Consider the following 72,089-nt stretch of genomic DNA (forward strand, 5'->3'; position numbering starts at 1 on the left):
AATGTTTAATCTTTAAGGATTTTGAGCAACACTGACAAAATTCTGCCTGTGTGTGGAATGCTGAATAAAGCCCTAAACGGGAACTTTTAGGGCCAGAATCGCTGATACTCACTAGCTGCTTTGTGTTGCTCTGGTAACGTAAAGATGCCACAAATTCAGCTTAACTGGAGAGTTAAGCTTGCTTTACATCTGCTTTACACTTCTTTAGCAAGGCAAAGCAGCTGAGCTGAATGAATCTGGCCCTTAGACTGCAGCACATTTATTTAAAAGAAATATCAGTCTGTGGGCTTGATTTTTCCACTCTGTAACAACAGTCTTACTGTACTGGTGGGGTTTCTCAGGTGTACACCCTGAGTAACAGAGTGGAAAATCAAGCCCAATGATGTTGCTGAAAGATCAAATAAAAGAGAGGAAGATGTGTTAGAAGGAAGCAAAGCCCTTGCTGAAACAAAATACTTCTGTAAACAGTTGACCTCTTATGAAACACATGCAAAAGGTTAATAGATACATGTTTAAATTAGGGCTGTCAATTAATCGCAGTTAACTCATGTGATTAACTCAAAAAAATTAATCGCGATTAAAAAAAGTGAATCGTGATTCATCGCAGTTTTAATCGCATTGTTAAACAACAGAATACCAATTGAAATTTTAAAATATTTTTGGATGTTTTTCTACATTTCAAATATATTGATTTCAGTTACAACACAGAATAAAAAGTGCACACTGCTCACTTTATATTATTTTTTATTACAAATATTTGCACTGTAAAAATGAAAACAAAAGAAACAGTATTTTTCAATTCACCTCATACAAGTACTGTAGTGTAATCTCTTTATAGTGAAAGTGAAACTTACAAATGTGGATTTTTGTTACAGTTTTTTGTTGTTGTTGTTACTTTTTTGTTACATTGTTACGTTACCAGAAAGTGAGAACAGGCGTTAGCATGGCACTTTTGTAGCCAGCACTGCTAGGTATTTACATGCCAGATATGCTAAACATTCATATGCCCCTTCATGCTTCGGCCACCATTCCAGAGGACATGCTTCCATGCTGATGATGCTCATTAAAAAAATAATGCATTAATTAAATTTGTGACTGAACTCCTTGGGGGAGAATTGTATGTCCCCTACTCTGTTTTACCTGCATTCTGCCATATATTTTGTGTTATAGTAGTCTCGGATGATGACAGCACATGTTGTTCATTTTAAGAACACTTCACTACAGATTTGATAAAACAGAAAGAAGGCACCAATGTGAGATTTCTAAAGATATCTACAGCACTTGATCCAAGGTTTAAGAATCTGAATTGACTTCCAAAATCTGAGAGGGATGAGGTGAGGAACATGCTTTCAGAGGTCTTAAAAGAGCAACACTCTGATCCAGAAAGTACAGAACCCAAACCACCAAAAAAGAAAATCAACCTTCTGCTGGTGGCATCTGACTTAGACGATGAAAACAAACATGGGTTGGTCCACCCTACTTTCGATTGTTATCGAGCAGAACCTGTCATCAGCATGGATGCATATCCTCTGGTATGGCAGTTGAAGTATGAAGGGACATATGAATCTTTAGCGCATCTGGCATGTAAATATCTTGTGATGCTGCCTACAACAGTGCCATGAGAACACCTGTTCTCACTTTCAGGTGACATTGTGAACAAGAAGCAGGCAGCGTTATCTCCTGCAAATGTAAACAAACTTGTTTGTCTGAGCAATTGGCTGAACAAGAAATAGGACTGAGTGAACTTGTAGGTTCTAAAATTTTACATTGTTTTATTTTTGAATGCAGGGCTTTTTTTACATAATTCTACATTTGTAAGTTCAACTTTCATGATAAAGAGGTTGCAGTACAGTATTTGTATGAGGTGAATTGAAAAATACTATTTCTTTTGTTTTTTCCAGTGCAAATATTTGTAATAGAAATAAATATAAAGTGAGCACTGTACACTTTGTATTCTGTGTGGTAATTGAAATCAATATATTTGAAAATGTAGAAAACATCTAAAATATTTAAATAAATGGTATTCTATTATTAACAGTGAAATTAATCACGATTAATTTTTTTAATCACTTGACAGCCCTAGTTTAAATTTATTTATTTCCAAATTGTCTCAGATATGTATATGACTCTTTAAAATGGAAAGTGATTGTTCCATAGAAAAATAAAGATATTTTATTTCATTTACTGAGGTAGCAGCTATATATTTACATAAGTGTGTTGACAGTTACACTTATTTAAGTAATACTTGTTGCTATTCTTCAACATTCAATACAGTATACAGAATGTCTTTAACTAGGCAAATTGCTATTGACATTTAAAGAAATTTGAAAATGTAGATGTTACCATTCCTATAAGGCAAAAAATTCTAAACTGCAAAGGAATTTTTCAATTCAATGTACAATAAACCTATGAAGCTCCTTGCTGTAGGATATAATTACAGCAATTTATAGTTTACAACAAGGTATTAAAAGAATTTGTATTAAGAACAGTACTTACAGTTACACTAGCTGGAAAGTAATGACCAAGGTTAGTAATCCTTATACTTCAAGACATAAAACATGAACTCTGGGACTTTGCTAACTTCTGACAACAAACCATGAGTGTAGTGCAGCAGAGGGAAAGGAGAAGTGGCATATTGTGGGGACATTTATAAACTGGACATTCCCTTGGGCAAGTGGGGAAACTGATGTGAAGTGCAACAGCCAGAGATTTTTGGGGCGGGGGTAGGTGGGGGTTTTACTTATTATTCACACACTGTTGATTCATTGTTGCTGTGTTTTCCTAAATTAATGTTGTGCTCCATATAACCTTAATAAAAGTGTTCTTGTTTCATACACACGCTATATTCTGTGTAACCATGACATTAAAGGGCACTTTCATTATATTTTAGATGTCTTCTGTGCATTTGGAAGTTATAATATCAGATACCCAGAATCTTGCTGCTCTACAGTTGGCATCCTTGTTTCTTCCATCATGTGCACACACAAAGACAACACTGTAACTCAGCTTTTACCCTGTAGGATGGGATTTAAGTAATCAACAATCAATTCATTCTTGCAAAATTCCGTCTGAAGCCTAACCAAGTTTGTCATTTTGTTGGACTCCTTTGAATTCAGTGTGCCATAATCCATCAGCAGGAGCATAAAAAGGATTAGGGTAAAGTAGCTCACAGGCAATCATCCCACTTAGATAGATATACCATGGATTCTACTGTATTCATTTAAAATGGTCTAACTGTATTCCTGGATGTGTTTGGCTCAGTGTATGTAAATATATTAAATTAGCTCATATATTCTTTCAACAAATGTTCATGGAAGATACTCTACACTAACTAGTTCACACTTCAAGTGTGAGATATCAGGCAGGGAGAGCCCATTTTTCATCCCACCCATGTCCTCAGTGGCCAGATGACCACCTCCTGACATTCTCTTGGGAAGTAGAGGAGAAGCATCCATCAGTAACAGGCCCAATTTCTATTGGGATTCTGGTTCAAGGGTTAGAAGACCCATTCGCCCTGGCATCAGAACAAAAGAGGTGAAGAGGTGAAGCAGTAGCAAAGAGCAGCGGGGGGCAGGGATAGGTCATTTTACATCAAGTTCTTGCTCACAGTGGTCAAAGCACCTACTCCTTCCTCCCCTCCCCTGCCTACTGGAGAGCAGAAACAGCAGCCAGGAGCACCAGAGGTCAAAAGAGGCCATTTTTCATCTGGCCTTCTATTCCCCAGGGAATCCGAGGAATACATTCAGCAGGGAACAAGCTGACTAAGGAAAGCCAATGGGGAATGAATGGGTTCTTTATTGCAGATGAATGTTAATGTTTCTTAGAGTAAGGCCAGGTGATAGTTCTGACATTACTGGGAAAAAACCCAACTCCAATAGGTCTCTGCTTGGAAACTATTGCTCAGTCTCTTATTTCCTCTTTCTGGGAAATATTGTTGAGAGGGTGGCAAAGGTCCAGGTACAACAACATCTGTCTATCCATTTTCCTTTGGATCTTGTACAGGTGTCCATCACTATTTGATCACAGCATCTGATCACCAGCCATGTTAATTCGAGTGTCATAGTAAGGTGCCTAGTGGGCTTTGTAGAGTTTTTGGCTCTTCTTCCTTCTTAAATTATATCTGGTTGGGATAGATTTTTGGGAAGGGAGAAGTGGTCATTGTTGTACATGTTCTGGTTGTGATGGGAAAGGTTTATCAAAAAAGAAGGTCTTGCAGCATGACCTAAGGGAGGTCAGACTCTGGATTAGTCTCTAGAAATTCATTCCACAGCCAGATCTTATGCATGTCATTCTGAGCTTTGTTGATCTGATATTTTCTAATTTTTGGACTCCAGTCAAGTTCCAGACCTCAGAATGGCTAGGGAGAGACATTAATTATAGTGGCTGATGACCACTTCAGGGGACTAGACAAAGGCCAAACATCTTTCGGCAGCCTTTGATTCCACTTATGAGATGCTGTTCATGTGACTGCAGACCCTGGCAGAGGTGGCTAGAATTGCTCATTGCTTTCAGAGCAGCCTCAAAGAATGGAGTTCGTTGATTGTGCCTCTTCCTCAAGATCTTTTAGATGTGACATCCTAGAGGACTCAGTTCTATTGCTTCTCTTGTTGTCTGTGTGGAACTGCTGGGCGATATTAGAGGTGATAGTGGCTGGAGTACCGTCAATATGCTAATGACACTAAGCTCTACAGCTCTGCTTCATCTCACTCTGATATAGCCTCTTCCATGCTCTCTCAATGTCTGGTAGGAGATGGAAGTCATTTAATTTAAGATTAATCTGAATAAGACAGAGGTGATGCTGACTGCCATGGGATGTGTTTTGACAAACAGGTAAAGTATATAGCTGATTGCTCAAGTAAGGGTGCCCACAGGCCAGCAAGAGCATAATAAACTTGTGTTCGACAAGTACACATTATATTTTCCAGCTGTCCCTTTGAATATAAATATAATCTGAGTATTTTTGAGAGGCATATATTTCTGTGTATATGTCCTCTATCATCACAATTAAAACACCTTTAGTTCATGTTGCTATGAACCACCGTAGTTCCCATGTGAAATGATTTTTTTCTTGATGCATGAAGGACTGGAAGATTTTACATAAGGAAAAGACTAACAGAAATACATTGAAACTGCAAATTGGGACTTAGAATTTATTTTTATAGAAGAGGAATAAAAGACAAAGTAGCATTTTTTTAAATTGGTTTCTGTTGGACAATTACAAAATAACTGTGATTATTAACTAGAGTTGAACGAATTATTTATTACAAAGAACTTCCTTGCTGAATGTAGCATGTTATTCTGTTTGGGGAATGACAGTGAAAATCTCTATGCAATGTTGTTATAGCTGTGTTGATCCCAGGATATTAGAGAGACCAGGCAGGAGAGGTAATACCTTTTATTGGACTGACTTCTGTTGGTGAGACAGACAAGCTTTTGAGCTTACACAGAATTCTTCTTCAGGTCTTGGAAACTAAGAGGGTCACTGTCAAATACAAGGTGGAACAGATTGTTTAGCATAAATAGTTAACACACATTTCAAGGGACCATTCAAGGTGAAGTGGCCTGTTAACAACCCTCCAGTCATAGGAAGGGGAGAGAAGTAAAGGGAGGGGAGAAGAAGCTGGGAGTGGGCATTGTTAGTGAGTTACAGATTGTTGTAATAACCCATTAATCCACTGTCTCTATTCAACAGAAGTTGGTCCAATAAAAGATATTACCTCACCCACCTTGTCTCTGTGAAAAACCTGCAATTAAACAAATATTTCTTTCAGAGTAACAGCCGTGTTAGTCTGTATTTGCAAAAAGAAAAGGAGTACCTGTGGCACCTTAGAGACTAACCAATTTATTTGAGCATGAGCTTTCGTGAGCTACATCCGATGAAGTGAGCTGTAGCTCACGAAAGCTCATGCTCAAATAAATTGGTTAGTCTCTAAGGTGCCACAGGTACTCCTTTTCTTTTTGCAAATATTTCTTTGTTTGCTTTTCTTCAATGAGTGTTTTATCAGAACAAATTTTATCCTATGGATTGCTTGCAAAGTTTCCTGTGAGTATTGGTGCTAATATCTGATAGCTAAAATTCAAAATATGAGCTGCATGACTGTTCACCAAAGACAAATGGGAGAAGATTCGGGCTTCCTCTCTGGCTACTTTTGCGCTGCTGTGCTGTTAAGCCTGTTTAACCAACTGCCAGAAGACCCTCCTGGCATATGGGAATCCCCAAGTGGCATAATAACTTGTTGGCTTCATTGCTACCTCCTTCTGGAATTTGGTGTAGGGGATGTGGCTGGAGGAAAGAGGGTGTCAGATCCTTGTGACTATTTGTGCCTGTAAAACTCACCCAAATAATCTCAGAAAGTGAACACAAAAGTAATGTGAACATGGCCAAAGCAAATTAATTAAAAATGTAAGCAAACATTCATGAACACCATTTGGCATTATTTGCTCAGTTCCAGTGACTTACACTGAGCTGACACCTCAGATGATTAGTTCTCCCTTATGGATTTAAATAGAAATAGACCAATGAATCCAAGTTACAATGTGGCCTTTCATCAAATTACTTCAAGAATAGTGCAAACAAGTGATTCAATACTTCACACTACACATTTTATCAATAGCCACTGTGACAGGGTTGGGCCAGATGGCTATAGGAGAGTAATTTTTTTTTTAAGCAAAAAAGGTATTTTTTTATTTGCATAACACACTTACAAAACAAAACAACAGCATATGCAATGTGTAACACAGCAACCAATCACAATTGCTTTCTCATTAGCTTCAGGGGAGGGAAGTGTTCAAGCTTGCCTGGGCCCAGAGCAGGGGGCTTCCTTGACTCTTGTGGTCTTCCACCCTTTCAAGTTACCTGGTGGTCCAGAGCGAGGGGGCTTCACTGACTCTCGTGGTCTTCCACCCCCTCGAGTTACCTGGCGCCACACCTGAGTGTCACCAACAATTCCCTCCTCTGAAAGCACCCAACAAAAGGGGCAGGTTGTGGGGTGGACAACCCGGGGGGGGGCACGTGTGAAAGGATCCCTCTAAGGTGGTGGTGTCCGCAGTAGCAATGGCTGGGGCTGGGGTCCCTTACTCTCTCCCCCAATCAAAGGGTCAAAACAAAGGGAGCCGGACGGGGAAACCAAGCAGAGAGCCTCGGACAGCGCCCACCGCTCCTGAAAAGCATCAAGGGAGTCGGTGGACGCCGCCCAGAGGAACTCCGCCTGGATACGTGAATGGACCGAGGATCAGAAAACGGCCCCACAGTCACAGGAAACTCCATGGGCCAACCTCCTCTCTCTGGTTTTATAGATGGCCGTTTTAGCCAGGGCCAGGAGGAGGTTAACTAGGAGATCCCGCAACTTTGTGAGGCCACGGATGGGGAGTGCATAAATAAAAAGGTGAGGGGAAAAATGCAACCAAAAACGTAATAAAAGATTTCTGTGGAGCCGGAACAGGGGCTGCCACCTGGCGCACTCCAAATATACGTGCACCAGGGTTTCCCTCACATTGCAAAAGGGACAAATATCTGGGATGGGGATGAACCACGCCAAGTATGTGCCCATGCTCACAGCTCCGTGAAGGAGCCACCAACTGATGTCCCCGATGGGCCTCGGAACCAAGCTGGAATATAGGCTGGCCCACTGGGGCTGCTCACCCTCCAAAGGTGGCAGAAGGTCTCGCCACTTGTGTCAGGGCGGGACACTAAGGTGAGGGTGTGAAGGGTGTGGAGCACAAGCATGTATAGATGTTTCCTTGGCGCAGTTTGGAAGCATACCGACTGCAGTTCATGAAGCTGGCTCGCCGTAAAGGGTTGAGGGGGTCGATTGGGTCTACGAGGCAGGGGTCCAATTAAAAGGTCCAGCGGGCCTGGGGTAGAGGGTGGGTAAGCGAAGCCCCCTCGCTCTGGACCACCAGGTAACTTGAAAGGGTGGAAGACCACAAGAGTCAAGGAAGCCCCCCGCTCTGGGCCCAGGCAAGCTTGAACACTTCCCTCCCCTGAAGCTAATGAGAAAGCAATTGTGATTGGTTGCTGTGTTACACATTGCATATGCTGTTGTTTTGTTTTGTAAGTGTGTTATGCAAATAAAAAAATACCTTTTTTGCTTAAAAAAAAAATTACTCTCCTATAGCCATCTGGCCCAACCCTGTCACAGTGGCTATTGATAAAATGTGTAGTGTGAAGTATTGAATCACTTGTTTGCACTATTCTTGAAGTAATTTGATGAAAGGCCACATTGTAACTTGGATTCATTGGTCTATTTCTATTTAAATCCATAAGGGAGAACTAATCATCTGAGGTGTCAGCTCAGTGTAAGTCACTGGAACTGAGCAAAGTAAGCGAAGGTAAGCGAAGTATGCGCCGGGGGGTACGAGGTCTAGAGAGTCCCATGCGCCGAGCGAGCGTCAGGGGAGCCAGCCTGTATCTCCAGTCGTAGTCCAGGAGGTCTCCGACTCTCATGACTTCTGCCAGGATCAAGCTCTGGCGCACCGAGCGGGACTCTGCCACCTGCACACGGAGCTGGGGGTTGTGTAGCAGGGGCTCTGCGAGGAGATCTGCCCCCTCGGTGACCGCCACGGACCTGGTCGTTAAAAACTGTTTCCAAGTCTGGAGGACATCCTGGTGGAAGACCGGCAGCCCAGAGAGGTCTCGTGGAAGATCTCCTGGACAGAGATAAAAGAGCTGCTGGTCATATCGGAGCCCTCGGATGCGGCGCAGGATGGCGTGCGCCAGTATGCTCCATGCCAAACTGCCTGCACTATAAAGGAGCCTCTGTAGGGCCTGGAGACAGAAGACACAGACCTGAGTGTGCAGACACTTCAGGCCCTGTCCGCCTTCCTTCAGGGGTAGATGAAGAACCCCTACAAGGGCCCAGTGCATTCCTGACCAAAAGAACCCCAGAATTGATGTCCAGAGGTTGGTCAGGAAACCCGGGGCCGGGACCAGGGTGTTGAGCCGGTACCAGAGCTTGGACAGGACTAGTTGATTAAGCACCAGTGCTCTCCCACAAAAGGAGAGACATCGGAGTAGCCTCGTCCATTTCCGGAGCCGGTCTATCACCCCACCCTCTAAATTTTCCCAGTTCTCCGGAGGAGAAGGATGCGTGGCAGAAAGGTAAACGCCGAGGTAGAGCAGCGGACCTGCGCTCCACCGGATAGTCTGAAGCGTGGGTGGGAGGGAGCTCGCCTGCCACCAGTCTCCTACCGCCAAGCCAGAGCTCTCGACCCAGTTGACCAGTTGGTCCAGTTGAGCTTAACCAGACACTCTGCGGAGGCGTACAGCACCTGGATAAAACCTACAAACTGGGGTCCGAAGCCAAATGCTCGCAGAGTGTTCAGGAGGTACCCGTGGTCCACCCTATCGAACGTCTTCTCCTGATCTAGGGACAGGAGGGCGAACGACAGACCGTCTCTAAGCCCGAGTTCCAAAAGGTCCTGAACCAGAAATAGGTTATCAAAGATATCAAAGATACTGTGGTCCGGGACGGTATAGGTCTGGTCTGGGTGGATCACGTCCGCCAGCACAGACCCTAGCCGCAGCAAGATTGCTTTTGCTACGCTTTTGTAGTCCGTGCTGAGGAGCAAGACGGGATGCCAATTTCGTAAATCGCGGAGGTCCCCCTTCTTCGGCAGTAAGACGAGCACAGCTTGCCTGCACGAAAGAGGGAGGACCACACTCTGCAGAGACTTGGCCCAGATGGTGACTAGGTCTGGGCTGAGGACGTCCCAAAACACGCGGTAGAACTCCATGGTCAGCCTGTCCATGCCTGGAGACTTATTAGTGGGCATACGAAAAGAAAAAAACAACAAAAAGAAAAGAAAGGGGGGAGTGTTGCGGTTCAGTGATGAGACAGAACACAGCTTTATGCAAGCAAACAGGCTGGTCAGCGGAGATGGGCTGTTCTGCCCCCCCTGCCTTCCACCTTCTCCTTTTATTATATTTCTCCCCCTAAGCATTACACACTGCTACACAAAGGAATGTATGACGTTGATTCATATGCTTAGTTACCATCCTCTATCTACTACAATCCTGGTTCTCAGGCCTTGAGCCCAGGCTAAAGAAACCTCCCACAGTTGCTGTCCAAACAATCAAGTTCTCAGGGTTCATATCTAGCCCTTGTCCTTGGATAGAGCAATGTGTGCATTGCTCCTAGGAAACAGTCAGGGTGTGCCCCGCCTGCTTCCAGGTGGAATAGCTAGACATTAACCCTTCAGGGGAGAGTGTCTGGCCTGATATGGGGAGAAGCCAAAAGCAGGGGCAAAAAGCAAGGAAAGCCCAGGCTAGAGGGCAGCAGCAGGAGAGGCTAAGTAGGTCCCTTTTCCCTGGGTAAGGTAACAGGGATGGTTTTTTTTTTTTTATTTCTATGCATAAATTTTATTTTGTATTTATAACAAATACAAAAAAGCAAACTTCAGAAGTTGTAAATGTATAGTGTGACAGGGTCGGGCCAGATGGCTACAGGAGAGTGATAGAAGGCAGATATATTAGCCCCAGGTTAAGTAGGTCCCTATTCCCTGGGTAAGGTAACAGGGATGGTTCCAGAACAATCAGGAACCTTCTGGAGACAATTAAGACAGGCTGATTAGAACACCTGCAGCCAATCAAGAAGCTGCTAGAATCAATTCAGGCAGGCTAATCAGGGCACCTGGGTTTTAAAAAGGAGCTCACTTCAGTTTGTGGTGTGTGTGTGAAGAGCTGGGAGCAAGAGGCACTAGGAGCTGAGAGTGAGAACGTGCACTGTTGGAGGATTGGGTATACAAGCATTATCAGACACCAGGAGGAAGGTCCTATGGTGAGGATAAAGAAGGTGTTGGGAGGAGGCCATGGGGAAGTAGCCCAGGGAGTTGTAGCTGTCGCACAGCTGTTCCAGGAGGCACTCTAGACAGCTGCATTTCACAGGGCCCTGGGCTGGAACCTGGAGTAGAGGGCGAGCTCGGGTTCCCCCCAAATCCTCCCAACTCCTGGTCAGACACAGGAAGAGTCAACCTGGACCGTGAATTCAGAAAAACTGCCAAGCTGAGGGCTACCGTGAAACTCCAAGGCAAGCAAATCCGCCAATAAGCACAAGACCCACCAAGGTAGAGCAGGAACTTTGTCACACCACTCACAGGCTATAGGGAACATCTCTAAAGATAAGTGACCATTGAACTCTAACTTACATTTCAATATCCCTTGCTTTCTTACAGTCTGCAAGTAGCAACATGCAAGTGGACCCCTGTGCTTGGGTAGAGCCTCATTGTCTTTTAAAGGGGCTCTGTGCAGTCTCTGAGGGTCAGCTGTCTATAGAAACTTGCAGGACTAGACCCTAAGTTATAACCCTTGCAAACTAGAAAATATCATAAGCTTCTCCACTCCCTCCTCCCCCCTCCCTTTTCATTTGTGCATTGCCCTATACTGCGGGCCTGCAAACAGACACAGTGTGAATGTTTTGAAGGCAAAAAAACCACTTCTCATAGCTGGTTGGTTCTAAATTCTTCCTTCCCTTCTTCATGAATTGACAGAATGTGATGACAGCCACCCCCCCTTTGGGGCTTCTAATATCTGCTGCATTAGAACTGGTGGCAGCTTCCGGGAATTTACTTGCACCATTTATCTGGCCTGTCACAATAACCTTTTTTCTCTCTTTAATGCATCAGATTAGTTTTAGGTCTATGGATGGATGAACGATGCCTGACTTTCTCTTGGTTGTTTTGTGTTTTTTTTTGTTTGTTTTTCTCCTGCTCTAGATAAGGTTCCCAGCTATACATCAATTGCCCTGCATACAAGCCACTGGAGAAAGAAATATAGATGCAAGAGGTGGAGAGCCATGCTGATTACCTATAACCATTATGATCAAGCCTATCATCTACATCATAGCAGAGTTTACTTTTGCTGGATTGTTCTGTTCTGTTTTAGAGCTATCTTTTCATCACTGATAAAACCTTAAGCCTTAAGACTTTGGCATGAATATCCACGATAGTTTCAAAGTCTTTCACCAACACTTGAAACTGGATTAGCACCAGTAACTATCTTACATTCATCATCTGACCAAAAAAAGAAGTAGATACACACTTGGCTGAGAAAGAATCTATGAAATGTGAAAATTAATTAAAAAATACCATGCATATAAGATGAAATTTTTCAGCTTTTCTGCAGTAAGGTTTTCTTTAAAGTAAAGAGTAGATAAAGGTCATCATGAAAGAACCAAAACACCAGTGTTGGTGTATTCAGAAGCCATAAACACAGGAAACAGGTTAACAGATACATAGGGTAGGGTAGGAAAATAAGTTGAATAATTGGAGACAGGCTTGACTTATTTAAAGAGGTACCGAACAGAAAGGGACCCTTGTTACTCAGGCCAGTGTTTTTACAAACTTGCTTTCCTAAGATTATAGTTATTCCAGCACTCAATTTGTTAGACAAGTGGGTAATTCAGTTTTTAAATTCATCCCCTTCTCAAAATATGATGAAATAAAAAATGTTTTCTGGTTTGCAATACATGAATATTAGCACCTGACCATATCTCATTTTAGTCACAGAATTGTATTAATCAGTTTGGAAGAGATCAATATTATAAGGCACAAAAGTGACAAAATAATGATACCATAATGGACATATTCTTAAATGTATGGCAGACATGAATATCACTTCTTTTTACATTACCTACTCTTGTGCCTAGACATCAGTTTTCAGATGAAATATACTAAAATTCTCACTCAAGAAAGGAACATATTTAAATGACAGGAACCTTCATTGACAGAGAAACACATGTACCCAATGGCAAGTTTTAGCTGTTGAAATCCATGTACAAATTCCTTCACTAGAACAGAATCTATACTGTTAAAAAATCTTAAGATATTATATCTACTCAATTTTTAACTCCTTCTTGAAGTACGCTAATCAGCTCTAAGTTTTTCAGTGTAGGAGAATGATTTGGCTCAGAGTCAGACATATAATAATATGATATGTTTTATAATTAAAATAAACACATCCATTAAAATATTATAAAATTAATTAGGCAAAGGAAAATACATAGCATTCATTTCAATTTTTATATTACATCAACATTGTCCATCTGGATGTGTCTGTAACAAAGAGCACGTTTAACCACACAATCATTGTTTTCATTATTGGTCATTTATGCAGGTCATTGCATAATTTAAAATTTGAAATATGTAATTGTAATCAGAAAAGTGTTTTTTTTTACTTGTATCGGCTTCCTATGGACCATATACTACTTTTAGAGCTAAATTGTCAGCTGGTGTAAATTGATGCAGCTGACTGGAGCTATGCTGATTTATGCTAGCTGTGAATCTAAACCCCAGTTGGCATGCTGAAGTACTTTTGATGCCAGTGGGAGTTTGTCTGTGCAGATTGTAGTACAGACCCTAAGTGCCTTCTGAGTCATAGCTACTTAGTTTACTGACAAAAGCAAATGTTCATTACTGTCAGCACTGCTGAGCCAGTAATTGCAACTACCGGGCTGCAGAAAAGTAAGCTGTTTTATCCTACCTCATGCATCATCAACAAAATAATCTGTTAAACTCTGATTCCAGGATCTACATCATTGATGATGACTGATAAGGAATGATCATCGAGGCTGAAAGAGCAGAGTCTGATTTTCAAATACCAGACAAAGCATGCAGATCTGGCAAATCACAAGCTCGCTCTTCCTCTCAGATATGGCACTTCAATTCACATCACTGCATATGCTGAAAAATTAGCTGAAACATTGAGGCATGTAGACATATTTTAATACAATGGATGCATATCCTGGTATCTTGTAGAAGGACCTGTAGAATTTTTCAATATGTGAAAAGGAAATTGACTAATATTAAAATAAGCTCATGATACTGATCTATGCTGGTAGTTAGAATTTATTTATCTAGGTACTTATGTGGCCTCCTTAACCATAGCATCTGAATGCAAGAATGGCGTTGCAGATTGTAAACAAGTGTTTTCTGGTTTGACCCACTCCCTTGACATTGGTATGACTTTCAGTACTGATGGAGTATGCCACTTTTTACATTGGTTTTGTTTTACGAAATAGATCTAGAAGTGTTTAAGCAAGGACATATTTTCACTTGACCTGGTTCTTTGCTGTGTGTGGTCATTTACACCTGTGCAAAGTAGGTGTAAAAACCTTCCATACCAGACATCTATATCCCCTCTTACATCTACTTTGCACAGGTGTAAAAGACTACACAAAATGTAAAGTTTCAGAGTAACAGCCGTGTTAGTCTGTATTCACAAAAAGAAAAGGAGTACTTGTGGCACCTTAGAGACTAACCAATTTATTTGAGCATAAGCTTTCGTGAGCTCACGAAAGCTTATGCTCAAATAAATTGATTAGTCTCTAAGGTGCCACAAGTACTCCTTTTCTTTTTACAAAATGGAAAGAAGTGGAGAATCAGGCACACTCTCTTAATGGGACATTTGTGAACAAGCATGACAAATGTATAATATGCCTCTAGGTTTTAATAAAATTTGGAGGGAAAAAGCAAAAATTGCACAAACATAATTTGGAGTTATGGTAATTGTTTATTAATACGTAACAAAACAATGTTTTTCTTTGTCTACAGAAGTTTAACTGTTGACTGAAATTATAATATTTGGAGATTGATCCTCTGCATATCTCCATAGAATCAAGAGCTACATAGATTTACAGCTGGTGAGGAACTTCCCCTTCATGTTTTTAAAACAAACAATAACTGCACCCCCCTAAATGTACTCCTTTCTTTGGGTTTCCCAGTGTGTTCTGTCTCTGAGGTGTTTATTTTTGTTTCAAGTCTGGTTGTGGAACCCTTACTCACATTAGTGAACACTTAACTCATCAAACAGTTCTATAAATTTAAATGGACTACTTGCATAAATGTTTACTAATATAAGGGTTCCTCAGTTGGGTCTTTAGATTAAATGCTTTCAGTACAGAACCTGTCCTAATTTTGTGATTTACATCACTGAACACAGTGTTTAAAACATAAGAAATAATACTAAAATAAAATAATATATTGTCACCGTAAGCTTCAGTTTAGGATGCTAGTCCTTAGTCAGCTACCTATTTAGAATAAATGTTTACTTGAGTAGAATAGAGACTTAATATACTATCATTCATATTATATTTTCAAAGCAACATACTTACTTTTATTAATTAGTCCACACAACATCTTTGTAAAGCAGGTAAACATTCTTACCTACATTTTACAGATGGAAAAACCGAGTTAAAGAGAGATTAAGTGACATGGTTTTAGTTGTACTGCAAAGCAGTGGTAGAGCTAGGATTAGAATCCAGACTCCCAATCCTGCACTCTGGTATTTCTCAACTGGTGAGTCAGCACCCCGGGGAGAGTCATGAAAGGCATCAGGGGGTCATGAGGTGTTGAAAATGATATTATAGTTCTAAAGCAAAAAAAAAAAATCCAGAATAACTGGCATGGCCCAAACCTGAAAGTTTGTGAGGGAGCTGAAACAGTTGCAGTTGTAGTAACTCTATCCCATTTGTGTTCATGCAGGCGACTGTCTCCCACTACCTTGTTCCCTTCACTCTAAGGGCTTGTCTACATTACCTGCTGGATCCATGCGCAGCAATTGATCCAGTAGGGGTCGATTTATCACGTCTAGTCTAGATGTGATAAATCGACCGCCAAGCGCTCTCCCGTTGACTCCAGTACTCCACTAGAGCGAGAGGCGCAGGCGGTCAATGGGGGAGCATCAGCAGTTGACTCACTGCAGTGAAGACACTGAGGTGAGTAGATCTAGGTATGTCAACTTCGTTATTCATGTAGCTGAAGTTGTGTAACTTAGATCGATCCCCCCACAGTGTAGACAAGACCTTACTGTTCAAAGACAAGTATTCTGTCATCCTCTCAGTACACACACATATACACATAAATTATACAAACTTATCACTGCTACACCTTTTACTCTTATGGCAAATACAAAAGGGTCACAAAATTTTGTGATTTCAAATAAAGGGTCGCCAACCTGAAAAGATTGAGCTACACTGTGCTGTATCTCTTGCTGTACTGTGAAATGAGTTTTAACTTCAGAATCACATGCCATGGCCCTAGCTCTGCTCTGGCATTGCAAAGCAGCCTTAATGCTGGTTTTTCTAGCTGGTGGAATAGTTTTACATTGTTTTGTTTTTGAGTGTAGTTATGTAACAAAAAAAATCTACATTTGTAAGTTACACTTTCACGATAGAGATTGCACTACGCTACTTGTATGAGGTGAATTGAAAAATACTATTTCTTTTATCATTTTTACAGTGCAAATATTTGTAATAAAAACTAATATAAAGTGAGCACTGTACACTTTGTACTCTGAGTTGTAATTGAAAGCAATATATTTGAAAATGTAGAAAAACATCCAAAAATATTTAATAAATTTCAACTGGTATTCTGTTGTTTACCAGTGTGATTAATTGCAATTAATTTTTTTAATTGCAGTTAATTTCTTTGAGTTAATCATATGAGTTAACTGTGATTAATCGACAGCCCTAATTGTAATGTTAAAACTAAGGCCTTTGTGTATTCAGGGTCTCTATATGCCTATTACATTGTAACTGCTATATGGTCTGTATCTTCTGTGTATTATGTATCTTTTATTTTGGTGCACCATTTTATTATATGATTTTTAAATGTAATTCTATTGTATTTTACTATGCTCTAAGTATTTCTTTCTTGCTTTATTAGATATATTGTAACTACTTATTTCTTTTAAATAAGTATTATTTTGTTTTGAACAAGTTCTGCTTGTGTGTGTCAATTCTTGAGCCGAAGGCTGTATCCGTGTCCTTTCAGGGTTAGCAAGACCCCTGGCAATTCCTTTAGGGCAAGTCACAACCTTATTACTCATTTGGACAGAATAAATTGCATAATCATAAGCAAATCACTCTTGGAGTGCCTGAGGTCCAAATTTTGGGGTAACAAGGGGTAATTTAACTCATCTAGATATTTGCCTAGTTTTACAACAGGCTACATAAAATGCACTAGCGAAGTTAGTACAAACTAAACTTTCCTACCATGACTTTTTTATATGGCTCTATATACTATACACTGAAATGAAAGTATAATATTTATATTCCGTTTGATTTATAATTATATGATACAAATGAGAAAGTAAGCATTTTTTTCAGTAATGCTGTGCTGTGACACCTTTGTATTTTTATGTCTGATTTTGTAAGCAAGTAGTTCTTAAGTGAGGTGTAACTTGGGGTACATAGAACAAATCAGACTCCTGAAAGCAGTACAGTAGTCAGGGAAAGGTTGGAGCCACTGGGTAGGTGAGCTCCTGGCTGTAACAAGTCACTAATAACTGACTGGCACAGCTGGGGGCAGAAACTGGGCAGTGCAGGCCCTGGCACTGTTGGGTGCTCTCTGTTGCAACTCCTGGCCGGAGCTGTCAGATTGGCTTTATTTTAATGGCTGTGACTGAACGATGTGCAGCAGGGGAGAAGAACTCCCCTGCCCCACTGACGGAGCAAGTGCAACCTCCCGCTCTCCCTGCCACAGCGCGCCTCGGCTAAGGCTGCGGGAACTAAGACGTCCGTTCTGAGGCGGGAAGGAAGAAGAGGAGGAGGAGGAGGAGGAGGAGGATCCTGGAGCGGGCGGGGGGAGGCAGCGCACGCGCTACTTCCCGCAGCCCAGCGGCGCGCGCTTAGCCTTAAAGTTTGGAGGCAAAGGGGAGGAGCCTTCGCCTTCACTGTTGCGGGCGGGCGCGTCAGCAGGAGTCTTGGTGCGGCTGCGCGGCGGTTGAGCGGCGGATTCGAACGGTCCCGGGGCTGGCGGGGACAGGAAAGGGCGGTTGGACCCGCGCGTGAACGACCGGCCCCTCCGCGCGCTGCGCTCTCGGCTCCCCGGGGGCTGTAGCCTGCACGGCGGTGGCGGGGAGGATGAAGCGAGCGGCGCCCCGCAGCACCCTGCGGAAGCTGATAAAGAGACACAAGCCCCAACTTCGTCTGGCGGCCAACGCCGACCTGCTGGTGAGGGGAACCGAGGGGGGAGCCCCCGGGGGCTGGGCTGGGCTGGGACAGGGCGGGAGGGGGCTGAGGGATCTGCGCAGGCGCGAACTCCTGCCCCTGACAGACGAGCTCCCCTCCTCCTGCGGCAACGGCTCTGCAGCGTCCAAATACCAGGCCGCGACGGGGGTACGGCACCAGCTGCCCGGGGGCGGCGGGGGGGGGGCACGCTGAGGGTAGGTCACCCTAGTGCGAGGGGATGTGGGGCTGCGCCGCCTTTGGGGGTGTGGTTCCCCCCCCCCCCCCAGGATATGTGACTGGTCCCTAGTTGCTCTGCAGTTTTGGCTCACTGGAGAGTTGAGCTGCCCCTGCCCCGCTTGTGTGTGTGGGTCCAGGTGGCTTCTGGGCACGGGGACGTGAGGTCAGTAGAGGTGCATTACAAGGTACTACACTCCTCAGGGACACCAGGTTGACCATCATATTGTTAATATTTAGGCTTGAAAGGATTCGATTTTATTGGTAAATGGTTGATTTCACTGTAGCACACAGAACCCCATGAAAAGATATTTCTGTGACTAATAATCGATATTTGCAGATGGGCAAAGTAAGAAAAGTGCTACTTGACAATTTTATTTGATTTAAGGATATATACTTTGCATAGTTTAACATGTGATAACTTGTGTTTTAATGGCAATAATACTTTATTTTTTTTAAACTCAGGGCAGGTATACTTAAAATGCTGCATTGGCTACAGTTGCGCCACTGTAGTGCTTAAGTGAAGATGCTCCTATGCTGATGGGAGAGCTTCTTCTGTCGACCTAGTTAATCAGTCTCCACAGGAGCAATGTTGTTGTGAGAAAAGCTCTCCTGCTGACATAATGCTATCTACACATGGGGTTAGATTCGTATAACTATGTTGCTTAGGGGTATGGATTTTTCACACCCTTGAGTAACCGTTATACTGATATAAGTCTGTAGGGTGACCTGGCCTCAGTGTCTACTGTCATTAAATTGTCTGAGATCCCAATAATTTCCTGCAACTATGAACATATAAATTGATAAAATTGAAAAAATGCTTAAAAAGTGCATCCAATGAAGTGAGCTGTAGCTCACGAAAGCTTATGCTCAAATAAATTTGTTAGTCTCTAAGGTGCCACAAGTACTCCTTTTCTTTTTGCAGATACAGACTAACACGGCTGCTACTCTGAAACCTGTCAAAATAAATATTGATATTATCCATCAAAATTATAAATAAAAATCATATTCTGCCAAGCCTGTTTTATTTTGCAGTTACCTCTACAGGCTGATCAGATCCAGACCTCTTTGTTACAGGTACTGTATATATAGTAAATGACAGACCCTGCCTCCAAAGAGTGTACAATCTAAAAGAAATAACAGATTTAATGAAAGGCTAAGCAGGCTGGTCTTTGAGGGAAATAGGGTGACACTAAGAGGATATAGGCAATTTTTAGCCAATCAGAAGGAGTAATTGCAGTTTCCCACCTGCCTAGTTCTTATCATATTGCAGTTTTCCATATGTATTACAGCAAAGGTGAGTTTAGCCATCAGTTAGTAACCATATGGTTATTTGGCCAACTTTTGAATAAATAACATATATAACTGGTGGTTGGAGAGTATAGATGCTATATTTTGGAAATGGGGACTTGGGATAAATGAGTGTAATGCTGTGGTGGACTGTCAGGTAACTGAATGTTGGTTAATAACAGAGATGCACTGCATGTATGCATCTTAAATTGTGCATTTTCTGGTAAAGACACCTGAATAACTTAGGCCTCAAATTGAGCGATGGAGTGCATTCATAGAATCATAGAATATCAGGGTTGGAAGGGACCCCAGAAGGTCATCTAGTCCAACCCCCTGCTCAAAGCAGGACCAATTCCCAGTTAAATCATCCCAGCCAGGGCTTTGTCAAGCCTGACCTTAAAAACCTCTAAGGAAGGAGATTCTACCACCTCCCTAGGTAACGCATTCCAGTGTTTCACCACCCTCTTAGTGAAAAAGTTTTTCCTAATATCCAATCTAAACCTCCCCCACTGCAACTTGAGACCATTACTCCTCGTTCTGTCATCTGCTACCATTGAGAACAGTCTAGAGCCATCCTCTTTGGAACCCCCTTTCAGGTAGTTGAAAGCAGCTATCAAATCCCCCCTCATTCTTCTCTTCTGCAGGCTAAACAATCCCAGCTCCCTCAGCCTCTCCTCATAACTCATGTGTTCCAGTCCCCTAATCATTTTTGTTGCCCTTCGCTGGACTCTCTCCAATTTATCCACATCCTTCTTGAAGTGTGGGGCCCAAAACTGGACACAGTACTCCAGATGAGGCCTCACCAATGTCGAATAGAGGGGAACGATCACGTCCCTCGATCTGCTCGCTATGCCCCTACTTATACATCCCAAAATGCCATTGGCCTTCTTGGCAACAAGGGCACACTGCTGACTCATATCCAGCTTCTCGTCCACTGTCACCCCTAGGTTCTTTTCCGCAGAACTGCTGCCTAGCCATTCGGTTCCTAGTCTGTAGCTGTGCATTGGGTTCTTCCGTCCTAAGTGCAGGACCCTGCACTTATCCTTATTGAACCTCATCAGATTTCTTTTGGCCCAATCCTCCAATTTGTCTAGGTCCTTCTGTATCCTATCCCTCCCCTCCTCCCAGTTTAGTATCATCCGCAAATTTGCTGAGAGTGCAATCCACACCATCCTCCAGATCATTTATGAAGATATTGAACAAAACCGGTCCCAGGACCGACCCTTGGGGCACTCCACTTGATACCGGCTGCCAACTAGATATGGAGCCATTGATCACTACCCGTTGAGCCCGACAATCTAGCCAGCTTTCTACCCACCTTGTAGTGCATTCATCCAGCCCATACTTCCTTAACTTGCTGACAAGAATACTGTGGGAGACCGTGTCAAAAGCTTTGCTAAAGTCAAGAAACAATACATCCACTGCTTTCCCTTCATCCACAGAACCAGTAATCTCATCATAAAAGGCGATTAGATTAGTCAGGCATGACCTTCCCTTGGTGAATCCATGCTGGCTGTTCCTGATCACTTTCCTCTCATGCAAGTGCTTCAGGATTGATTCTTTGAGGACCTGCTCCATGATTTTTCCAGGGACTGAAGTGAGGCTGACTGGCCTGTAGTTCCCAGGATCCTCCTTCTTCCCTTTTTTAAAGATTGGCACTACATTAGCCTTTTTCCAGTCATCCGGGACTTCCCCGGTTCGCCACGAATTTTCAAAGATAATGGTCAATGGCTCTGCAATCACAGCCGCCAATTCCATCTAGTAATTTGAAGCGTACTAGGCACCAGGATTTCCTGGGTTCTTTTGTTCTCTATGTAGAACAAGTACATTTGGAAATACTAGGTGGAGTCAAACAACTGGATAGAAGTCAGACATCTACAGCTGAATTTTCAGAAAACGGGGGTTAATAGAGTTATGCTGAGGCTGAGAGGTATGGATGTTTTGGCGACACTACTTGTTCTAGCTGTAGAGATGGGATGATCGCATAGGAAGTGTTTGCCATCTAAGGATCCTCCTATCTTGGCTGGTTAATCAGACTTTATGGGAGCTCGTGCCAGTAGCACAAAGCTGCCCTCATGCACAGAAGTATCTGGGTCTAGTGTTTGGGATGAGAGTTGAATACTTTTAACCAGATTTGGAAGTGCTTTTCACTTTTTTTGTTCATAAATGAATTATTTACTTTAGTGGTGTAGGATTTTTGTTTACTTTCACATATATAATTGAAGGAGAACAAAGTGTCTGAATGCAGCAGTGAAAATTATATACATGCACAAAATGTTTCACTTAAATTCAAAATCTGTTTTATACGTTAAACATGGCATTTGGCAGCATTTCTGAGGCTGGGATTTAGTGTATTTGAAGCTAGATCTAGATATACAGTACCAAATAAAAATAGAAATAATCATGTAGAAATAGCTATAGCCCATAATGTTGTATTTTCAGGGTATGTCTACACTACGAAATTAGGTCGAATTTATAGAAGTAGGTTTTTTAGAAATCGGTTTAATATATTCGAGTGTGTGTGTCCCCACAGAAAATGCTTTAAGTGCATTAACTCGGTGGAGTGCTTCCACAGTACCGAGGCTAGAGTTGACTTCCAGAGCGTTGCACTGTGGGTAGCTATCCCGCAGTCTCTGCTGCCCATTGGAATTCTGGGTTGAGATCCCAATGCCTGATGGGGCTAAAACATTGTTGCGGGTGGTTCTGGGTACATATCGTCAGGCCCCCGTTCCCTCCCTCCCTTCCTCCGTAAAAGCAAGGGCAGACAATCGTTTCGCGCCTTTTTTGCTGAGTTATCTGTGCAGACGCCATACCACGGCAAGCATGGAGCCCGCTCAGCTCACTGTCACCGTATGTCTCCTGGGTGCTGGCAGACGCGGTACTGCATTGCTACACAGTAGCAGCAACCCATTGCCTTGTGGCAGCAGATGGTGCAATAGGACTGGTAGCCGTCATCGTCCTGTCCGAGATGCTCCTGGTCGCCTGTGTGAGGTCGATCAGGAGCGCCTGGGCAGACATGGGCGCAGGGACTAAATTTGGAGTGACTTGATCAAGTCATTCTCTTTAGTCCTGCAATCAGTCCTATTGAACCATCTTATGGTGAACAGGGAGGCGGTATGGATTGCTAGCAGTCCTATTGCATCATCTTCTGCCGGGCAGGCAAGAGATGAGGATGGCATGCAGTCCTTCTGCACCGTCTGCTGCCAGCCAAAGATGTAAAAGATAGATGGAGTGTATCAAAACAAGAAATAGACTAGATTTGTTTTGTACTCATTTGCTTCCCCCCCACCCCCCCATCTAGGGGACTCATTCCTCTAGGTCACACTGCAGTCACTCCCAGAGAAGGTGCAGCGAGGTAAATCTAGCCATGTATCAATCAGAGGCCAGACTAACCTCCTTGTTCCAATAAGAACAATAACTTAGGTGCACCATTTCTTATTGGAACCCTCTGTGAAGTCCTGCCTGAAATACTCCTTGATGTAAAGCCACCCCCTTTGTTGATTTTAGCTCCCTGAAGCCAACCCTGTAAGCTGTGCGTCAGTCGCCCCTCCCTCTGTCAGAGCAACGGCAGACAATCGTTCCGCACCTTTTTTCTGTGCGGACGCCGTACCAAGGCAAGCATGGAGGCCGCTCAGCTCACTTCGGCAATTAGGAGCACATCAACCACCACACTCATTATCCAGCAGTATATGCAGCACCAGAACCTGGCAGAGCGATACCGGGTGAGGAGACGACGTCAGCGCGGTCACGTGAGTGATCAGGACATGGACACAGATTTCTCTGAAAGCATGGGCCCTGCCAATGCATGCGTCATGGTGCTAATGCGGCAGGTTCATGCTGTGGAATGCCGATTCTGGGCTTGGGAAACAAGCACAGACTGGTGGGACTGCATAGTGTTGCAGGTCTGGGACGATTCCCAGTGGCTGCGAAACTTTCGCATGCGTAATGGCACTTTCATGGAACTTTGTGACTTGCTTTCCCCTGCCCTGAAGCGCATGAATACCAAGATGAGAGCAGCCCTCACAGTTGAGAAGCAAGTGGCAATAGCCCTGTGGAAGCTTGCAACGCCAGACAGCTACCGGTCAGTTGGGAATCAATTTGGAGTGGGCAAATCTACTGTTGGGGCTGCTGTGATGCAAGTAGCCCACGCAATCAAAGATCCGCTGATATCAAGGGTAGTGACCCTGGGAAATGTGCAGGTCATAGTGGATGGCTTTACTGCAATGGGATTCCCTAACTGTGGTGGGGCCATAGACGGAACCCATATTGCTATCTTGGCACCGGAGCACCAAGCCGCCGAGTACATAAACCGCAAGGGGTACTTTTCAATAGTGCTGCAAGCTCTGGTGGATCACAAGGGACGTTTCACCAGCATCAACGTGGGATGGCCGGGAAAGGTACATGACGCTCGCATCTTCAGGAACTCTGGTCTGTTTCAAAAGCTGCAGGATGGGAATTTCTTCCCAGACCAGAAAATAACCGTTGGGGATGTTGAAATGCCTGTAGTTATCCTTGGGGACCCAGCCTACCCCTTAATGCCATGGCTTATGAAGCCGTACACAGGAAGCCTGGACAGTAGTCAGCAGCTGTTCAGCTACAGGCTGAGCAAGTGCAGAATGGTGGTAGAATGTGCATTTGGACGTTTAAAGGTGCGCTGGCGCAGTTTACTGACTCGCTTAGACCTCAGCAAAACCAATATTCCCACTGTTATTACTGCTTGCTGTGCGCTCCACAATATCTGTGGGAGTAAGGGGGAGACGTTTATGGCGGGGTGGGAGGTTGAGGCAAATCGCCTGGCTGCTGGTTACGCGCAGCCAGACACCAGGGCGGTTAGAAGAGCACAGGAGGGTGCGGAACGCATCAGAGAAGCTTTGAAAACCAGTTTCATGACTGGCCAGGCTACGGTGTGAAAGTTCTGTTTGTTTCTTCTTGATGAAACCCCCCGCCCTTGGTTCACTCTGCTTCCCTGTAAGCTAACCACCCTCCCCTCCTCCCTTCGATCACCACTTGCAGAGGCAATAAAGTCATTGTTGCTTCACATTCATGCATTCTTTATTCATTCATCACACAAATAGGGGGATGACTACCAAGGTAGCCCAGGAGGGGTGGTGGAGGAGGGAAGGAAAATGCCACACAGCACTTAAAAAGTTTACAACTTTAAAATTTATTGAATGCCAGCCTTCTTTTTTTTTGGGCAATCCTCTGTGGTGGAGTGGCTGGTTGGCCAGTGGCCCCCCCACCGCGTTCTTGGGCGTCTGGGTGTGGAGGCTATGGAACTTGGGGAGGAGGGCGGTTGGTTACACAGGGGCTGTAGTGGCAGTCTGTGCTCCAGCTGCCTTTGCTGCAGCTCAACCATACACTGGAGCATATTGGTTTGATCCTCCAGCAGCCTCAGCATTGAATCCTGCCTCCTCTCATCACGCTGCCGCCACATTTGAGCTTCAGCCCTGTCTTCAGCCCGCCACTTACTCTCTTCAGCCCTCCACCTCTCCTCCCGGTCATTTTGTGCTTTCCTGCACTCTGACATTATTTGCCTCCACACATTCGTCTGTGCTCTGTCAGTGTGGGAGGACAGCATGAGCTCAGAGAACATTTAATCACGAGTGCGTTTTTTTTTTTCTTTCTAATCTTCACTCGCCTCTGGGAAGGAGAAGATCCTGTGATCATTGAAACACATGCAGCTGGTGGAGAAAAAAAAAGGGACAGCGGTATTTAAAAAGACACATTTTATAAAACAGCGGCTACACTCTTTCAGGGTAAACCTTGCTGTTAACATTACATACATAGCACATGTGCTTTCGTTACAAGGTCGCATTTTGCCTCCCCCCACCGCGTGGCTACTCCCTCAACCTTCCCCCCTCCCTGTGGTTAACAGCGGGGAACATTTCTGTTTAGCCACAGGCAATGGACTCCTCTGAGTGTCCCCTGAAGAAAAGCACTCTATTTCAACCAGGTGACCATGAATTATATCTCACTCTCCTGAGGATAACACAGAGAGATAAAGAACGGATGTTGTTTGAACGCCAGCAAACATACACTGCAATGCTTTGTTGTACAATGATTCCCGAGTACGTGTTACTGGCCTGGAGTGGTAAAGTGTCCTACCATGAAGGACACAATAAGGCTGCCCTCCCCAGAAACCTTTTGCAAAGGCTTTGGGAGTACATCCAGGAGAACTGCGAATGCCAGGGCAAAGTAATCCTTTCACATGCTTGCTTTTAAACCATGTATAGTATTTTAAAAGGTACACTCACCGGAGGTCCCTTCTCCGCCTGTCGGGTCCAGGAGGCAGCCTTGGGTGGGTTCGGGGGGTACTGGCTCCAGGTCCAGGGTGAGAAACAGTTCCTGGCTGTTGGGAAAACCGGTTTCTCCGCTTGCTTGCTATGAGCTATCTACAACCTCATCATCATCATCATCTTCTTCGTCCCCAAAACCTGCTTCCGTGTTGCCTCCATCTCCATTGAAGGAGTCAAACAACACGGCTGGGGTAGTGGTGGCTGAACCCCCTAAAATGGCATGCAGCTCATCATAGAAGCGGCATGTTTGGGGCTCTGACCCTGAGCGGCCGTTCGCCTCTCTGATTTTCTGGTAGGCTTGCCTCAGCTCCTTCAGTTTCACGCGGCACTGCTTCGGGTCCCTGTTATGGCCTCTGTCCTTCATGCCCTGGGAGATTTTGACAAAGGTTTTGGCATTTCGAAAACTGGAACGGAGTTCTGATAGCACGGATTCTTCTCCCCAAACAGCGATCAGATCCCGTACCTCCCGTTCGGTCCATGCTGGAGCTCTTTTGCGATTCTGGGACTCCATCATGGTCACCTGTGCTGATGAGCTCTGCATGGTCACCTTCAGCTTGCCTCGCTGGCCAAACAGGAAATGAGATTCAAAAGTTTGCGGTTCTTTTCCTGTCTACCTGGCCAGTGCATCTGAGTTGAGAGCGCTGTCCAGAGCGGTCAGAATGGAGCACTCTGGGATAGCTCCCGGAGGCCAATACGTCGAATTGTGTCCACAGTACCACAAATTCGAGCCAGCAAGGCCGATTTAAGCGCTAATCCGCTTGTCAGGGGTGGAGTAAGGAAATCGATTTTAAGAGCCCTTTAAGTCGAAATAAAGGGCTTCATCATGTGGACGGGTGCAGGTTTACATTGATTTAACGCTGCTAAATTCGACCTAAAGTCGTAGCGTAGACCTAGTGTAGGGCTAAGGAACTGCCTTCAAGTCACTTGCTTAAAACAATATAGGGCACACTCAATGCTCAGAATGTGATATTAAACTAATCATTCTTGCAAAAATTTTGTTAAAAATACCTCCTGTTGTAAGGAGGAGCAATTTGTTTCTCCTGTGTTTTAGAAGGTCCCAGGGTGGTGATCATCCATATGTGATACTCTTGACAACTCTTTTGGCTACTGCTGATACTTTCTAGCAATAGCAACTTCTGTGAATTAACAAGTAAAAACACAAACAGTTGATAGGCCTGGATGTAAATTGGACTCTGGTAGAAAGAGCACATGGTATAACTGTCTTTTTCCTAATAAGATTTGACAATTGTGTTCTGGCTTTTCTATCTCAGTCAGTATTTGTGGCTTGTCTTTTCCCAGAATGACAGCATAATTTAGGGAGGTAGGTTGCACATTCCAGATATGAAAAGAACTGTTAGGTAGTTCCTAAACTAGACTAAAGGCTAGGTTCACAAAAGAACTTAAGCACATAACTGCCACTTCAGGTGTCTAAATCCCAGTATCAGGTCCTACTGGGATTCACAACACCCTGCTCAGCTGCCACCTCGCCCATAGGTGCCTAAATTTTTACAGTAAAAGTTCCCTTGGTGCCTGTGTTTCTGCCTGCCTTCCCGCGCACTGCAGCCCCATGCTCGGCTTCCAGACACCTAAGCCCCAGAGTGATGCAGGAACTGAGGAAAGATAGTTGTTCCTCTGTGTAACTTGCCTGTGGGGCCTGATCTGGTAAGTCTGCTCAGAACTTGGCTACTGGATCAGACCCCCTATAGGTGAGCTTGCACAAAATGTCTGGGCATGAGAGGAAGAGGAGTAGGACCTGCATCATAACGTTTAGCCTGGTGATTAGGGTACTCATCAGAGATATGGGGGATTCCCAGGTCAAGTCCACCTGGTGGAAAAAGGGATTTGAACAGGGGTCTATCATTCTCAGGGGAGGGTCCTAACCATTGAGCTATGGGATATTCTGAGAGGGAGCTCCCTCTCTCTCTCCTGTTGAAGCTTTTGCCACAGGTGTCTGGCGAATACAGTCTTGGGCTGGGGGCTGCGGTGGCTGAGCCCACTCTGCAATCACCCTTCAGCAGCGGCTCCTGCCCTGTGGGGCTGGGCTTGGCTGCCTGCTCCAGCCCATTGGCTCTTCCAGCTTGTAGATTGGGAAGAGCCTGCCACAGCATCATCTGGCATGTGTTTCTGCACACAGGTGGGGCCCCATCCCCCATGACTAGGGTGACTGGGTGTCTGGTGTTCAGCTGGAATACCTGGTTGTAAAGGGACCCTGGTGTCTCCGGTCAGCACCGCCGACCGGGCTGTTAAAAGTCCGGTCGGCGGTGCTGTGGCGCTCAGGCAGACTAGTCCCTACCTGTCCTGGCTCTGTGCTGTGCCCTGGAAGCGGCCATTGGGTCTGGCCCCTAGGTGGAGGGGGGAGCACACGAGGCTCTGTGCGCTGCCCTGCCCCAAGCACCAGCTCCGCACTCCCATTGGCCGGGAACTGCAGGCAATGGGAGCTGCGGGGGCGGTGCCTGTGGACAAGAGCAGTGTGCACAGAGCCACCTGCCACGCCTCTGCCTAGCAGCTGGTCCTGATGGTTGCTTCCAGGGTGCAGCGCGGTCCGCGGTGCCAGGACAGGCAGGAAGCCTGCCTTAGCCCCCTGCTGCGCCACTGACTGGGAGCTGCCGGAGGTAAGCCCGTGACCCAACCCCCTGCCCCAGCCCTGAACCTTCCCCAACCCCGGAGCCCCATCCTGCACCACAAACCCCTCATACCTGGCCCCACCCCAGAGCCTGCACCCCCAGATGGAGCCCTCAGCCCCCCTGCACCCACCCCACAGCCCCCTCCCACATCCTGAACCCCTCTGCCCCCAGCCAGAGCCCTCACCCCCCCTGTACCCCTACCCCTTGCCTCCACACTCCAACCCCCTGCCCCAACCCAGTGAAAGTGAGTGAGGGTGGGGGAGAGCGAGCCACTGAGGGAGGGGGAATGTAGTGAGCAGGTGCAGGGCCTTGGGGAATGGGGGGGTAGGGTGTTCGGTCTTGTGGGATTAGAAAGTTGGCAACCCTACCTGTGACACTCAGACCCTTCTGGGTGCAGCTGGATGCAGGGACTCAGGATTTCTCCTCTCTCTCCTGGGACTCTCTTTATTATTCCCTCCCCTCCCCCCTTGACCCCATTACCTCAGGATCCCCAACTTCCCCTGAGACTCTCCCAACCCAGTTCCCTCAGGATCTCCCCTGGGACTCTCATCTCATCCCATCCCAGTGAACTTCATCTTGATCCCCAGCATGGGGACTTTGCTCTCCATGCCAGCCCCATCTCCTCTTCTTGGGAAATCTCCAGAATCTCTACTAGGATAGATATGACCCACTTCCTTGCTGAGGCTCTCTGGAAGCCAGAGCTCTTCTGCCCCCTGGCTTTAGACGTGGCTCCCAAGCCTCCCCACTTGATGGAGTCTCCTGCAACTGGCGTTTTTCAAATGTCAGCCTTCTCAGGAAGCGCTGCTCAAGAGCTAGTGCCCCGTGCCACAACTGAGGAATCTAGCTCCACCTTCTGAGCGTCCAGCATGCAGGTGGGGCCCTCCCCCAGGACACACATGCCCGCCCTCTTCCTGGCTTTGGTGCTGCTGGATGCAGGGCTTCACCTGCTGAACCTGGCTGTACATATGGGTGATGGAGTAGCTCAGAAAATGATAAAACAAAGAGAAGTGGGTGGATGGCTGCGTCCACTCTAGCCTTGCCAGCCACTGCTGTTTCTCTGTGACAAAATAGTGAAAGATTTGGCAAGAGAAAGAACTCATGAGAGTGACTGTAACATAATGGTTAGAGCACTCATCTTGGAGGTGGGAGGACCCAGGATCCAGTCACCCTGCTCCAATGACTTTTTTTTTAAATTATTTATACGCAGCAGAACAGCTTCAGAAGGAGAGAGTGAGGGAGCGCCACTTGAGCATATTCTGTAGTCCAGTGGTTACAGGCACTCGCCTGAGAGGTGACAGATCCCTGCTCAAATCCCTTCTCCTCCTCAGGAGGAGAGGGTGTCTCCCACATCCCAGGTGAGTATGTCCGTGCTAAAAGTTATGAAGGAGAGCCTTTCTTGTTCTCTCACTCCCCCAGCTTCTTGCAAAAATGGCATAGTCATGTAACTCAGATTGCTAACCAGAGGTAGGTGCCTAGCCTTGGATGCCTATCTGAGAGAGAGGCAGAGCTTAACATACACCCCTGGGTTTGGCATCTTCTGTTGGCTAGTTTAGGTGAGGCGTCTCTTTCCTGCATCATCTACCTTCTACACTCACTACATGCCAGAAGTATAGTAAAAGCATATGGCAGTCGGTTTTTCAGCTGTCCAAGAGGGCTTGGACCTTTTGTAAGGTCTCAAGTTGTGGAGCTCCAGGCTCTCCTCCAGTTTGAGGTAATGGGAGAAGAACAGTACCCTATTTGACTGCTTTATTTTAGAACCACAGACATGTATCTGAATTATAAAAACCACCTCAGATATCATCCTGCCCTCCCAGTTTGCAGTATTGGTGCTGAATCTTAAGAAATAGATCTTTCATTTCAGATATATCCTCCACTGAACAGCTTAAGGCACACCGGCAGGACAATGTGAAGAAGCTCATACTGATTCTTTCTATACTTTTTCCTTGGGGTAAAATGGAGGAGTTTACTCTTTAATGCTGCCATTTTGGCAGCTTCATGCCTACAAATATTTTTCTGATTAATGGGAGTTCAGTGTATTATAATGCAGGGTCATTGTTGCAATGAGTAGTGTAGAATTTTGTCTTATATAGTACCTTTTCCGCTTGAGACGTACTAGTATAATATACAAGTGACTGGATGAAATGTGTATGCTTAGGTACTTAGCAATAACTCACTCACCTGCTTGGACATTTCCATCAGTTTTATTGAGGGGATCACTTTTTTGCTTTTTTCCATTCCACTTGCCTTGGCCTAGTCCCTTTAAATTATTTTTGAAATATTTGTTATTTATCTGTTTTATTGAGGAGCACTCTGATTTTACTGACACTGGTATGTATTTTTTAAATTCATGATTGCAGGGGAAAACTTCTGAAACCTTGGAAAACATTGCTATTAAAAATAGAATAATAAGAACACAGCTGGTCAGAGAGAAAAGCACTCTTTAAAGCTGACTTTCAAATGAAGATTTTTACCTTTTGATGCTACAGTAGAGTATAGATGTCAGCAGAACAAATTCATTTTTCAATTACTTTAAGAATTTAAAGTGTGGAAAATTTGTGTAGTTACCCTTTTCCAAAAGTCTAATCCCCATGTTGATATGTTCAATAATCCAGGTTCTTATGCTGAACATTATTTTAGTGCCACTGTTTGAATGTTTCAAATAGTCTCTGCATGAGTAGTTAAAATTTTTTAATCAGATTAAAAATGGCTTTGAGAGTTTGCCAGGCAAACCTGCACGAATGTCTGCTTTTTATATAGTACATATATTTATATAAAAATTGGCATGATTTGGACATATCTGTTGCATATTAATACTTCTGTAGTTCAGCAGATTAAAAAATTTCATCCATGTGGTATGCTAGCATTAAAAATATGCTTGTTCTCAACAGTAGATTCTCTGTGTGTATTGTATGTCTATTACCAAAGTATTTCCAGTAAATAAACTCTGAATTATATATTTTTCTTGTTATAATTTTCTAGCTTTGCAGAACAGATATTGAGAGAAATAAGCAAGAAATGGTTTTTGCATGTTTTATGATGACATGATATGAATGAAATATAACTTAATAGCATATTCCAGGGGTCTTTTCTAAACGTTCTGATTGAGAATAAATTGTAGATTTTATATAAATCACATAAATGAAAGATTTTCTCTAATCATAGAATCATAGAATATCAGGGTTGGAAGGGACCCCAGAAGGTCATCTAGTCCAACCCCCTGCTCAAAGCAGGACCAATTCCCAGTTAAATCATCCCAGCCAGGGCTTTGTCAAGCCTGACCTTAAAAACCTCTAAGGAAGGAGATTCTACCACCTCCCTAGGTAACGCATTCCAGTGTTTCACCACCCTCTTAGTGAAAAAGTTTTTCCTAATATCCAATCTAAACCTCCCCCACTGCAACTTGAGACCATTACTCCTCGTTCTGTCATCTGCTACCATTGAGAACAGTCTAGAGCCATCCTCTTTGGAACCCCCTTTCAGGTAGTTGAAAGCAGCTATCAAATCCCCCCTCATTCTTCTCTTCTGCAGGCTAAACAATCCCAGCTCCCTCAGCCTCTCCTCATAACTCATGTGTTCCAGTCCCCTAATCATTTTTGTTGCCCTTCGCTGGACTCTCTCCAATTTATCCACATCCTTCTTGAAGTGTGGGGCCCAAAACTGGACACAGTACTCCAGATGAGGCCTCACCAATGTCGAATAGAGGGGAACGATCACGTCCCTCGATCTGCTCGCTATGCCCCTACTTATACATCCCAAAATGCCATTGGCCTTCTTGGCAACAAGGGCACACTGCTGACTCATATCCAGCTTCTCGTCCACTGTCACCCCTAGGTCCTTTTCCGCAGAACTGCTGCCTAGCCATTCGGTCCCTAGTCTGTAGCTGTGCATTGGGTTCTTCCGTCCTAAGTGCAGGACCCTGCACTTATCCTTATTGAACCTCATCAGATTTCTTTTGGCCCAATCCTCCAATTTGTCTAGGTCCTTCTGTATCCTATCCCTCCCCTCCAGCGTATCTACCACTCCTCCCAGTTTAGTATCATCCGCAAATTTGCTGAGAGTGCAATCCACACCATCCTCCAGATCATTTATGAAGATATTGAACAAAACTGGCCCCAGGACCGACAATCTTTTCTCTTGTAAATGAAACCTGTTAGGGTAAAATGCTTATTTTAAAATTCAGCCGTTAGAACTTAAGAAATGGCCATACTGGGTCAGACCAAAGGTCCATCTAGCCCAATATCCTGTTTTCCGACAGTGGCCAATGCCAGGTGCCTCAGAGGGAATGAACGGAACAGGTAATCAAGTAATCCATCATCCCCTGTCGCCCATTCCCAGCTTCTGGCAAACTTTTAACTTTTAAAATACCATTGACCATCTATCATCCTATATCAGTTTTAAGCTAGTCACTTAGAATAAAACCTCTGCAGTGGGAAATAAGTGTGTAGTGGGACATAATATGAACTCAAATGTGTATACGTTTATAGTTGAAAACTTAAAGACCCATGTCTGCCCTTGATCCATGACCACATTTCCATTGTTGTCAATGGACATTACACATGGGGGTCAAGAGCAGTGTATAATAGTCTTAATTGTGCTGTATTAAGATTACAGGAGTGGGTTTACTCAAGTAGCCCATTGAAGATAATGGGGCCACTTGTGAGTAAATGTTTTTGGGATTAGGCCTCTGGTGCAGGTTGTGTTAAACTGTACAATCTGTAGTTTAGTTTCTCCTTTCTTTTCCTCTTTCCTTTGAAAACTGAGGCACTACATTTATCAAGAGATTAATTTTTAATCACCTGTCTGGCACTTGCATTTTTATGATTTTAAGAAGCTATTTGTTTTGATAGCCGTTATTCCATTCATCAGTGGGGTATATTCTATCCTGTGTTTGAGATCTGCTTGGTGCAAGAAGATGTGGAGGAGTTTGAGGGAGTCTGTTATGGCTCCCTTATTCTGTATGTTTAAATTAGATTATGTCTACACTCTCACTTCTGTCAGTATAATTTATGTCGCTTGGGATGTGAAAAAGCCACTCCAAGCAACATAAGTTACACCAACCTGAGCGCTGGTGCGGACAGCACTATGTCTGCAGGAGAGCTTCTCCCACCGCCAAAGAGCTTCTCCCTCCTACCACTTCTCGCGGTGGCTAGAGTAATTAAGCCTATGGGAGAGCTCTGTCCCCTCAATTTAGAACAGCTACATTGGAGAGTTTACAGCAGCGCAGATGCGTTAGTCCAGCTGCGGCGCTGTAAACTCTCTAGCGTAACCATAGCCTGAGGGTTGAGTACTGATGGAGCAGAGCGCTGCCCTTTCCTTAATGTCGTCTGTAATATGGACAGGGTGTGAGGGATCATTGCATTTGACCTAGGAGATAGTTGCTGCTGCTTTGCACTGCAGGATTGGAAATGAGAGTCTTGGACTAACATACGGGAAGAATTTCCCAAACTAGTTTGTGGACCATACTTGGTGATGGCAGGAAGGAGTTAACTGGTCACATGGTACTAATTGCTCCTTCCCCCCGCAATTCCTAAAGAATGGTTAAATAAAGAAACACTGTCTCTGAAAATAATTGTAGGTAAATATTCAGCACAAAGTGAGAGGGCTCAAGGGTGATTCATAAAATCTAAACTAAGTCCAGGTTTTTTTAGTTACCGACAAACTAAATGAGTACATGGTTTGAACCTAAAGGCGTAACTCCTAGTTGTAGACAGGATTTTTTTTTTTAGGAAACTGTTGGGAAACACCAAAGTATATTCTGTAGGACCAAGTATTATGCCTGCAGGTGTATCTGTGGCTTTTTTTTAGTACAGACACTTTTTAAAAGTTTGGCTAAATTGAAGCTGTGTGTGCAGGAAATTTTTGGGGGCAAGAAATGTTCAGGGCTAGAAAATTAAACTGTAGCTGAGTAATAGGGTTTTCTTGAAAACCCTTCACAGGAATTATTTCGCTGCATCTTTTGAAGTAAAGGATTCATGCCCTTTTAAAAATAAAGTATTTGCTAAATCCATATAAATGATTGACAGTTTATAAGCATTTTGTTGGAAACCTATTTCACTGCATTGGTGTTTTGTTCTTCAAAGGTGCATTTGAACTTCTTACTGTTTCTCCACCGATTAGCAGAAGAAGCCAGGGCAAATGCTTTCGAGAACAAGAGTAAAACAATTAAATCTGAACATACCATGGTGGCAGGAAAGGTAATAAAATTAAAGTTGAAATTTCTCTCTCCCTTTTTTTGCTTAAACACTTAATATTAAAGGTTTATAGATAAGGTCGCATTGTTACTATACAAAAGCCAGGATATACAACAGTAAAGATTTCTAGAGCAATGCTATCTTTGCTATGTTTTTTATATATAAACAAAACATTTTAAAAAACCCACTTCAAAATATATTAATCCTCCGGAACCTTAACAATAATAAAAAAATCAGTGTTGTAAAATTCACTACAATAACATCAAATAAACTGCCCGCACATTAACATATTCCCCATCTCTTTCCATAACTCCAAATTTAAAAATTTTCCAAAACAAAGACCATAATTTCCCTGCCCTTCAGTGTCTCGAGTGTGGGGAGTGATGAAAATCTGGACTCTTCCAGACCAAGAATGGGATCAAGTTCCAGAGTGGAGGAGTGTTTGTGGAAAATGCTGTTATATCAAGGGAGCTGTAGGTATAGTGGCTCTGCTGATCTTAACTGCAACAATACATGTGGGTCTGTTACCAGTGGGGAGGTGAGGAATATCATCTTGAGCCCAGGCTAAGCAGGTGGTCTGAGAGAGCTTCACAAGTAGATTGCATGAAACAACAAAAAGCAGTTTAAGACAAACATCCGGAGAGGGCATCTGATGCTCCTTCCAATCCTAGACCCCCACTTGTTTCTCTCTCTCCCTGGACCCTGCCCTGTTTCATTTAGGCAAGGGAATTCCTGAGTGGAGTGTGGGAGAGGAACACTTGGAAGTGTAAGGCCTCATCCAAAACTCCATCTCTTTCAGATGCTGAGTCATCCTTGCATCTACCTTAGTAGGACTGGACAAAATGGAAAAATGATGCCATGCAGCTTTAACATATTGGAGGCCCAGCACCCCATGCATATTAAATTTTCTAGTCCTATTTTTCTTGTAAAATATTTGCTGGATATATTAATGCTAATATATTTAATACAAAATATAGAAGATGTGCAGTGTGGCCCTGTTAAATATTGTGGTTACAATCTTGTGCATTTCTAACCTTTTAACTGTGCAGTCTTAATATTATTTAAATATCGTTGCTCTTCTATTTTTTTAAGTGAAAAGATGGAGAAAGAAGAAATTGCCTCGTTTTAATAATGTTAACACTTAAATGGTTCTCAGTCGGGCTGAGAAGTGAACTTCTTAATTTAAACTCTAAACCAAAAAATGCCCATTCAAAAGTTTTGGTGCCCTTTTCATAAATTAAAAAAAACCCCAATATGAAGCATTACAAACAAAAATCAACCCATAACAGCAGTAAAAGCACAAGATGTTATAAAATGTGATATCTAGATATAATGGGGTCAGAGCCTTAAGGGATGTGGTGAGAGCTTTGAAGAACTATTGACACTTCTGGGTGGTCTCTAGAAAACATTTGTTTTGGAAAGTTTTTTGCTTTTGAAGTTGCATTTTGTCTAAAGTATGTTCTGTGATATGAATTTCAATATGACTGATTTTGTTTGAATAACAGTGGGCATATAAGTAATGATGAATATACTTTCTTTCACTTTCACAGGTTATCTTAAAGAAGAGCAGAGGCTAGGAAATCAAGAAGTACTCTCTAATCCTGCTTGCTTTACCAGTGTATTTTTATTAACTCTTTAGTATCATGGCTAGGATCCTCAGTTGGTATAAATAAGCATAATTTCATTGAAGTCAATACATCTACACTGCTTTACCTTTGTTGAGGAATTGGACTTATGTTCTTAAGAAACATCCATGTTTACATGTGATGTGCATTCCTTTATACATGAGTCTCTTACCAAAGCACAAGGCAAACACTTGTGGTGAAGGTAATTATTATTATTTCTTTTTATAATGTAAGTTTTCGGTTGCATCTTCAACTAAAATACTGGGAAAAGCCTATAGCATTTCCCTTCCATGTGCTTACGGTAGTTGTATTCCTAATATATTAATCATTCTAAGAGAGACTTATTAATGAGGAGTTTACGCTAAATGTCAGGTTAGTTTTTGTTATAGCAGCAAAATGTTGGCTTTTTAAAGAAGACTGACAGTCTGAAAATGTTGCATCAAATATCTTGGTTTCAGATTGTTTATAAATATCTAGTTTCAGAGCCTTAATTCTTGAAATAATTTTAAAGAACAGCACAAGTTACTTAAATAAACCTTCTATATTTTTTGGGACTGGTAATGGGATATGGAACCTTTATTTTTAGATGGTGTCCTGACTTCTCCCAAAATTGCTCCATTGACTGTCCTGTGGTTTACATCAAATGAGCTGATGGTCTTAATTTAGGTCCTTGTGGGCAGGTGCACTTCATAAAAACAACCACTACAACTGACATCAGTTGCTGTGCTTGAAGTTAGACCTAGAAGCGGCATCAAGGATCAGCTAGGCATGGATACTATGCTGCTCTCTGCCTTCATTTCTCTGGGTTGAATCTCAGTGGTGTGTGGATATGGTGTATATATTTTACGTATATAGTGCTTCAATTTCAAGTGTCTAGAATCCTTATGAAACTAAACTTTTAAAAATGTAGACTTGTATCTTTTTCTTTTGTGTTGCTTTGTGATTTATGTAATATTCGTTAACAGTGCTTCATGTGTGCATATCAGTTAATTAATTTTTCATTGAACAGAAAAAAATAAAGACTTTTTATACAATGTGGTCATGTTGAATTGTCTTATACTGTTAATATGTTAACAGGACTCAAAGTATGCAAAGATAAATCAAACAGGAATTTTACCAAATGAAAATATTCAGATCTATTTAAGCAAATTGTAGTAAAATTTAAATCCAAATGCATAAACTGTACAAATAGCATGCTTCTTTCTATATTTTAAATCCTGCATTCTAGTATAATTTGGTGTATTCTTATGGCAAAATATCTAAACTGCTTTTCAGGGGTGTTTAAAAGTTTTATCCATAACAGTATACAGAGAGGGGAGATGAATTCTTTGTGGTTCAGTTATTTCCTTTTGTGTTCTTGCTCTTCAGTACCATTAGCTTGTGGATGGGGAGAAAGATGGGAGAGATGCTATGTGGCTCTCCCTCTACCATTCAACTTTTCGCCTGCCCCAGTGCCACAGAGAGAGACTCTTCTCTGCTCTGGTACCACCAGCTGAGGATGGAGATGGGAAGAGGAAAGATGGACTCCCTCTTGCCTTACCAACTTTCAGTACCACTAGCTGGCGGGTGGGAAAAGAAGGTGCTCCAGTGCTTGGACTCATCTCTCTCTCCTTTTCCTCTCTTTTATATTCACACCCACAATGAAAGTGAGGGGGAGGATGTGTAGGAGAGGGAAAGCTGAGGAGACAGTAAGTCATGAAGGAAGCAGAGGGAATGAATGGAGGGATATTGATCCAGTATGCCTTAGAAAGACCTTAATAGAAAAGATCTAAGTCAAAACTAAGTTTTCTAGTATTTTGTCAGCCGATGTATCTTTTGCCTACCATCAGGACAGCCTTCCCTGGGTGCAGTTCAGAAGATGATAGTTATTTGCAAAACTAGTGCACTTGAATCTCCGCCTAACCCCTATATACTAGCAAATTTTGATACTCTGTTGTATAGTTAGGTTGTTTAGAGTCAAATGTGCACTTTTTATGTTTGTTTGTCAGGCAGAAATGGTATGAAGTATTGTAAGAGGCTATATTCATATATAATGTAGAAAAGATACTCTATTTTGTGGTGGTTGAGAAATTATATGAACATATAATTAAGTTACTGTAATAAATATGCACAAAAGCAAGAGTTAAGGTTACAGGAACAACTTTAACAATGACATTTCCTACTTTTTGAATACTTAGTTGTACAACTATCTTTACATCCTCTTAAAATACTTTTGTGTATGGAGTGTCCTAGGGTTTTGTAAAAGCTAAATCTGTTTCATTCTCTAGAGTCCGGCTTTTGAAGCACTGCTGGCTTGCAAATATTGCTAGTGGTGCATAGAAATTCTATAAATTGGAAACAATCTGACTGAACATGCGTAGGTTCTGTCCCAGGCATATTAGGGAGGACACAGGAAGAAGCCACTCTCTTACAAAGCCTAGTAGCTTCTCTGCCAGGAAGACAAGGCAAACTCTTACAATTTTTTACCCTTTTGAAGCACTGTTCAATGTCCCACGTTCCCGCTACCAATACCTCAACACCCAGAACCTTCCCAAAGACGCAAATAGATCCCAGAAAAAGCCAATAAAAATAAGGTACATTTTTAAAGTGAGTACCAAAATATATTACAAAAGAAACAAAATACGCAGTGCCCTCAAAACATCCCTGCAAACACTCAGAAGAGGTTTGTGGTTGTGCAAGAATCCTGTGAGAGAATATCTTCAAGGAAGAAAAATTAAGTAAATATTTTCCCTTCTTTAAAGGTAACTCTGCATGGGATTTTTCAATTGTGCCAAGTAAGTATCTTGAGAAATGTACTAAAATATTGGAATACTCATCAAGCAACAAGACTTTTTCCCTGCAAGAATTTCCCTGGGGCTTGCGGCACAAAGGCTCAGGCATCAGATTCTAAGGATCCTGTAAACAGCTATTGATTTGGTCTGTGTGTACTCAGTCCTTCTCTTCCCAGTTGCAATGAGGAGTAAGAAAGGGCATAGTTGACAAGTCTAGAGCTTCAGAGCACAGGCAATTATTACCAAGCTGTACAAGTGTACTGAACTGAGCTTAGGGGGCTGGGGCAGAGCACCCTACCAGTCGTCAATTAACAGCCATTTTGCTTGGGGAGTGCTGTACTGGATTATTATGAAATTATTATAAATTTAAAATAATAAGACATTGCAGGTACTTTGGAAAAAATTGATATGATATTGTATGTGCAAAGTTAATTTTAGCATTTCTTGACTAATTGTTTAAATCATCCAGTAATATTCTCTAACACTTTTTTTAAAATAAAATTTCAGGTAGTTCTAAACACTACTAAGTGTGTGAATAGTGTATTAATGATCTCATACTTTACAAACGGATTACCTTCCCATTCTAGTCCAAACTTGTATCTGTTCACATTTAGGCCTTAGGCTGTGATCCAAAAAACACACACGTGCTTAACTTGACACACTTTGTCCCACTGAACTCAATGACACTGCTCTTGCATAAAGTTACTTACATGTATGACTGTTTTCAAGAGTGAAATCTTAAATTTCAAATTCTATGATGCATATTATGTCTTATGATGATGACCCCTATTCCCCAGTGAGAGTGTGTATGGAAATACATTTCAGAAATGCAGACACAGTGAAACTCATTTTTCAGCATGGATGGAAGTTCCTTTTCTAATCATAAGGTGGGCATAGAGTGAAAATAGTATACTGTCTTTGTTTGCCTTAAGCAGCCTCCTATTATAAGAAAATAATCTGTCTGTTCTTACTAGAATAATGTATGCTGTGACACTTCCAGAGTTTTGAAGCTCACCAAGTTTGGATTGCTGACAGATGTAGGGCAATTAAACTGACTTAAAAAAAATTCCTTGTTCACATCAAAAATGGGAGAGCTTTGTTGCTAGGACAGGAGGAAAAAGCTAAATGTGCTAAGCTTTGACAGTATCTTGAAGATGTTGCCTTTTTCAGGATACTGGGGTAGATCACATGGTATTCTGAATTATTCAGCAGTTGGTTGGCTATTTGGACAACATAATCACCTTTAGAACTGTTTGGTGTAGTTGTGTGTTGCATAAACATGGATGTGTTTGTGCATGTTTCCCATATGACAATTAATGATGCAACTAGTAACTGAAGCAAATATTGAAACAAATACAATCTCTTATCATCATAAGGCTTCATTTCTCTTTAATATTGTGCTCACAATTTTCCTTCAGTAAGATATGTAAATAAGAGTTAAGTTTCCCCCACATGGAAAGCTTCATAACAAAGTTCTTTGAGTTTGTGTGAAGTGAATGTGGACAAAAGTTTGTATTGAGGGTTTTTGTTTGTAATTGGTATTTAACATTGAAATGCTGATAGTGGTAAAACATAACAAAGCTCAATATTTCAGAGCCTTAATTGGTATGTCAGACTTAAGTTATTCAGTATGTTTAAACAAGATATATAACAATTTTCTAGTAATATAATTGGAATGTGGGCTGCTCTTCTTTAATGTCTGGTGGAACTGTTGTTTGCCTAAGTGCTAATGAGAAGAAACTAGTTTGCAACAAATTTCTTACAAGTGTGTCTAAGCAGTTGTCTCAAGCTTCACTATTCAGAAGAAGCTGACTAGAAAAACATCTTTACTGCTTAAATTGGCATTTGCACTTTGCTGAATACTTTTTTATTATTTGTATTACCATAGTGCCTAGTAGCCCTAATCATGGGGATGCATGTGGTAGCTGCTGTACAAAGACAGATAGTCCTTGCCCCAAGAAGCTTACAATCTAGGCGTAAAACAAGAAACAAGGGATGAACAAAGAAAGACAGGGAAGTACCATGAAACAGTACCGGTCAACCTCACAGGCAGTAGCCTCAGCATACCAACAGTCTAACTGTTGTCAAGATTTATATAGGCACCAGGCAGAAGAGTGTTTTGAGGAGGGATTTGGAGGTGGATGATTGGGGAAGCTCCTCCTAAGCATAAGGGCCGGAATGGGGGAGAGCATGCAGGTGCTTTTCTTTAAATTTAACAAGTGACTGATGGAGACTGGCATCATGGTGAAGCAAACATGAATAGCAATTGAGAGATAATAGGGTGGGGATTGACTGAGAAGGACCTTGAAAGGGAATACAAGCAATTTATGTTTGATGTAATAGAAAAGGGGGAGTCAATGTAGGAACGCAAAGACGGATGACATAGTCAAAACACCCAAAATCTCACCCACCCAAAAATGCTTGCCAGCCTTCTTCACCTACCAGAGCCTGAGTTTACAGATGAATTCCATCAGAGTTCATTAGTTACTATTTCATGAATGTGTTGAAGGTACATCCGTTTCCCTTTGGTCCATATTCATCAGATACATGTTGCATTTGATATATAATATTCTCCTAAGTTGTGGAATATTAATGTGGTTCTGACTAATCTGCTGAAAGATATTTTTGAGTCATTTGATACTTGTAAGCTCAAGTTTCTTACAGGGAAGGTCATTTTCTTAGTGGGAATGGTTTCAGCTCGCAGAGAACCTAGGCAAATTATGGAAACCCCACTGTGAAGATAAGCCAAACTGTTTTAACATTGCCTCTGGTTTATCAAACAAATGTAGACACAATCGTGTTTGTCAATAACTTAGTTTTGCTTAACCACTGCAATCAAGAACTTCATACAGGAATAACTTAATTTTATGGAGATTGTATACTATGGTCAGGGCCCTACCAAATTCACAGTCCATTTTGGTCAATTTCATGGTGTTGTAATTGTAGGGGTCCTGACCCAAAACGGAGTTGTTGGGGGGGCGGGGTGGTCACAAGGTTATTGTAGGGGGTTGCGATACTGGTACCCTTACTTCTGTGCTGCTGCTGGTGGGGTGCTGCCTTCAGAACTGGGTGGCCAGAGAGCCGCAGCAGCTGCTGGCCAGGAGCCCAATTCTGAAGGCAGAACCGCCGCCAGCAGCAGCGCAGAAGTAAGGATGGCATGATATGATATTGCCATCCTTACTTCTGTGCTGCTGCCTGCAGAGCTGTGTCCTCAGTCAGCTGCCACTCTCCAGCCGTCCAGCTCTCAAGGCAGTAATGCAGAAGTAAGGTGCCATGGTATGGCATTGCCACGCTTACTTCTGTGCTGCAACTGGCGGGGTGCTGCCTTCAGAGCAGGGTGCCCGGCCAACAGCTGCTGCTCTCTGGACACCCAGCTGTGAAGGCAGCGCAGAAGTAAAGGTGGCAATACCCATGATTCCCCCCACCCCCAAAAATAACCTTGTGACCCCCTCCCCCCGCCGCAACTCCCTTTTGGGTCAGGACCCCCAATTTGAGAAACTCTGGTCTCCCCTGTGAAATTGGTATGGTATAGTATAGGGTAAAAGCACACACAAGACCAGATTCACAGGGGGAGACAAGTTTTCACGGTCCATGACGTGTTTTTCATGGCTGTGAATTTGGTAGTGCCCTAACTATGGTATCACTTAAACAACACTGCATTTGTATCTTTCATTAAATTTACACAACTCTTGCCTTCTTTTATATCCATACAGAGGCCACAGAAAAAGATACCATTTCAACCCTTTCTGGATTTCAACTGAACATATGAAGGGCAATATTCCAAAAAGATATAATTACAAGTGTAGTTAAAAACAGAAGTACAGTGTGTCTATGGATCCAAACTCCTAGGCTGGATCTATATTAGAAAAGTTGCACAGGTGTAAACTAAATCAACTTAAAATTGATCTAGTTACACATGTGCAAATTCCTAATGTGGACACCCTACATGTAGCATTGCTTAACTAATCCAGTTTAGTTTAATAAGAGCTGGTCCTCGGATACAATTTGGATGGTTTAACTAAAATCAGTTTTAGCTAAACAAGTGCAAGATTTGTGTGTAGACCAGCTCTTACTAAATCAAGATAGATCAATTTAAGTGAGGCTTAAACCAATTTAAGTATAGTAGTAACTAGACTGATTTTAAGATGACCTAGTTATGTGGATGCAACTTTTCTAATGTAAACAAGCCTGTAGTTCTAGATCTTTAAGGTACTACTTGGGTAAAAGCCACAAAATAGGTCCCTGGTGACTAGTTCGGTAACATTTTTGAACCCAAACTTTTTTGGCAATGTGCATTTGGTGACACCAATACATTTTACGAATTTGTGTCAGTTTTGCAGAATTGTTCTTCTGCAAAGAAGATGGGGGAGACTGAAAAATTTTGAAAACTGAAAGATGGTTCTGACATTTTCAAAACAAAACATTCTATTTGAAATTACTTTTTTCAAAATTTCATTTACTTTTTTTTTTTTAATTGTAACTCAGAACAAGACATTACATTTTGGGTCAGTTTGTTTGACCCACATATATTTAATATTTTTTTTTTGTTCACCAAGAATTTTGACAAATTTTGTTTTGCTTCAACCCAAAACAATTGTTTTTCAACTTTTGAAAATTGCCAGGGAACTGAAAAAATCTGTTGTTCTTCTTCAAGTGCTTGCTCATATCGATTCCAATTAGGGGTGTGTGTGCTGTGTGCACGATCGTCGGAAGATTTTTACCCTAGCAACACCTGGTGGGTTGGCTGCGGTGCCCCCTGGAGTGGCGCCTTCTTGGCGCCGAATATATGCCCCAGCCGACCTAGCGCCCCCTCAGTTCCTTCTTACTGCCTGTGACGGTCATTGGAACTGTGGAACGCCGCTTAGCTGAACTCCACTTTCCCTAGCTTCTCTTGTTAGCACTCGTTAATAGTTGTAAATAGTTTTAAATAGTTGTTAGTAGTTCTTTAGTAAGTAGTTATAGTTCTTAGTGTAAATAGTAGTTGGGGGGTAAGGAGCTATCCTCTTCCCTCCCTCCTGGTACCCGGGCTGATGCCTAGGTCTCCAGGTTTCAAACCATCCTCAGCCTGCCTCAAGCCGATGCCTACGGGAGACCCCCACAACTCCTGCTTGAAGTGCCTGGGGGAATCCCATCAAGCTGACAAATGCTGCATTTGCAAGGCATTCAAGCCTCGGACTAAAAAGGAGCGGGACTTTCACCTGAAGCAGCTCCTTATGGAAGCGGCACTTAGCCTGATGTCCTCGGCGGTGCACCAAGACCCGGAGTCAACTTTGTCAGTTCAGAGCACGCCTGCGGCACTGGAGCGCTCAGTGCAACGTCCGGACGTCGGCAGAGACTTCCGGCCCCCCACCAGCGCGACGTCACTCCCTGTCTCTGGGACCGAAGAGGCAGCACAAGCAACAGGCTGCCCCTTTGCAATCGCTGGCGCCACCTGTGCCTCCCTCGGAGCTGTGTCCAGTGTTGGAGCGACCGGCAAAGGCACCAACCCCTCCACCGTTGACTCCGGCACCGCAATGGCCATCGAGTCCGGTGCACGTAAGCTCCCCAGTGCGCACCGTGGTTGAGCTTAGGCCACCGTCCATGCGGGAGACATTCTCCATGGCGCGCGACCTGATTGCGCTCACCGAGCCGGGACCATTGCAGCCTCTGGTGCTGCCAGTATGGGCTGTTCCCTCAAAAGGAAAGCCCTCCATGCTACACCCTCTGTCACAAAGCGAGATAGGATGGCACCGATCCCGGTCATCGTCCTGATCCAGACGCTGGTCTTGTTCATGGCACTGCTTGCAGTCCCGGCACCTATCACCATCTGGCACCGGGTGTAGTCGCAGCGCCGCTCAGCCTCACGAAGATCTTCTCAGTACGGTTCTTACCGGTCCAGGTTCTGGCACCAATCACTGTGCTGGTCTGAGCGCCAATTTACTCGGAGTTGATCCCAGAGCCGATCCACCCGTAGATCTTTGTCGCGGTCCAGATCCAGCTCCCAGCACTGATATGGCCACCGGTACCGATTGGGATCGCAACACTGATCTCCATCTCCCCGGTGTAGTGCAGTACCACATGCCAAGACAGCACCGCAAACATACTCTGCACCACCTTGGCTTTCCCGCTCCGCCTTAAGGTCATCTCAAGCAGGAAGTGGCTACCACGTCCAGGACCAAGAGGTGGACGGCTCTAGCCAATGGCAGGACGAAGGCGAGGACCCTACTCGGGGTCCTCCGCAATGGTCCTTTTGGACTCCTTGGGCTTACCATCAGGCACAGGGTGTCCCCTCGGGGGCTTCTCGCTCTGGCCTCTGGTACCCGGGGCTCCAAGTGGGCACTGAGTCACCCTCCCCCGGGTGGCTTGGAGGCGACTTCCCTGCCCCCAGTCAAGGCCCACGCCCCTAGCGTGGTGGACCTAGGGCAACCAGACCCTCTCCAGCAAGACCTTCCCCAGGACCCGTTAGTCCCGGGGGTATCCTCGTCTTCCCCAGACGAGGCGGTAGCGGGTACGTCCTCCTCTGGACCCCCACCTATAGATCTCCATGCCCAGCAGGAGCGGCTCAGCGGGGTGGCACAAAACATGAACCTCCAGGTGGAGGAGGTGGTGGAGGTAGAGATCCAGTAGTGGACATTCTGTCTGCCTACACACCGTCCAGAATAGCCTTGCCCTTCATTCGGACTATTCAGGCTAATGCCATTACAATCTGGCAATCTCCGGCCTCTATTCCTCCTACTGCTAAGGGGGTGGAGGGGAAATATTTTGTCCCCTCCAAAGACTTCGAGTACTTGTATACTCACCCCCAGCTGTGCTCCCTCCTTGTACAGTCCATTAACAAGAGGGAGAAACACGGCCAACAAGCCCCCGCGTCTAAATCCAAGGACGCTAGACTCCTGGATTCATTCGGGCGCAAAATATACTCTACTGGTGGCTTATAGCTCAGAGTGGCTAACTAGCAGGCCCTCTTGAGCTGATACAATTTATAATATCTGGAACTCGATACAGAAGTTCAAGGAGCTTATCCCTCAAGAGTCCAGGGAGGATTTTGGAGTTTTATTAGAGGAGGGCAAGAAAGTAGCCAGAATGTCTCTAGAAGCCTCGTTAGACGTGGCAGACTCCGCAGCTAGGACTCTAGCCTCGGGAGTAGCTATGCGCCGTATCTCCTGGCTACAGGTCTCCAGTCTCCCACCTGAACTCCAGCAGACCATACAGGACCTACCCTTTGATGGCCAGGGTCTCTTCTTGGAGAAGACAGACTCCAGGATTCAGAGTCTGAAGGACAACCGGGCCATCATGCGTTCACTGGGCATGCATACCCCGGTAACGCAACGTAGGCCCTTCCGACCCCAACCGCAGCGCACCTACACCAACCCCCGGCCAAGACAGGACTTCGTTAGAAGATGTGGCCAAGGTGGTAGGCGGAGACAGCCTGGTGAGCAGACGGACCAGAACCAGGGTCCCCCCCAAACCATCGGCAGGACCCAAACAACACTTTTGAAGGTGCACCCGAGGGCGGAGCACCAGTCTCCTTCCTGGATCCTTCCCCGCCCTTCTACAACCGCCTCTTCCATTTCCTCTGTGCGTGGTCTCGTATAACATCAGACCGCTGGGTCCTACGCACAGTGGAAAGTGGATACAGCCTTCAATTTGCTTTATTCCCCCGCTCCCACCCTCCCTCCCTCTCCCTCTTCAGGGACCCTTCTCACGAGCAACTCCACGAGCAACTACAGGAGGTGCAAACGCTCCTAGCTATAGGAGCGATAGAGGAGGTTCCTAGGGAACTGAGGGGCAGGCGATATTTCCTAATCCCCAAGGCAAAGGGGGAGGCTACAGCCCATCCTGGACCTGTGCGGACGCAACAAATTCATGGTAAAGTTGAAGTTCTGCATAGTTTCCCTGGGGACCATTATTCCTTTCCTGGAGACTGGTACGCCGCCCTCGACATGAAGGATGCGTATTTCCATATAGCGATTTACCCGCCCCACAGGCATTTCCTTCGCTTTGTGGTCAACCAACAGCACTTCCAGTTTACCGTCCTTCCCTTCGGTCTATCCATGGCATCAAGGATCTTTACAAAGTGTATGGCTGTCATAGCTGCCTCCCTTCATCGACATCAGATCCAAGTGTTTCCATACTTCGACCACTGCCTCATTTGGGGCTGCTCCAGGGACCTGGTGCAATCTCATGTTCAGTTCACCATGAGCATGTTCAGACAACTAGACCTGCTGCTCAGTGTAGAAAAGTCCACTTTGGAGCCGACCCAAAGGATAGACTTCATTGGTGCAGTCCTAGATTTGAGAGTCGCCCACGTGTTTCTATTGGATGCACGTTTTGAGGCCCTAGTGAACATCATCCGCAGCCTGCAAGGCTTCCCGACCTTGACAGTATGGACGTGCCTAGATCTCCTGGGACACATGGCATCTTGTACATTTGTGACCAGACACGCCAGACTACGCCTCTGTTCACTTCAGGCCTGGCTCTCAACCGTATGACATCCAGGCTGGCACAGCATGGACATGGTGGTCACGGTACCACTGGACATCTTAGGCTCCCTGAACTGGTGGCTGAACCCCAAGTCAGTAGTCGAGGGGATACCGTTCCATGCCCCACAGCCCTGCCTGGCCCTAACCATGGACGCATCTTCTCTGGGTTGGGGTGCTCACTTTGGGAACCTTTGCACGCAGGGCCTTTGATCCACACGAGATATTCCTGCACATCAATGTACGGGAGCTGAGACCAGTGCGCCTGGCTTGTCAAGTATTTCACAGGCACCTTCAGGGCCGTTGTGTTGCAGTTTTCACAGACAACACAATGGCCATGTTTTATATCAACAAACAAGGGGGAGCATGATCGTCCCCCCTCTGTCAGGAAGCCATTCTCCTGTGGGAATTCTGCATAGCCCACTAGATCCATCTAGTGGTGTCTTTTCTCCCAGGAGTCCAGAACACCTTAGTGGACCGCTTCAGCAGATCCTTCCAGGCTCACGAGTGGTCGATTCGCCCGGACGTCATCCACTCTGTCTTCCAGAAGTGGGGGGTTTCCCCACATAGATCTATTCGCCTCCCGCGAGAATCGGAAGTGCCAGGTGTTCTGCTCTCTCCAAGGATGCTCCCTGGGTTCCCTGTCAGACGCCTTCCTAATACCGTGGAAAGACCACCTGTTATGCTTTTTCTCCATTCCTGTTAGTCCACAGGGTCCTGCTCAAGTTGCGCAGGGACAGAGCCCGCTTAATTTTGGTCGCCCTGGCGTGGCCCAGGCAGCACTGTGACAGTTCTAGGAGAGTGGTGTACGTGATCACTCCAATTCCACTTCTGTTGTGGCCGGACCTGATCACGCAAGGACACAGATGACTCTGCCATCCCAACCTGCGATCCCTCCACCTCACAGCGTGGATGCTGCATGGCTAACTCAATCTGAGCTACGTGGCTCCCGCTCAGTGCAACAGGTCCTTCTGGGTAGCAGAAAGACCTCTACCAGATCCAAGTATTCAGCTAAGTGGAAGTATTTTTCCTGCTGGTGTACTCTGGGTGATACGGCCCCCCCCCTGCAGCGCCAGTACCTACCATCTTGGACTACCTCTTGTCCTTGAAACAGCAGGGCTTGGCAGTTTCATCCATCAGAGTACATCTAGCAGCGATTTTGGCCTTCCACCTGGGTGAAAATGGGTGCTCGGTCTTTTCCAATGCCCTGGTCAGCAGGTTCCTCAAGGGATTGGAACCCCTGTACCTGCAAATTCAACATCCGGTCCCTATGTGGGACCTCAACCTGGTCCTATCCAGACTCATGAGTGCTCCGTTCGAGCCGATGGCCACTTGCTTGCTCCTGTACCTTTCCTGGAAGACAGCCTTCCTCGTAGCTATCACCTCAGTGAGGCATGTGTCTGAGCTTAGAGCCCTCACGTCGGAACCGCCATACACAGTGTTCCACAAGGACAAGGTACAGCTGCGACCACACCTGGCCTTCCTTCCTAAGGTGGTTTCTGCCTTCCATGTCAACCAAGACATCTTCCTCCCTGTCTTCTATCCGAAGCTGCATGCCTCTCAATGGGACCAGCAGCTGCACTCCCTAGACGTTTGCAGAGCCCTCGCCTTTTACATCGAGCAAACAAAAACTTTTAGGAAAACAACTCAGCTGTTTGTTGCTGTGGCAGACCAAATGAAAGACCTCCCGGTCTCCGCCCAGCGCATCTCGTCCTGGATCACATCATGCATCTGTGCATGCTATGACTTGGCTGGTGTCTCAACTACACACCTTACTGCCCACTCCACCCGGGCTCAAACTTTGTCCTCCGCTTTCCTGGCTCATGTACCAATTCAGGAGATATGTAGAGCAGCAACTTGGTCATCGGTACATACCTTTGCTACCCACTATGCGATAGTCCAGCAGTGAAGAGGTGAGATGGGATTTGCTTCAGCAGTTCTTTACTCCACGACACCTCACTCCAACCCCACCACCTAGGTAAGGCTTGGGAGTCACCTAATTGGAATCAATATGAGCAAGCACACGAAGAAGAAAAGATGGTTACACACCTTTGTAATTGTTGTTCTTTGAGATGTGTTGCTCATATCCATTCCAAACCCACCCTCCTTCCCCTCTGTCAGAGTAGCCGGCAAGAAGGAACTGAGGGGGTGCTGGGTCGGCTGGGGCATATATTTGGCGCCATGAAGGCGCCACTCCAGGGGGCGTCTCAGCCAATCCACCGGATGTTGCTCGGGTAAAAATCTTCCGATGATTGTGCACATGGCATGCGCACACCTAATTGGAATGGACATGAGCAACATATCTCGAAGAACAACAGTTACAAAGGTGAGTTACCATCTTTTCACCCAGCTCTAATGGTAATGGCTCTCACAGTTTCATATAGTCAATGTTCTGCGGTGCCTATTTCTAAACTCCAAGGGCAAGCCTTATGAGTATGAGCCCTTTTCCAAAATGTATTATTTGTCCCTTGTAGACTTCTTAAATCTTGTAGGATTATTAAAATATACTTAAAAATGAATTAAGGAAAAATTCTTAATCTAAAAGACCACATAAATTACAGGAATGGTATTAAGGAAGGGTGAAAGAGATGGGTGCCAGTGCTTAGTTATGGTTGTCTGTCTGGCCTTAACTGTGTATTTCTGTACTTACAAATGTTTGTTCTTAGTGATTTGTTTTTCAAGTGGAAACTTAATTGAGAGTTTCCAGGGTTTCCAAGGCTTAGCGTTTTGTTTTTTTTTTGGTTGGTTTGGTTTTAACAGTAATGTTCTTCCGAAGCTGTTTAGTACTGTGTGCTCAACCTTAACTTTAATTTAACTAAGGGGAGAGGAAGCGGGTGGGGTGTTTAGGAAGGAATACAGGACCAAAATGTTGTCAGAGTTCCACACTGAACACTCATCTAGACAACATTTTTCCTATGACTTGCTCATTCTGAGGAGGTCTTTCTCCACAAATTCAATGTCAAAATGCCACTTAAGTTTCTATTTGAAGTGGACTAAAGTGCTTAGAAAGACCAATCAAGAGGAAGTTTTTGGAAACTTTGAACTAATTTTATTAGTGTCTGGAAAATATGGAGCAGGGTATATCAATTTAATTTCAAAATTTTTGATCTGATACTTAGTACTGCACAATGTTTTCTTCCTCCTGATATGACTGAAAAAATGTAATGCACTTTTACTGTATGTCAGTAACGACTGATAAAATAACCAAACCAAACAAACCCACAAAAAAACTATTGCCAAGAGAGTGAATAAATGTTAGTTTCCTCCAAAGGCATCTTCATATTCATTACATAAAGTTGGAGAATAGAGCTAAAATAAATCCTTTATTTATCCGGATGTGTTTATTCATTAATATTAATGACAAACAGGTTTATCAGGCATAGCTTTATACCATAGTTTATGAAGTGCCTGTTTATATTTTCTGCAGAAGCTCAACATGAGAATCACCACTATGGCTGGTATACTTTTATTTATTTATTTGTTTTTTAAAATGCAAGTTAGCAAAGATGGATAGCTTGAAGATAGCACCAAAGTTTGATGGATAGGCACTGTAGTCAGTAAAGGAATCCCTCAGCAGTGTATTGGTTCTGAAATATATTCCTAGTTCAATGAGAATTTAGGGAAAAACCTTCAAAAACCCTCTCAGCAGTGAGGTGAAGCATTTTGTTTTTTGTTTTTTAAATTGAAGATTATAAAATGGAAGGGAGAAATTGAGTGATTGGCTAAGGAGGATTCCAAATGGAAAAACCACACACTAGTTCTATTGCTAATGCCTTAGGTTTACATAGTACCTTTTATACAAATGATCCCAAAGTAGCTTACAAACTGGTACACAAGCTACCTTCTGCTACACAAAGTGGAACTGAGGAAAAGCTTTTGAAACAGCCTTCATTTCAATCCCATGTTCAAGATAGAATGCACAGGCCCTGCAGCTGTGTGGTCTGTGCTCTGTAGCTAGTGTGTGTGTGCGTGTGTGTGTGTGCACGTGTGCAGGGAAGGGACAGGAGCTAAGGAGCAGCTGCTCTGCACAGTGTGCTTCCCTCTGCTTTGGGCAGAGATCCAGGAGAAGTTATTTGAGTGCTTGTTCATGTCAATTCCAATCAGGTGTGCGTGCGCCGTGTGCACAACAGCCAGAAGACTTTTCCCCTAACAGTGTCTATAGGGTCAGCCTGGGTGCCCCTGGGACTCGCACCTTCATGGCGCCCAGTATAGGGCCCTGCTGACCCGCCCCTCCCCCTCAGTTCCTTCATACCTCTGGTGATGGCTAGCTGGAACTTCCCTCGCTGTTGCTTCTGCAAGAGCCTCTAGCAATGTCCCACTGTCATTTGTATATAGATTCTTAGTTAGTAGTATTAGCAGTGTTAGTAGTTTCTCTAAGTTTTCGTTGTGGGGGTTCCCCCTCCAGCCCCCGTTTCGTCCCCCAATACCAGGGCATGCCTTGGGCACCAGGGTTCAAACCATGTGAAGTCTGCGGTAAATTGATGCCAAAAAGCAACCCGCACATCTCTTATTTGAAGTGCCTCTGCAAGAGTCACGAGAAGGACAAGTGCTGCATTTACAAAGGGTTTTGTCCAAGGACCCTTAAGGATCGTGAGCAGAGACTCCGAATTCTCCTCATGGAGGCAGCCGTCCGCCCGCAGTCTGACCCTGGCTCGGCAGAGCCTGTACTGAGCGCCACACCTCCTCCGTGCACAGCAACAGGGAGGCCTCAGCCTATCCAGCCTATGTTGGGCCCGGCACCTCCCAGGGGCTCGTTGACTTCTGCCCTGCAAGGGGTCCAGTCAAGTCTGGCCCACTACCATTCTCCAGACCGTCATGGCTGGGATATTCAACTCCTCTCCACTCTGGAGACTTGAGGCAGCATATGATCTTATTCGCCTGATGGCACCACCTTCTCCAAGGGACGAGGCACTGGTGATAACCAGGCCACCTATCCCATCTACGGGCAAGTCAGCGATGATGTCGCACCGCTCCCAATCTCTGCGGTGCTACTCCCCAGGGCCAGCCGCCCATGTGGGGGGATCACACCAATCCCCAGAGGTCCAGCACCGCTCATCGGCACCACCCAGTACCGCTCCTCTGTAGTGTTTGTTTTCAGAGGCCTCTGAGGCTTAGTCCTATCAGACAAATAGGTCCAGCAGCGGAAGGTCTAGATCTCGGCGACGCTGCCAACCTCCTTTGGTGCCGTGACCACCTCAATGGCAACCACCAGCTCAGTGGTCCTTTTGGACTCCCTGGGCCTATCAACAAGCACAGGGTCAGAGCCAGACATCAAGATCCGGGTTGGCGTTGGCATTCTTCACCCCTTGCAGCAGCTGGCAGTGGAGATGATGCTGATAGCTGCGCCTGCCGCTCAGGCCTCCGTACCAGCGACCACCCCGGCGCCGGTGTTAAAGCAGTCCAACAAACAACGTGACCCTTTTGTGGCCAAGGTAAGTGACCAAGGTCACGTGCCAATGCTCTTGTCCTCCTCTCCAGATAAGGCTGTTGTGGGCACTTCAACGGGCCCCGCTTTGGAAGATAGAAGGGTCCTGCAACAGCTGTTACACAGGGTGGCCCAGAATCTGGGGATCCAGGCAGAAGAGCTGTAGAGGATGCTGATCCCATGGTGGACATCCTCGCCCCCTCTGGGCCCTTGCGCACTGTGCTGCCACTCATCAAAACTATAACTGAGACCACAAAAACTTTGTGGCAGACGCTGGCCTCTTTGCCCCCTACAGTGAAGAGAAATGAGAGATGCTATTTCGTCCCCTCAAGGGGATATGAGCATCTCTATTCTCACCCTCCACCCGACTCTTTGGTGGTGGATGCTGCAAACCAAAGGGAGCATCAGGGGTTTCATTTAGGGGTTTCCCCTAAAAATCGGGAAGCGAAAAAGGTGGACTTGTTTGGGAGAAAAGTCTACTTCACCAGTGTTTTGCAGCTCTGCATTTCAAACCAGCAGGCCAGAGGTGTAATGAGTACGTACTAACTAATTTTTAATTTTTGACCTCCCCCTACCCATCCCCAGTGTCTGCATGCATGTGTGACAATAAGTGTGGCCAGTCTTACAAACAGATTGGGTAAGGTGATTTTGTCCCTTGCTAAAGGAGATCTCACTCCCACATCTGCCTGTCCCCTGCCCAGCAACTAATCTTGTCCCCCATCAGTTCAGTCCTCCACCCCAGCCTCACTTATGCTGCTCCTAGAGTTCTTCAATCTCCTCCTAGGCATGGGGCGGCAGCAGCAAGATCCCCTCCTCCTTCCCAGGCTTGGGGGAGCAGCTCCAGGGGCTCTTCACCCCCTGCCCTTCCCAGGCTGTGGAAAGAGCAGAGTAACCAGCCTGCCCGTAGCTCTCTCAGGAGGGGAGGGAGGAGGTGGGAGCAGGGCTGGGCTGCCGGGATCTTTGTTCTCTCCCTTCCTATGAGAACGATAAGAAGAGGGTAGAAAATCTGCTGGCTTTTAGCAGGACTGAACTTTTGAGTGAGCTGGAGGTTTTCGCATCGTTGCTAGGTGAGCTCCAGTTCTTCTGAAATCCCATCATGCATGAAAAAATCATGAGTTGGCAATACTGTAATATACAGTATCCAGTCCAGTTTTGCTCTCCCTTATTTAAAAATGACTAAAAAGTTTGCTTGTACTTTCCAAAGACACTTGCCTTCAGGCAGATACCAAGCATGGGACATTTCAGCCCAAAAGGTGACTATTCCAAAGGTTTTTGCTGTATTATAATGGTAACATTTTATATTTGTATACATAAGTATATCGTGTGTGTGTGTGTGTGTGTATGGAATAAACATAAACAAGTTAGGATAATGTAAAATGGGATAAAAGTATTTTAAAAGCTTAACTGAAGATCTGGCTATATTTAATAAAAATGTCTCAGTAAGATATGGGAGAATGATTTATAAAGTATTATTGGTCTAATTAAAGAGTTGATGGCACTATGACTTGAGTCTTGTGCCTAAAAACACACTAGCCTTGAATGATTAATATACTATAATTCATTCCCTGTTGTGCCTTATGATGCATAGTTCTTATTCCTTTAACAAGTTATTGGCAATGCAGTTGTATCCAAGAATCTAGGGTATAAGAAAGATTAAATGCATAGAACAAATGCAGGCAAAGTAGTTTCACATTTATTGTATTATTTTTGTGACTATGGTATTAAAATAGATCCTTTGTGAGCTTTTCCTGGAACGGGAAGAAAGCATCTTTCTTTACTATTATTCAAAGGCTTCTTTATTGGGGTATAGTGGACATTTAATTACTTTGAAATTCTCCATAACAAATGTGCTAGTCTTGGCCTGAATCGTCCCCTGCATGAAAAGAAAACCCTCTCCTCTGCCTATGTGCTCTTTCTCATGAGGGATGGGGTTGGGGAGGGAGACTGCCTTCTCCTTCAAGGAAATCTCTGCACTGGCACTTTGCTTGGGAAGGGCTCTCTGGGGCTTCTGGAGAAATAGAAGTGTTTGCTTCCATGGTTCTGTTCCTGGTGACTTGCAGCATTTCCAAATGGAAATTGTTTGGGAAGTTAATGGTAGCCTGAAAATAGGGGTGGAATTTCACCTTTTTGTTTGTGTAAGATGTATAAAGAAGGTTGATAGGATTTGGCTTATATAATATATTTTAAAAACTTTTTTTCTACTTTAGAGATTCAGTTCTTGCCTATCATAGAAGTCCAATTGGAGCACTCTGACAGCAGGAGCAGTGAATTAAAAATATCAAAATAGGACTGAAAACTGAACAGTTGAGTGTTTTTATTAGCATTTGTTTAACTCCAGTGATTAATGAACATTTTGGGGAAATTATGTTTTTGTTAAAGGTTCAGTACCCCATTCCTCCTTATTTCCTCCCTTCCTTCCCCCATCCCGCTGCCCAAGTCCTCCAGCAAAACCAAGGAAGATTAACTAGACTTGACATTCCTGCCATTCCTAAGGGGAAAGGTGCAGGAAAAACATTTACACCCCCACCATCTGTCAGGCTGAAGTAGCAAAAAGTGGGGATTTTTTTTACACCCAATTTTAAAATAAATCCTTTGCAAGTCACTTCTGATAGTTTGCATTTGTGTTAACTTGAGGGTTCCCTGCCATGACTGCTCTTGTACAGCTGCTGTGGGACTTAGACGGTAGCAAAGCTTCAGCAGGAGCCATGCTGCCAGGGGAAACATGGGGCAGCAGAGCAGAGAGACATGGGGAAACAGGAACCATCCATGTGGTTCAGCAGACCTGGATGTCTCCGCCCCCCCACCCCCCCCATGAATCCATGTGGGTCAGAGAACTTGTCCAATCCCCATTCAGTGACCCCCTAGACGCTTCTCTCACGCCCCCCTTCTTAAGGGGTCAATTTGCAAGGAACTCTGAAGGTGAACCTTGTTAAGTTTTTTGCCTTTCTAGCTGCCTCCTGCATACTTCTCCACAAAAGAAGTTGATCTGTCCTCTTGATAAGAAAGAAGAAAATAACCTCAGTTTTAATGTAAACATAAAACAAGATAGATTCTAAACTCCACTCATTGTTTTAAAAAGAAATTAATACATTACAAAATGATCTCAAAATGCTTTCCACCATTTATGTTTTTGGCTGAGGCATATGTATTCCATTGAGGCAATTTTCTCTTTTCTGTTACAAAACACAGGATTAAATAACTATCACATGAAATTTACAAAGTCCCAGTTGTAGCAGTTGCAATTTGTGTTGAATAAATGCAATTGACATGAAAATGTTGTTAAACAAAACAAAAACACAAATTAGGAAACTCTTGAAATACCAAATTATTTAATGTTCTTTTGGAAATTATGTGTAAAATTGCATTTATTGAAATGATCATGTGTAATATTTGCAGTTTGATTAATTTTAATTCCTGTCTGAATTCCTCTTTTAAAGAAATGTAGACCATATTTGAGGCATAAGTTGTGTAACAAAATACCTCTATTTCTGACTTAATTTAATTTTTACATGCCTCTGTTACGCAGGAAGTATACTTTTAATAAAAGTCATGTGTAGAGCAGTAGTTTTTAACATACAAAATAAATTACTGTTGCGTTGTAACTGATGTGCACCCTGAATTTACTGTAAGCAAAGCTCCCATGAGGATTAGATCCATATTGTCAGCTATTTACTCAGCATTTTATTGAAAATAAATGTTAGATGCTGCTATCAATTTCTGTGGACAAAATTATGATGGACTACATTTATTTCTGTTGTAGTGCTTTTTTGTTTAGGTTTCTTAGACTGTACAGATAAAAGGTTATTTGGGTCTATTTCTTCTGATTTCTGTTTTCCCCCTCCCCCCCCCCTTTTTTAAGCAGTGCCTAGCGTTATACGAAACACTTTCCTGACCTTTTCCAATGTCAAAACATGAAACAGAGAGAGGAGGATATCCTACGGTTTACAGTGTGTTAAGGGAATTACCTCATCAGCATGAAAGGTCCATAGCTAATGAGCACCAGAGACAAGTGAGCTATTGGAGTGCTGCACTCTTGAGGATATAAAGCAATATGTCAAAACACACTTGGTTTTATTTCTCTCCTTGTTTAATCTTTCCTTAGCATTTCAGTAGACAATCAGGCACGTGAGGGTCCTTAGATTTTTGCTTTTCCCTATGTCACACTTCAGTCTTTTTTCCATTGCTCTGCCCCCTAACCCCCAATAATTTATAGGAAAATATTAGGTTGGTAGAACTTTAAGGGGAAAGGGGCAAATCCTGCTTTTTATGGAAAGAAAGCTTGAAAGATTTGTTTTGCCCTGACATGTTTTACATTGGAAAAGAAGATGTTGACTACCCTGTTTATCTTGGAAGACAATAAAGACAACTGTAGAATCAATATGGTTGAGACATCACAGAAATCAAGTAAGGGACACCTGATTAAGAGGGAAGTAAATTTTTTTTTAATTGTTAAAACTTTTATTTGCTCTTAACAATCATTTTACCTAAAAACCTTTAAAGATTGGAAGAAAAAAATCTGTCTCTTCTTTCAAGAGCAGAAAAACTAGAATGGAAGTAGCACTTTATCAGCCCAAAGATGGAGCAGTGAATCAATTGACTGATTTCTATGAAATATGCTAAATATATCTAGTATTAAACATCTTTGGGGTTGTGCATATGAGTTTTGCCCCCAAACTTCTGTTGATTTCAGTGGGAAACTAATGTCTTGATGATGCCAGAAAAAGTAACTTGCCAGGCCAAAACAAAAAAAGATTAATTTGAGAAAAATTGCTTAAGCAAATAGAGAGATGGTACAGTATCTCTCAATATTTTATTTTTAAAGGTCTTTTATAAGTTGAGGCTGTGGTGAATCATGATCAATATATGCTATCCTTCACCATCATTACACTGTCCACCTTCTTCCCTATAGCCTACACAGATCTCCTTAGTTTTCTGACATCTTGCACCAGAGAGAGAGAGAGAGAAGGAAACTTAAGCATCTATGGTAGAAAATGAAGTTTGAAACTGAATTTAAAGAATTTCTCAAAGCTTGAGGCTGTATTATGAGCCAAGAGAATGCTCCTTTCATCCTCCTTTGAAGCTGCCAAATCCCTAAGGAAATATCCAGTGTGGTAAACGGTTTCATCAATCCTGAGTGCCAACAGACTACCACAGAAGCCAGCACCAAACATTGTGCAGAACTATCATCCTGTTCTATGAAAAGATCTTGCACTTTCTGGAAGGCTTCTCAAACAGCATGGATTGACTCCCCTTCTACCAGCCACCAAACAACCTGTCTGCATTTCCAGAGTTTAATAAATTCACTCCTCAAGACGTACTGAACATCCTAAAGGAGCTTTACCCAAGACCTGTGAATCTGATGCAAACCTTTCTGGCTGGTGAAAGAGAGTCACAAGCAACTGGTGCCATTCATGACCACAATAAGCAATGCTTCATTGCTTCCTCCTTCAAACTCACAATGGTGTGACTGACATTGAGGAAACCCACTCTGAATACATTGGTTCTCACCCTCAACTACAACCCAGTGTCAAATCTTCCATTTCAGAAAAAGCTCATAGAGAAGTTAGCCAAAGGCTACCTACAAGCTCATCTAATAGAAGCTAACATCCTAGACCTGGCACAATCTGGATTTATGCCAGGACATCGGACAGAAACAGCTTTAATGGCAGTGATGGATGATCTGTCAATGGATAAAGGGTAGACATCCATTCTCATCTTCCTCAGCACCTCTGCTGTCCTGCCTGAGAAAAGTGGCAGAGGTTCAGGGAAATGCCCTAAAATGGTCTGAGCCCTTCCTGAAGGGACGCATCCAAAGACAAATGATGGGAAACTGCATCTCCACCACTAGACACTCTCTGTGAAGTCCTACAAAGATCAGTTCTCTCTCTAGTCCTATACGTGCAGCCACTAGGTGAACTGGTCAGATAACATGGACTCAAGTGCCAGCAATATTGCAGATGAGACACAGCTCTTTCTATCCTTCATATACAACTGTACCACTACCACCAAGATTGCCCAGTCCTTTGATGAGATTAGCTCGTGAATGAAAAACAGCTGTTTGAAGGTGTACCTCAGCAAGACAGAGGTTATACTGATTTGTAGAAGAAAGCATTTCAAAGAATTTGCAACCAGGATGTGCTCTCCTTTGGCTGAAGGTATATGTCCATAATTGGTCAAATCAGCCCATAGTTTAGGAGGAGTCCTGGACTCCTCACTGATGCTAAGCTTTCTCATAAGTGCATCCACAAATAACATGTTCTACCACCGCCAGCTATCTAGAAGTCTGCATCCTGTCATGATGGACAATGATCAGGCCTTTGTCCCCTTCTGTCTGGACTACAACATATCGGCGTGTAGCCCTTAGCAAACACTAGCGCAGAACACCAAAGCATGTCTTCTCAGCGACATTGGCTATCATGAGAGTATCAAACCTGTACCCTGGTCTCTGCCCTGGCTTCCCATACTCTATATAGAGTCAAGTTTAGGGTCTTGATTCTTCTCTTTAAGTTGCTCAATGCCTTGGGCCCAGCATAACTAAAAAAAAATTGCCTAAAGCTCCAGGTTGAAGACCATGGTTGACAGCTGAGTGGAACTTTCTACCATAAAGGTAAAGCTCGTCTGTGCAAGAGACAGAGCTTTTTCAGGAGCTCATCTGAGATTGTGGAATGAACTCCCACAGGCCCTAAGGACTATCACAAACCTCACCACCTTCCGCAAAAAGTGCAAGCTGCACTTAGAATCATAGAATATCAGGGTTGGAAGGGACCCCAGAAGGTCATCTAGTCCAACCCCCTGCTCGAAGCAGGACCAATTCCCAGTTAAATCAGTTCTTCTTCACTTCTTCAACCTACCTTCTCTAACATAAACACAGAACGGAATTGCATTTAAAAACAACACACAATTACTCGCAAAACAAACTCCAGGGGTCACACAATTCTCCACCAGGGAGAGAATTAGAGAGAGAACTAACCGTAAAGGATAGATGTTAGTTACATCACTTAAAGCACTACTGGAAGGCACTCATACTATGGTGATGAGGGTGATTATAGAATAATACATACAATAATATATTGTAGTGATATAGATTTTTATTATCTTTATAGGTATGAGTACACAGTATTTTGAGTACATTTTGCAGGATAGTCTCTCTTTCTAGTACAATTTCAGGGATATGGATTACTTGAAACATTGATGGAAAATTTTGTACATGTACCAAATTTTCAGTAAGTTCCAAACAAAATCATTATATACTTGTTCTCATGATGATGATGATTCATGATTCAACCAATACTATATTTTCAACATTGCTGTAAATATATAATCGTTAAAATGTTAATTTCACAAATAAAATTAATTCAAGCTTTAATTTTTCACATTTACATTATATCATTTATTCATATCTTTTGCAAGGGCTCCTATTAACTTAAGGCAAAGAAACTGTTCAGAAATGAGACTTGATTGCTATTAAGCTACAGAAAGGGGTCAGTATGAAATTGCATAATTGCCTTTATTGGGAAGCAGTAATCTAGATAGTTTCAGATTATGTAACAGAATATGTCCCTTGAGTGGTAAAATAAGACATTATTGGAAGACTTCTACAGATGCTCCCTGACTTACGCAATCGTTTCCGTTCCGGAAAGCCTTGCATACCTCAAATTTTGTGTAAGTCGGAAACGTATACCTGAATGTTATGCGCAAAAAAACCCTCAACCTCCTATTTCTAGCTTATGGAACTTTTCCTGTAAGTGTGACTTTGCGTAAGTCGGGTTTTGCGTAACCTTGGGAGCGTCTATACTTTAAGAGTAAAAAATTATTTTTAATCTTAGTTTCTTATTTTCCATAAATCTGCTGGTTTTCTTCCCTGCTTACTTTCTCTAATCATTCTGTAAAGTAACTGTTTTGTTGCTACTGTAAGAGTAGCTATAATGGCATGAAACAAAATTTCATTTTATTGGTACACCAATAGAATCATAGAATATCAGGGTTGGAAGGGACCTCAGGAGGTCATCTAGTCCAACCCCCTGCTCAAAGCAGGGCCGATCCCCAATTAAATCATCCCAGCCAGGGCTTTGTCAAGCCTGACCTTAAAAACTTCTAAGGAAGGAGATTCCACCACCTCCCTAGGTAACGCATTCCAGTGTTTCACCACTCTCCTAGTGAAAAAGTTTTTCCTAATATCCAACCTAAATCTCCCCCACTGCAACTTGAGACCATTAGTCCTTGTTCTGTCATCTGCTACCACTGAGAACAGTCTAGAGCCATCCTCTTTGGAACCCCCTTTCAGGTAGTTGAAAGCAGCTATCAAATCCCCCCTCATTCTTCTCTTCCGTAGACTAAACATCCCCAGTTCCCTCAGCCTCTCCTCATAACTCATGTGTTCCAGTCCCCTAATCATTTTTGTTGCCCTCCGCTGGACTCTTTCCAATTTTTCCACATCTCCTTGTAGTGTGGGACCCAAAACTGGACACAGTACTCCAGATGAGGCCTCACCAGTGTTGAATAGAGGGGAACGATCACTTCCCTCATTATACATTTATAAGTTTCAGTCAGTGATAAGTACTTAACATGTATTAATTCTGAATCTTACAGTCAAATAGTTCCTTGAAGTCTTCAGTAATCTAAACACAACTTAAGTGACCAGTTAGAGTATCTTTTATAGTTCGTTTCCATTATGGAATGAATGTAGTAATTCTTAATCAGGTTTTCAAAACAACGCTTGCAGAATATCTTCAGGTATGTTGGCAACAAGAAGAAAGCCAAGGAATGTGTGGGCCCCTTACTGAATGAGGGAGGCAACCTAGTGACAGAGGATGTGGAAAAAGCTAATGTACTCAATGCTTTTTTTGCCTCTGTTTTCACTAACAAGGTCAGCTCCCAGACTGCTGCGCTGGGCATCACAAAATGGGGAAGAGATGGCCAGCCCTCTGTGGAGATAGAGGTGGTTAGGGACTATTTAGAAAAGCTGGACGTGCACAAGTCCATGGGGCCGGACGAGTTGCATCCGAGAGTGCTGAAGGAATTGGCGGCTGTGATTGCAGAGCCATTGGCCATTATCTTTGAAAACTCGTGGCGAACCGGGGAAGTCCCGGATGACTGGAAAAAGGCTAATGTAGTGCCAATCTTTAAAAAAGGGAAGAAGGAGGATCCTGGGAACTACAGGCCAGTCAGCCTCACTTCAGTCCCTGGAAAAATCATGGAGCAGGTCCTCAAAGAATCAATCCTGAAGCACTTGCATGAGAGGAAAGTGATCAGGAACAGCCAGCATGGATTCACCAAGGGAAGGTCATGCCTGACTAATCTAATCACCTTTTATGATGAGATTACTGGTTCTGTGGATGAAGGGAAAGCAGTGGATGTATTGTTTCTTGACTTTAGCAAAGCTTTTGACACGGTCTCCCATAGTATTCTTGTCAGCAAGTTAAGGAAGTATGGGCTGGATGAATGCACTACAAGGTGGGTAGAAAGCTGGCTAGATTGTCGGGCTCAACAGGTAGTGATCAATGGCTCCATATCTAGTTGGCAGCCGGTATCAAGTGGAGTGCCCCAAGGGTCGGTCCTGGGGCCGGTTTTGTTCAATATCTTCATAAATGATCTGGAGGATGGTGTGGATTGCACTCTCAGCAAATTTGCGGATGATACTAAACTGGGAGGAGGGGAGGGATAGGATACAGAGGGACCTAGACAAATTGGAGGATTGGGCCAAAAGAAATCTGATGAGGTTCAATAAGGATAAGTGCAGGGTCCTGCACTTAGGACGGAAGAACCCAATGCACAGCTACAGACTAGGGACCGAATGGCTAGGCAGCAGTTCTGCGGAAAAGGACCTAGGGGTGACAGTGGATGAGAAGCTGGATATGAGTCAGCAGTGTGCCCTTGTTGCCAAGAAGGCCAATGGCATTTTGGGATGTATAAGTAGGGGCATAGTGAGCAGATCGAGGGACGTGATCGTTCCCCTCTATTCGACATTGGTGAGGCCTCATCTGGAGTACTGTGTCCAGTTTTGGGCCCCACACTTCAAGAAGGATGTGGATAAATTGGAGAGAGTCCAGCGAAGGGCAACAAAAATGATTAGGGGACTGGAACACATGAGTTATGAGGAGAGGCTGAGGGAGCTGGGATTGTTTAGCCTGCAGAAGAGAAGAATGAGGGGGGATTTGATAGCTGCTTTCAACTACCTGAAAGGGGGTTCCAAAGAGGATGGCTCTAGACTGTTCTCAATGGTAGCAGATGACAGAACGAGGAGTAATGGTCTCAAGTTGCAGTGGGGGAGGTTTAGATTGGATATTAGGAAAAACTTTTTCACTAAGAGGGTGGTGAAACACTGGAATGCGTTACCTAGGGAGGTGGTAGAATCTCCTTCCTTAGAGGTTTTTAAGGTCAGGCTTGACAAAGCCCTGGCTGGGATGATTTAACTGGGAATTGGTCCTGCTTTGAGCAGGGGGTTGGACTAGATGACCTTCTGGGGTCCCTTCCAACCCTGATATTCTATGATTCTATGAATATAGATGTAAACTTTGCTGTCAGCAAACATTTGCAATATTCATTTAAGGTTCTTGTTTCCATGTTCCTGACAAACTTTTCACTATAATATCTGGGGAAAAACTTAAGTTGAAGTAAACTTATTTAAAGATTTGAATGATTTATAATTTGATTTTATTTTGTGGAAAGTATTTTACAGTTCAGTTCGTGCTAGTCCTGAAGCACTTTACAACTATAATGTAGTTGTAATACAACATTACTGAAATTGAGCTGTTTCTTGGGTGGAACAGAATAACATTATATTGGCATAAAGTGGTCAGCACAACACAGAGAGGCAGTTTGACCAAGCACATAAGGCGAAGTCCATACAGAGCAGATGTAAGTTCCCATTTAAAAGGTCCTAAGTATTAAGGCCTTTAAATGTTGAGGAAAACAAAGTAGTAAACATTTGCAAACAAATAATTTCTTTGCCATCTTGTGTTCTCTATATTGTTTCGTTTTATGGCATCCTAAGCCACTGTTTCTATCTGTGTATCTGCCAGCTGTCTTGCAGTTAGAGCCAAATCTTGGGTTTGACTTGTTGTGGACGGCGGTGAAAAACCGGTCCCTTAGACGTGGGGGAGCAGCAGCTGCAGGACGGCGGTGAAGAACCGGTCCCTTGGATAAGGTAGAAACCTTTTAAAATCCAAATTATATGCTCTGTTGGAACCTGGGGACGCCCAGAGTTACCCTGTAGGTATGGGACAGGGACAGAGCTCAGAGGTTAGGGCACGGTGTACGCCCCTAGAGTGCATTCTAGCAAACTGGAAGGTATTTGGTGCAGATCCGATGACTAAAAGCCAATTAAAACGATTCTGTACAGTTAACTGGCCTCAATATCAACTAGAGGACCAGGAGTGGTGGCCACCAGGAGGGTCAATTAATTACAACACGATCCTTCAGTTACTCCTGTTCTGTCAGAGAACAAGGAAATGGAATGAACATATGTATGCGCATTTGTTTCTGACTTTATGTACTCGACCAGATATTTTACAGCGCTGTAATCTGACTCCAACTGGTTCGGTAGCAGCTAATGTTAGTCCTCAGACCCCCACCCCCACTGTAATGGCAGAGCCGGTGTCCCCTTCGGCCCCTACACCCACACCTTGTAAGTCCCCAATGGTTGGCCTATACCCCTTAATCACCGAAACTAAAGTCGCCCGGTCTGGATCGGACAGGCGTCCTGCCACAACTATGCAGGTTTATACTCATGTGCCCTTTAATCCTGTGGATTTGGCTGCTTTCAAAGCACAGGCAGGAGAGTTTTCCACCAATCCAAGCAGGTTTATATCAGTCTTTAAGGGGTGCCTCAGCAGTCACAAGCCGGACTGGGATGATTGTAACGTCCTCCTGCGAACCCTATTGTCTGAGGTTAAAAGACAACAGGTTGCGTCCAAGGCAAGAGAGGCAGCACAGAGACAGTACGACTGGGATCGTATTAATGTCCCTGACCCGGATGCACAAGTCCCCCGAGCAGACCCCAGGTGGGATCCAAATGATCATGGGGATATGACCCGCCTTACCTCCTATAAGGAGTTGCTTTTGCATGGACTCCGTCACTCGGCTGTCCGACATAATAATTGGGCAAAGCCATATGAAGTAATGCAGGATTTAAAAGGACACCGGGGCCTAGTGCAAGGGGGCTTCATCGACACTCGTGGTCTTCCATCCCCTCGAGTTACCTAGTGGCCATGCCCCAGTGTTCCCAACAGACTGAAGTAAATGGAAAACTCTTAACACTGATGGGACCAACATTTAGAACTTAATATATAGTCATGCTCCTTGCGGTAGGTAAGTACTGGTCTCCAGTAATATGAAGTACTCTTTTTCACTACCTTAAACAACCATATATATCACAGACTGTTGTAAGCCATCCTGATAACTGAGCCCCTATGCTATGCAGTTGCCAGAGGCAAAATATCAATTGGATGCGGTAGATCTGTTGGGTGAGTTTTTCACAAGATGAATCAGTTTTGATTTTAAAAACTGTATTAAAAAAAAAGTCACCTGTAAGTACACACTGGACCAAATTCTGCTCTCATTTACACGGGTGTAAATCAAAAGTAACACCACTGATTTACAGTACTATAACTGAGACCAGAATTGGGGCCACAATGTCTTTAGTCGACTGATGTGTGTCGTCCACTAAGCATTCTAACTGTAGTCTCAAGACTGCATTTAAGCTGTCCATGATAAGATGTTGTACTAAGTAACAGCATCTGGAGTACTGTTAAATTGATGATTTTGAGCACTAGGTTTCTATACCGTGGTAGATATTTTTGGCAAGTATGTACTTCAGCTAAAAAATTGTTGCTCTTATGGCATTGTTTTAGTCGTACACTGAAGCTCTTTTTCTTAAATGAACTTTTAATTCATTCTTTGTTTTGTTTTTATTGTTTGCATAAGAACACCACATGCTAATTCACCCCATGGAGTGTGAGTACTATCCAAAAATCACAAAGTCAGTTCCAAAGTCCAGACATTTACCAGTCCCTCCCTTACAAAGCATATAATAGCAAAATCCTCATTCCAAATTGAAGTCAACCAGAACTTTGGAGTATCTTCAGAGTAAAATACTGTGCAGAACAGCTGCAGGAGTCTTGATATATAACCCTTGGTGGGGTGAACGTCACCCCATAATACTGAAAATCTACAACATAATTTACATATGATGACAAGATAATGTTTTATAATTTCTTCAAAAGAGGAAGGAGTACCAGAACAACTAAAAATAACCAGAGATACTTTCCCATTGTAAAAAGTCCACATTGGGTACAGCCGTAACAGGAGCCAACACCTTCTTGGCTGTGAGCCCTGTCAGTTACCTCAACCCTGATTCAGGCAGAAATGAAACTCAATCCTTTTACTGGATCTTTTCCAACCAATCCTCTACCTTCCAGACTGAGGGAAAACCTTTAATCCAGGGCCCTTATTTTCTTGCCTCCAAACTGTAGAGTTTGTCACTTTACATAACACATGAATAAGAGCACTTGAAGCCTTCCTTTTGGGCTGCTTTTCAAAATAAGTGGAATTTGGATGCAGATACTTGCTTTCTGTGGATAAGACTCAGATACAGATGCCAATTTAAAAATATTGGACCTGATTCTCTAGTCCCCTCTTGTCCTTTTGCACTGCTGCAGCGGCACAAAGGAGCCAGAAACCAGCTGGCTTTCAGAAGCTGAGAATTCTGCTCATGTGGCATAGCCAGCTCCTTTGTTGTCTCTCCCCTACATCAATGACCTGGCACTGGGGCATGGTATGGTGGAAAGAAGCATGACTGGAGCACAATAGCACTTGGCTGTTCTCAGCTCATGAACAGCTCCTTGAGGGTCATTACCATCCAGGGTTGTTTACAGCAGCTCCGAGTCTGTTCTAAGCTACACTACAGCCCTGGGTCAGCATAGAGCCACGATCAATTCCTTCATTGTCCCTCTTCCCCCTTCTCATCAGATATAGTCGGCAGAGACTATGTGCAACAGAGGATCTGGGCAGGTTTTATTGGGGTGTTTTGGGTTTTTTTTAACTTCAGAATTTGATAGCTGGTCTTTCACAGGGAGACAATGTGCTATTTCACATTGTTAGGGAAAATGAAATTATTAAACCTCAAAAACTTTATAAACCACTATGAAAAGGATGACTGGATTTACCTCTTCCCTTCCAACCTCTGATATGCTAATCTGATATTATTTTCTAGGACACTAGTTAGAGGCCTGAGGGTGTTTCTTAGTGAGTAAAGCATCTTTATTTTGGCAAGATACATGGATTCATACTGCCCACAAGCATTATTCTGAAAAGCTTTTGAGTCAGACCACACTTAAATCATGATGCTCTCCAGAAAAGAGATTCTCATTGGAAACTGCCTCTGATCCTTCTTATGGGGAATATGATTGCTTCTATTCAACACCCTTATTAGTGAGTCCAATAATTAGTTCTAATTGTAAGGACATATAGTTCCTCCTCCGAAGCCATGAAGAGGAAAAAACTGTTTGGTTTCAGAAAGATGTTTCGCTGAAAATTGTCTCTTGTTTAGTTACATGCTCGGGTTTTTGTTTTGTTTTTTAAAATTATTTCCACATTGTACATGAATAGCGCTGTGACAGAAAGTACCCCTGTGTCCACACCCTACCCACTATTGTAATAATCTGTGTACAAAGTGTGCCTTGTAAGCAGTGCTTAATTTATAATGAAAGATGTGCCAGGGCTCAAGCAATGATTTTCATTTTTAATTTTAAACTTGTTATGACTTTGAATGTGTGGTGGCAGTACTGTCATTACCACTATTTGAAAGCGTATCCTACTGAACGTACTAGTGTTAGATGCTTGCAACTGCATATTCTATATTGTGTACAAAGTAGTAGCTTGTGCAAAAAAAAAAATTACAAGCAGTTGCAGAAAATAAAGTCTGTATATGTGCTCTAGCTACAGCCCTCTCCACCTTTGCTCTGGCTTTCTCCCCAGTATTATTACAGAATATTATTCTCACACCTCCCTCATTCCCTGACCTCTTGTAATGCCCCTCCTCCCCCAACACACACACATTCTCCACAACCATTCTTTGTTCAATTGAAATAACAATAACAGCAGTATTATATTGTGCAAGTACTTAACAACCAGCTATGGTACATTGCAAATAACAACTTTTAAATATAAAAATAGTTAACTATGCCTATGTTTTCAATATTATTAAGGAACATTGTTAATAGACATCACAAAATGATATCTTAGTATGGACTGAACAAATGTAACCAAACTTAAAAAAACAAGATTTAAGATTTTTCCTTACCCTAATCCTGCAGTGCTTGGGAGAGGTGGTACTGGATCCAGCCTTGTGCTTTACTTCTCCAGAAAAGTCCATAAAATAGCCATATTTGCCTGGCTATCCTCTTGTTATCTCTCCTTGCTTCCTGTGTCATTGGCTCCTCTGTATCATCCCAGTCTCCCTGCAGGACTCTACCCTCTACCATTTTTTTTATTTGACTCATTTTTCTGCCCCTCCCTGACTTTGTGCCCTGGGAGGCTGCCCCGCTTGCCCCACCCTAGTTACAGCCCTTATGGTTACAGCTGTGTTGAGAATTTTAAGAAAAACACATTTCAGAGCAAAATATGGAGATTTTACTTTCATAACTGATACGGCAATCCCAGAGGGGCCAGGGCTATGAAGTGCCAAGCCTAGAAGTGCTTGTAAGGTGGCATTTGAAAACTCGTAATTTACTGGTCAATTATTGTCCTGATAAAATGTGTGTGGTAACATTGTATGTGAAGCTATGTGATTCCACATGTTCCAAACCATAACCCTACCCAAGCAGAAGTTGGCAAACAGGTCTGGTCCTAAACAAAGGAATGTGTGCTCTGCTTAATTTGCATTTCTTTAAGCAGTAAATAGAGACATCTAGCAGAAAGTGGTAATTAAGGACACTCACCGGGTGAGAGAAATGGCAGGGGGCATCCTTCCCCATAGACTTTGCTGGTAACCAGATGGTGACTGAAACTATAGAAAGGAGGAACAAACACGCCATGGCCCCCTCACCCTCTCTGCCCATCACGTTGCACCTGAAGTGACAAAGGAAGTATTTGTTGGATTCTGAGAGAAGGGGTCCTGGCCTAAGAAAACTGTTGCAAGCATGTGGTGAGAAACTTTGCTTGAATCTGACATAGTTTAAGTTAGGCAGCAATAGCATTTTAACTTTATTTTCTTGTAACCATTTCTGACTTTTTTATGCCTCTCTATTTGTACTCACTTACAATCTCTCTCTTTGTAGTTAATAAACTTGTTTTATTATTTTATCTAATTCAGTGAATTTAAATTTCAGTAATTTAAAATTTAATTTAAAAAGTTTAAGTGTCTGGAAAACTTGGGGTGGCAAGTTATGTGCATATTATTTCTGTTAAAGAAATAACAGATGCTATATAAACTTGTATTGCCCAAGAAAGGGCTGGGCAGCCCAGAGCCATGCATTTCTGGGGGATGGGGTGGGGGGAGAGAACGCCTGAGTGGGAGCGTGTTGGGGTCACCCTGCAGCATAACAGACTGGTGAGAACCAAGGTATGACTGGTTGGCTGCAGGCCATGTAGAGGCATAGTTGGGAGTGACTTGCATGCTGGAGGCTGTTTGTGAGCAGCCCAGACTGGACTCTACAGCAGCAAAGCATTGTAAAGGGCACCCCAGGTTAGAGGGCAGGGGTGACACAGCTACTCGTTAGTCACAGTTGTACACTGGTATGCCACAGCAACATGTCATGGTTCTGTTTCATTAACAGATTTACATGTCATTTGTAAAAGTTACTAAAAATCATTCTTTTAAGTATTGGTTTGTATTTTTCAGGGACTCATAAAGTACAGAAAACCTTCAAATGTACTTCCTATGTTTGTGTGAATAATGAAAATGTATCTACAGTATTACAAGGATGTTTGACCATGGTGCCATAGATTAAGAGTAAGGACTACATCTTCATGTCTCAGTTATTTTCCTGACCCATTTTTAACACATCTCTGTAAAACTTGGCATCTATAAAGTTCATGAGACTTCATGATACTGAATGAAGTCAATGAGACTTGATGATATTGCTTATGATGAATGAACTCATTCAGGATCTAAAACATAAGCAAGAGAATCAAGGGAATGACCTATCTTGTTTTCAATATTTTTAAATGTATCTTTTAAAAAATCAGATGTTGCTTATGCGATGCCAAACATATGGCACTAGCCACTCTCTCGCAACCTGCTATAGGTTGTTGCAATCATAGAATATCAGGGTTGGAAGGGACCCCAGAAGGTCATCTAGTCCAACCCCTTGCTCAAAGCAGGACCAATTCCCAGTTAAATCATCCCAGCCAGGGCTTTGTCAAGCCTGACCTTAAAAACCTCTAAGGAAGGAGATTCTACCACCTCCCTAGGTAACGCATTCCAGTGTTTCACCACCCTCTTAGTGAAAAAGTTTTTCCTAATATCCAATCTAAACCTCCCCCACTGCAACTTGAGACCATTACTCCTCGTTCTGTCATCTGCTACCATTGAGAACAGTCTAGAGCCATCCTCTTTGGAACCCCCTTTCAGGTAGTTGAAAGCAGCTATCAAATGCCCCCTCATTCTTCTCTTCTGCAGGCTAAACAATCCCAGCTCCCTCAGCCTCTCCTCATAACTCATGTGTTCCAGTCCCCTAATCATTTTTGTTGCCCTTCGCTGGACTCTCTCCAATTTATCCACATCCTTCTTGAAGTGTGGGGCCCAAAACTGGACACAGTACTCCAGATGAGGCCTCACCAATGTCGAATAGAGGGGAACGATCACGTCCCTCGATCTGCTCGCTATGCCCCTACTTATACATCCCAAAATGCCATTGGCCTTCTTGGCAACAAGGGCACACTGCTGACTCATATCCAGCTTCTCGTCCACTGTCACCCCTAGGTCCTTTTCTGCAGAACTGCTGCCTAGCCATTCGGTCCCTAGTCTGTAGCTGTGCATTGGGTTCTTCCGTCCTAAGTGCAGGACCCTGCACTTATCCTTATTGAACCTCATCAGATTTCTTTTGGCCCAATCCTCCAATTTGTCTAGGTCCCTCTGTATCCTATCCCTCCCCTCCTCCCAGTTTAGTATCATCCGCAAATTTGCTGAGAGTGCAATCCACACCATCCTCCAGATCATTTATGAAGATATTGAACAAAACCGGCCCCAGGACCGACCCTTGGGGCACTCCACTTGATACCGGCTGCCAACTAGATATGGAGCCATTGATCACTACCTGTTGAGCCCGACAATCTAGCCAGCTTTCTACCCACCTTGTAGTGCATTCATCCAGCCCATACTTCCTTAACTTGCTGACAAGAATACTGTGGGAGACCGTGTCAAAAGCTTTGCTAAAGTCAAGAAACAATACATCCACTGCTTTCCCTTCATCCACAGAACCAGTAATCTCATCATAAAAGGCGATTAGATTAGTCAGGCATGACCTTCCCTTGGTGAATCCATGCTGGCTGTTCCTGATCACTTTCCTCTCATGCAAGTGCTTCAGGATTGATTCTTTGAGGACCTGCTCCATGATTTTTCCAGGGACTGAGGTAAGGCTTACTGGCCTGTAGTTCCCAGGATCCTCCTTCTTCCCTTTTTTAAAGATTGGCACTACATTAGCCTTTTTCCAGTCATCCGGGACTTCCCCGGTTCGCCACGAGTTTTCAAAGATAATGGCCAATGGCTCTGCAATCACAGCCGCCAATTCCTTCAGCACTCTCGGATGCAACTCGTCCGGCCCCATGGACTTGTGCACGTCCAGCTTTTCCAAATAGTCCCTAACCACCTCTATCTCCACAGAGGGCTGGCCATCTCTTCCCCATTTTGTGATGCCCAGCGCAGCAGTCTGGGAGCTGACCTTGTTAGTGAAAACAGAGGCAAAAAAGGCATTGAGTACATGCAATGCAAGGGGAATCAGAAAAAGAGCCATTTCCAGACTGCACTGACCTGATTGCCTTTCAGATTAATTCAGTTTCACCCTGGCAGGGCTGATGGCCTCTTTTCTTCCACCTTCAGCCTTTACAATGCATTTGGATTTTTGTGAAGTAGGGGTTTTTTTATTATTATTATTTTATTATTGGAGTAAGTGCTATAAAGGCACATAAGACACTTCGGATTCCTTGTTGTGTACTTTCCATTTTATGAAAAAAGAAAAGGAGTACTTGTGGCACCTTAGAGACTAACAAATTTATTTGAGCATAAGCTT

The 72,089-nt window shown here is 43.7% G+C and overlaps 1 protein-coding gene across 1 annotated transcript; it reads left to right on the forward strand.

Moving 5' to 3' along the window:
- Positions 1 to 17,602: 17,602 nt before the first annotated feature.
- CENPW (centromere protein W) lies at positions 17,603 to 37,261 on the forward strand. The gene is made up of 3 exons (XM_073335187.2): positions 17,603 to 17,948; positions 34,470 to 34,583; positions 36,131 to 37,261. Exons 1-3 carry the CDS (start codon positions 17,859 to 17,861, stop codon positions 36,155 to 36,157), a joined length of 231 nt encoding a protein of 76 aa, XP_073191288.1. The 5' UTR covers positions 17,603 to 17,858; the 3' UTR covers positions 36,158 to 37,261.
- Positions 37,262 to 72,089: the final 34,828 nt, after the last annotated feature.

This window comes from Lepidochelys kempii, chromosome 3 (assembly GCF_965140285.1).
Source record: "Lepidochelys kempii isolate rLepKem1 chromosome 3, rLepKem1.hap1, whole genome shotgun sequence".
Classification (NCBI taxonomy): Eukaryota; Metazoa; Chordata; order Testudines; family Cheloniidae; genus Lepidochelys; species Lepidochelys kempii.

Excerpts from the sequence above, each read along its gene's own strand:
- CENPW (XM_073335187.2), top strand. The coding sequence starts at position 17,859 with ATGAAGCGAGCGGCGCCCCGCAGCACCCTGCGGAAGCTGATAAAGAGA. Across the intron at positions 17,949-34,469 it reads CGGCCAACGCCGACCTGCTG|GTGCATTTGAACTTCTTACT; the intron begins GTGAGGGGAACC and ends TGTTCTTCAAAG. Across the intron at positions 34,584-36,130 it reads ATACCATGGTGGCAGGAAAG|GTTATCTTAAAGAAGAGCAG; the intron begins GTAATAAAATTA and ends TCACTTTCACAG.